Source organism: Populus nigra, chromosome 15, assembly GCF_951802175.1.
Source record: "Populus nigra chromosome 15, ddPopNigr1.1, whole genome shotgun sequence".
Lineage (NCBI taxonomy): Eukaryota > Viridiplantae > Streptophyta > Magnoliopsida > Malpighiales > Salicaceae > Populus > Populus nigra.
In genome coordinates this window covers 11386308-11447255 of record NC_084866.1, presented here as the reverse complement: position 1 = coordinate 11447255, position 60948 = coordinate 11386308, and the positions used below count along the sequence as shown (strand labels likewise).

Genomic DNA, 60948 nt, shown 5'->3' with positions numbered 1-60948 from the left:
GACAGCTCGAAGGAGTCACATATCACTTCCTCATCAAACCTATTCTTCATGCTTAGCTTGAGTTTATGGTTTTCATTTAAAGATACAAAAGGAAATGGACCTCTCGATACCTTTTTTGTATGTATAATTTATTATACAAGCATTAATGCTTCTACAGTGGTAGCATGTGTTCTCTATCATCAAATCTTGAAGGAACCCTCTCCAATCTAAATCTATTATTATCTAGAAACTCTTGCTATACCTAGTAGGTCCCTTGTTCCCAGCTCCATGTTTACATATTCATAAACATCCAGTTACCCTTTCCAACTGTAATATCTCATCTGTCTAAAACCCTTTTTTGATGAACTTTAGGATCTGCATACGAGGACAGCAACAAGCTGTGCCTGCCAGCACTAACCTTTTAAGGCCATTTTTTCCCCATAGATGCATAATTTCCCATTTGAATCTGATCTCTCATATGGGTCAATCACACCAATGGTGATGATTTAAGGAGGACATTTTGCAGCTCTATTCTATCCAATAAATTAAACATGTGTATGGGCCATATGTTTATAAACCCTCATCACAATATTGACATGATAGGGATTTAGGCATAGTCTATTTAGCATTCATGCATGTTAAGACTTGCTAATATCTGAGACTTAGCTGAGCCTTTCCTCAATCTGCTGTTAATTTTATCACCTCCAGGTAAACACAAATACAGTCTATAGCTCCTAATCGCATACATGGATTCAATTATGAAGCCATCTCCCTCTGAGGCACATCCTGAGACAATGGATTTTCTTTCGAGCACTTGGTGCAACTTTGCTGTTCAAGCTCTCCAACCAGACTTGCAAAACCAGCCGATTATTCTCCTAGATAATCCAATCAAGAAACTCGATTGCGACGTCATGAAACCTCCTTTCTCGGTGAGTCAATTTGTAGCAGTTTCTATGTTTGCAGTGTTTTATGATTTGAATGTTATTGGAGCAAAGGACATGAATGGAGGTTTATTTGTTTACCTTGCAGAAGATGGACAAGAGTGTCAAAATGGATGATGCCTTCAAGTCTCTGCCACCATGGAAATCCAATGATATGAAGGTAGGCACACTACAGCAATAGTATAGTGGTTATGATCAATGTTTATCATTTAGTTGAATTTATCCAAACCAAATTCATTGCTTTATTTCTTCGGTTTTTTGCTTACAGTCATGGATATGGATGCAACAAGCAATGCATCCTGAACTGAACTACAACAGTTGTTTCCGCAAGAAATGGGTGCATAATCTTGTTCTCATTAACTTAAGCTTTTTTTATAAGCTATAAAAACACATACAAAAGAACTTAATCTAAACAATTCTTAATGCAGTTCCCATGGAAAAATATACTGCCCTTTAAGACCATTTCAATAAAGAAATGGTTGAAAGAGATAAAGCTGAAGCGAAAAGAAGAAGAGAGGCTACAAAAAGCTGAAGTACATGCAGCTATATCAGTAGCAGGAGTGGCTGCTGCCTTAGCTGCAATTGCTGCTGAGAACTCTAAGAAAGATGAATCCAGCACTGCCAAGGAGGCTGCCATAGCCTCTGCTGCTGCTTTGGTTGCAGCTAAATGCGCACAAGTCGCAGAAGCAATGGGGGCAAAGAGAGAGCAGCTTAGCAGTGCCATAGGTTCAGCCATGAGTGGCACAAATGCAAGTGACATAGTAACACTCACAGCTGCTGCAACAACTTGTAAGTTCCTTCAATTATTTTTCTGTGGAAATATGAGGAGTGCTTTTAATTCACTTGATAATAGAAAGAATTATTCTTTTTTGGCAAATAGAGCTATAATTGGGCTGTTTAGATTACTAGATTGGCCTCACAATGGGGCCATGGCAACCATAATATGCAACCCAGAGAGTTTTGTTCACTTACTTCCCTAGTTGTGTGCTTTTGGTTACAATTGTTTATAGCATTGAAAGGAGCTGCTACCCTTAAAGCAAGAACAGGATGCAAGAACAGACTAAATGCACCAGTTCTCCCTTTAGAGGATAACAATGACATTGATTTTGACTTTGAGAAGTGTAGATCAGTACTTGCCAATGGAACGGAGCTCCATGTTGAAACACCTGATGGTATGTTGATGGAGAAGTCACTACTGGAATGTCAGCTAGTTTAAATAGTAAAATCATTTGGCATTTTGCTTGATTATAATTTTTTGTGTAAACAGGAAATTTCAGGGTGAGATCTGTGTCTATCATTCTTAGCAACAAAGCCAAGGTTTGACTAATATTCTAGTCTTATTTCAGATTCTGCAATGCATTAATCATCAGAGGTCATCAAAGTTCACAAGACATCATCATGCATGGACAGTTGAGATTAAATAGTCAATCATCCATAACATTTCTTTAAACTAGAAGTTTATGTAAATTTTTCTCTGGTGTAATCTTAACCATTGATCCTTGAATTAATTATACAGGTTATTCTTAAGTTGAGGAAGCTCAATATCCTGAAAGGCAAGAAGGAAAGTAGGTTATACTATTCCTGCTCTCCATTTTTCCTTTTAATTACTTTATCTTAAATAGTACATGTAGCACTAAGTTTTCTTCTAAATACAGAACAGAGAATTAACCATTATGAGTACCATAAATATGCTTCAGGTATTGTACTGGACTTGCATGCTGAGTTGTACAAAGATTCAGAAGCTGATCGAGAGACTGGTCATACATGTTATCTTATCGTGTTAACAACCAATATGGGGATAATCAAGCTAGATATGGGGGATGATTATCATCGTTACAAGACATGGGCCACAACCATTAATCACATGCTCATGCTCTCTACTTCTTATGCAAACTATGGGCTTCAATTCTATGAACACTGAAGCTGCTAATCTACTCTGTTGTGCCAGGTCGATTTGCATATTTTGTACTTTTATTATGTAATTATTATCAATTACATTATATTTTTTGTTTAATACATATAAATAAAAACTGTTTCAGGGATACCATAATCTAAGGTATTGTATGTCCAAAACATTGTTATTCAAATGGTGTAAGCGATTAATCAGAGAAGAACATAGCTGTCTTATGGTCTATCTTAGGTAATAATTTTGCCACCAGAACTTAATACCAAAATAATAATCAAGTCATGGTGGATCAAAACAAGAAACATGAGAAACATCATAAACGCTGTAGATAAATCATGCGTAAAAAGCACACCAGATATGATTGAAAATTATGAAGTGATTGCAGGTCATGATTTAGAGGGGTAATGGTAGAGATAATGTCTTTGTATGTCTTAAAGCTTCTCATATTGATTAAAGCAATATGTCCCTCATAGAACTGAAAGGCATGGGCATGATGGACCTAAGATCATTTAGCTACTGAAAAGCAAGGGCAAAGAGTAGCTTTCGAAAACAGTGAGAAAAGTTTTGGAGTGAAGGAGATGGGGGCAATGGGGCTTTGAAGAGGGAAGAACAGATTTATACTTGGGTCGGAGATAGAAACTAACAAGCCTAAAAGAAAAATAAGAATGGCTAGCTGGAATGGGAAGATGGGTTTCTAATTGATCTCTTGACATGCCTCCTGATTAAAGCAATATGTCTCTCATAGGGCTGAAAGGCATGGGCATGATGGACCTAAGATCATTTAGCTACTGAAAAGCAAGGGCAAAGAGTAGCTTTCGAAAACAGTGAGAAAAGTTTTGGAGTGGAGGAGATGGGGGCAATGGGGCTTTGAAGAGGGAAGAACAGATTTATACTTGGGTCGGAGATAGAAACTAACAAGCCTAAAAGAAAAATAAGAATGGCTAGCTGGAATGGGAAGATGGGTTTCTAATTGATCTCTTGACATGCCTCGATTCTTTGAGTGAATCAACTAAATATTACAAACGCAGCAGAGCATAACATGGGTGATCTTGCTTTCTTGAACTTACACAAGCATAACCAACAAAACATAACTTGATTCACCATAGTAACAAAGAAGTTGGAACAAGTGCTATTGCAGTTTATTATGATGTCCACAAACTTTAAGAACAAGTGTATGACAGAAATTACACTGGCAAGTGGCATCTAAAAGCTGAATTTGTGAAAGATACAACATGACTAGGCAGACTCATAACTTCATGTTACACATGGACTTGGCACTTACATTTTGTACAGTTGCTGAGATGCCAACGCCACGAAGCAACTCAGTCTAATTAATCTCATAAACCTGCAGGAGACACTTCAGAATATGGACTTGCAATTTTAGTTTCATAATATGATCAATAGACTTCTGAAACAAAGTTTCAACATCAGCCTCTTCACAACCACGAATCATTTTCTGCAAAGTAGAAATATTTCTTTTCAAAGAAAATTGAGCCAACTTCACCTTCTTTTTTGCTATCAAATCGCCCCTTTTCACCTTCATGTCTCTTTTATTCATGGATAACTAGCAAGCACGTCTAGTCATGAAAGAAACCCTAAAGGTCAAGATATTTGTGAGACTTTAAGACCTAAGGGATAAAGCAGGTTTATATAGATGAGCTTCACTCACTTGGGACAATAGTGTAAAGGAATATGGGGGAGATATGGAGCAAAGCTTGTCGAGGTCCGTTACATTTTGTCATGTTGTGATTTCTATTTACACATTTTAAACAAACTCTAAGCTTTTGTTCCTAAAAATCACAAATAGAAAATGCTAGTAAACATCACGGAGCGTATTTGATTTTGCTTGCCTCTAGATACTATTTTAGGCAGTTAATGCAGTAGACAAGAAAGCGTGGCAAACAATCACATGAATTAAAATTCTCACATTGAAGTTGACTTATGAACACAATTTTATTTCTGTAGAAAGGTTTTGATATTCCCCACTGATGCTGTGAGTGTTCTCATACGAGTCATACAAGTCCTGGTTCACGTTAAATTATCAAAATAAAACTTGCCTCGACCATCTATGAGGCTGCTTAAACCACTTCAATTTAAGTATCTAATATACTCAAAATCCCTTTGAAGTAATAATGCTCAGCTATGGTTACTGTTATTCCATCTGCTTACTGGTTGAGGGGAACTGTGGAAGGAATATCTGGAGAGACCAGAAGGCAAGGGCCTTCAAGGAATATCTCATGTAAAGGACCTTTCGAGGAACATGAAGTTGAGAGGACCACTTCGTACTTTATTTGGTATGGATGCTTCTGTAATTCTAGCTTACCTCTCATTCTCATTTCTCGTTCTGAAATTCTATTTCATTTCCGTTTCTCCATGTAAACAATGAAGTTGTAATACAGAGCACATTATCAGTATAAACCGACCAAACCAACCGACAAATAAATCTTTGTTCTACTGTAGTTTGTCTACATCCCACTCCAGCCAGAGAGTCTCAGTGATGCTGGCTGGTTTATTTCTTGCTACAATAATAGGTGTACAGTAAATTTAACAAATCCAACTTTTCTTAAGAAAATTGGCACCTATATAAAATAAACTGACCCATAACTATAGAGCCTATGCTTGCAATTACATTCATGAACCTCCTGTTCCAAGATGGGGTCCTTGCACAGCTTTTTTTTCCCTCTCTTTAGGAGCCTAATCTAGCTGCAAATGGGCTCATTCAACTCCACCCACCAACAAGACTTGACATAGGTTTTCAGGGCTGCCATGAGATGATCATTATGGGCAACATGCAACTCAAACTTTCATGGAAAAATAGTGAAGATTCAAAGAATGTGAGCTATACTGAGTCAAGTAGGCCAACTTGCATAGGAGATACTATTGGCATTTTATTTGGAGTTCACTGTTTCAAGATTGACAGATGAAATAACGGCATTTATCTTAAAATCTATAGAGCTGTGCTAACTCCTAATTGATTAGACACATCACAGAATCCACATTCACACTGCTTTGAATAATGCCAGATATAAAAATCAATTCCCATTCCCGTCAACGAATATTTAACGTTTTACCTAAAAGAAAGGACCGTGATATTTTTTTCCTGATTTCACTTCGGATTATGCAATGAAGTCACCACAAATGTGACTTCAAGTCATTATAGAATTAACAAACTTCCAATTGAGGTAGCAGAGATCAAGACTAGTTGAAATCAGAGGTCTTTGCTGAAAGGAAACAATTATTACAAATCCTCTTTTCTTAACCACAGGAGCTTGCAAGAAATTGGCATATGAATAACAGTTACTTAAAATGCAAAAATTATGTTTTTACCTGTGCTGTCTTCCCACATAATTCGACTGTTGATTTAGCACTTCTCAATTGTTAACTTCTAAGAGATGCCAATCAAGGATCATGATGATGCGTTTGGATAATGTTTTTTCAAACATCATGGCACTATGGTGTGACAATGACAATCACTACATAAATTTTAAAATAAGAACATATCAATAATGTACACCATACCAACGACAAAAATTCCCTTCAAGTGAGGAAGTATGTTCCATAGATCAAAAGTGACAGAAGATTTCTACAACAAATTAATCTTGGGAAAGAAAAGGGACAAAATTATCAGAAACCTGTGAATTGGATATGACTGACTGCACAAAAAATAGAGCAATTACCACTAGTTAGCCAAAGCATATACAACCACTGATGCTTGAAGATCACGGTCCACCTTGAAGTGGGCATGGAAAAACCTTCTTATCTGCCATTATATTTTAAACTTAGCTACAAAGAAGATATGGTAACACTGAAAGCAAAACCATATATTGACATAGGTTCCGCATGTACCTCTGTGAAAGAATGTGAAATCAGAAAATCTCTTAACAACTTCTCCTCAGAATCAAATAATACAACATGACTAGGCAAAGACCCGTTTGTCATCAGTGTGGATACAAAACTAACAGGATCCATCATGAAGTGGTCTGATTCATCTGGGATTCCTTTCTCTTCACTGTTGAATGAGATATCAGACCATAATTAAGAACTTTTAACAATAGCATTTCAAGAAATATACTCTTAACCAAATTGCTAAACTCCAAACCTTGGAGAACAATCCAGATTACGCATTGGCAGATCATAATGCAGTGTGGAGTAGTAAGGAGTGGCATGGCAGGGCATTAGAAACAGGATACCCTTTACTTTCTCATTTTGCGCTTCTTTGGATAGATAAATCATGACATCCTCAGTTCCTCTCTGTCTAGCATAATCACATGTAAGATCAACAGAAGAATAAAGGTGGGGGGGGAGGGGTGCTAATATGAACCTTTTTCTTTGAGAGCTCCCTACCATTCGTTCTTTTTTCTTCCTCAGGGTTGATAGATAGCATTTTCCCATTTTATTTCTCAACTAAATTTGAGAAGATAAAATAACCAAAAAGCTAAAACAGGAATAACATCAAAGCAATAAGCCACATTAAAAGCTCAGCTGTTGAAGCGGACAAGGCTTCTGATCAGCTTTGTATTTGGTAAAGTTGAGGAGGTATCTCACATACCTGATGAACCAAGCTCATGTACAAGGCCATCGGAATGTTAGTGGCAAGCAAGACAAAGATGGCAAATCCCACTTTTGAGGGCCTTTTCATGCGACTGTTAGGAGAACCTTTTCTTCTACTATCAGAATCAGATTTTGCCATAACAGCTAACGAATATCCAGAGAACATCAAAGCTATCGGGAGCATAGGCAAGACAAACCTGTAACTCAGTTTATTAGAGGATAAGCTAATTTAGAAACATGAGCCAATCAGTTTCCATACAAATCAAGGACGCAAAGAAAAAAAAGGAAAAAATGCCAAATAGAGAGTACCTGAATTCTTTATGCCCCTGAATACTGTAAACAATTAAAACCCATGCAATGAGTCCAGAGAGCTTCCAGCATTTAGACTTTATGCTGCCAGCAACTGAAAATGGTAAGAATGTGAAGAGCATGACTGTAAATCCCTGAGAGAAGTACCAGTGCCACTTGTGAGTTCCGTAATAATCTCCGCCAGATGAAAGAAAATTGAACTTGAGAAAATTAAGAGGTACAATGACCCATGAGCCATACATCAAACGATCCAATAAACATGAAAGCGCAAGCACCAAAGCCCTGATGATAGACAAAATTGTAAGTAAAACAACAATATAACCACACAGAATAGAAATTAGAGCAAAAAAATTGAGAAGATGAATCCATGCAATTTACACTGTATTCTAAAGCACTAACTGCAGTTCAATGCATTGTTTTCCCCTTCCTTGCTATTGTCGTGAAGTAGGTTTAATCCAGCTACATTTAGTATGGCACTAGAAGGGATTATTAATCCCCTCAAAAGTTCCAAACAAAGCAGCTCACCAAATGTGAGAAAACTAACAAAGAAGTAACTAACTAAACTGAACCAAACATGAAGTTCTGAAACTAAAATGCAGCATTTTCCAACAAACCATGTATTGTATTGTGAAATGTCAGGGCATTTGTTACAATTCAATTGAACAAGAAAAATATTTTAAAGTGTATTTTTATAATGTTCATTCAACTCCATTGTTAAGAATATCTCAAAGGGCATGTTTCCTCAATGCTAGAAGAGAGGGTGATATTTTTGCTAGAGATAGCTGGATATTGACCAACCATAAAAATGACAATTACAGGTAGCTTCTCAAGATCAAATATTCATTAAATCCATGAGTTTTATTTGCTAACAGCTAATGGTAGCAGAAGTAAAGGCAATTGCATCAGTAGTGGTAACACTAATGGCAATTGAACAAAATGTCTTAAACCTATGTCTTAATGGTAGCAACCAGGACTCTAAGTGTTGCACCCAAGTAAGGCATGTTGAGTGGCCTCCTTTTGACATTGAACAAATATCCACTGGCAGATGTGACTGGCTGTGTAATCTCCAAGATTCGTAAGCAAATGGAGCAAAGCTCCATACTGTCTCTTTAGGAGCCTGGACATGTGAATTAATAAATGCATGCAAAAAAGCTAGAATGTGTAATGCTCAACACCTATTGTATGCATCAGATAGCATTGTCAAGGGTCAGGCAGATTATCAGAAAAAGTCCTCAATGATTTAGATGATAAATTCAAGAAATAGAAATTGGAGGCATTGGCAATTTTCACTGCCTATGAGAAGAGACTCATAAACCAATTAGATGGATTTGCAGACATAAAGTGCACCAGTAATTACAATCTAAGTCTTTGTAGAGAAATTACTTTCATGTTCATGCATTACAAGCAAAACTGAGATGAACCAGCCATTAAAAAATAAAATCCCTCTCCCTTGTTCCAGCACAGAAATCAAGTTTCAACAACTAGGTTTCTGACATCACCCTAGTTCTATGTTAAATGTTGCAATCATCAAATCATAACTTCCTCATATTACTTGTATTTAATTTCAAAACATTTGGATCATGACTAGTCATGCCACAAAATCAAATTAATAACATTACAAAGCAGGGAAAAATTAATTGTTAAAGACATACGAAAATTATATGTAGCATGTTAATGAATTCTAGACAAGAGGAAATGAGGAAAGAAACATGACCTACCCAATGGGGACCACCTCCAGAACAAGGAATTTTAATCTATCACGTGTTACAGCCAGCTCAAGAAGGCCAACATAGACCCATGTAATAGCACTTGTTGGCCGGATTGCACAAGCTAATGCTGCTATAGCCAAACCCCACTTCCTTAAAACCAGGGGAACTTTGCTCGGAGAAGCTCTCATACAGGGCCAGTAGTATAATCCGACCAGTGTAAGAACTGTTTCCAAACTATTTGACAATGTACGGTTGAAGCAGAAAAACATGAACCAGTTTGCCAATTGAGAAAAAAGCTGTAATGGTTAAGTCCATCATCTTTCACAAGCATGATTGTTACCCACAGTAATAACAGACCAGCAGTTTCAAGTTTAAAATGAAAACAAAACATTTCATTTATTAGTCAAAGTTTAATCTGAAAGAAAAAAGAAAAAGGATACTGCCCATTTTGCCACAAAATTGCCAAAGATAGCATTTGAAAGTTTGTAGAAATATAAATCACCAACTGCAGAAAACAGGGCTTGCAGCAACCGTGGTGCGTGTGCCTACAAAGCATCAGACATGAGAGATACATTGACAACTGCTAAATATCGCTTCAAAATGCAACAGACAAGCACCCTTATTACAAGCACCTGTTGGTTGTTTAAAAATGAAAATGAAAAGATGAAAAGTTACCCATTTTTATGCTACTCTTCATATCAAGAGAGCATGCATTTATTTGGTAAAAGTTAGATTCAATTTATTAATTAACTCAATAGCATTACAGTCTCAGACTTCAAGCATGCAATTAGAGATAGTTAAAGTTAATCAGGAACAGTAAGAAATTGTTAAACATTACTGATTATTTGAAACAAATTTCTGCATGATAATTTCTCCAGCAACTCTGTCCTAACAATCATGGGCTTAATGCACAACCACGTATAAATCCTATAAAAATGTTGGTGGTCACCATGTCAACTCTTCAACCGTTGTTATGATGCACCATAAATAGCTTCAGGAAAAAAATCACACGGGTTTCACCATCTCCTTCAAATAATAATAATAATAATAATAATCTTCTATTTCATGAGAAGCTTCAAGCATTCAAATATAATTTTCCTACAGTCCTCAAGTTCACCAAGGTCAAAAAAAGGGTACAACAGCATTCCAGACCCTTCTCCACCTCACAGACTTGCCAGGAAAAAATTCTTTTAGAGCTTTATACTAATCACACCCTAATTCCTTTAGTTTTCAACATCTTTTAAAAAACAAGACATTTCTAATTTAAATCCATGATCACTTCTTGATGGTGGTGGTCATCAAAATATTGAATGGCCCTCATCTTACTTCCTATTGAGTCTAGTTCAACCCTCAAACCTGTTACAATATGCATTACAGAAAATGGTAGTTCAAATCACTCGATGCCTAAAGTCTCACAAACGAATTTGAAATAACCGTGATTAACCCTAGAAGATTGCTTCACAAAAATGTATCTTATTCAAACTTAACAAAGAAAACAGTACCGAAATAATAAAAATCATATTAATCATGAAAACAAACCGAAAGCTATATTTACCATGAACCATGGAGTATCAAGACCAAACAGTGCAAGAACTTTGTACAGCACAGCAAACACCAACGGATGGAAATAGCTACGAATCCCCTTCCTCCATTCCCATGTCAGATGACCATACCTGCCATTTTAAAAACATTTTAGTTATCACAACTTCCTTTATACCACTTTCACTACTTCCAAACCAAAATCAAAACTTTCTCTAAACTTTGTTTCCATATGAAACAAAACGAATAAAGTTTATAACTTCAAACTCAAAAACTTACTTCAGCTATAAAGAGCGAAAGGGTACTTTCAAAATTCAACTTGAACGCCGAAAAACCAAAAGAGCGCTTCCAAAATAGCATAAAGTTTAAAGCTTTACCTATTTGCACTAATATTTGGCCAAAAGAAAAGGGCAATTCCCAAATTGAATAGAGAATGAGAGTATTTACCCAAATACAATTCGATGGGCAACTTCAAGGGCTTGCCAGTGCTCATCTGGATTGAAATAAGTTTGAATCAACAGCGAATTGGCAATTCGGAATGCCAAACAGAGTGTAAAGATATTCTTTTCAGACGAAAAGAAATTGGACTTCTGGGATTTGTATCCTTTTTGTTTGGAGATATCAGGGTTTTTGGTTATTAAGGGTTTAGTGGGTTGTGATTTAGATGATGCATTTCGCCTCTGATTCATTCTTCACGAAATTAGCAGTGAGAGAACTGAAAATCAGATCATAATTCGCGTCGACTTACGATGTTACTGGCATGTCGAAAAGGCCAGTTAGGTGTCTAATCATTAAACTAACTACAAAGCAGTCCTTACGCTATTATTTATATTTCAAAACAGTCCAGAATCATACCAGCAGACTTCAACTTGCAAATGAAGTATCCATGTGCTTTCATGTAAGAGAACAGTAACATACCCCTCCAGAGTCCAGCCTCCAGTGATTATATTTAAAACTTAATAGTATTATTTTAAATTTATCTTTATTAATAATGATAAAAATGATAAAATTTAAATTCATACATGTTTAGTCATTAAAATTATAATATTATATAAAATTATCATTTCAATCAAATAATTTAAGCTTTAAATAAGATTTAAAATAATTTTATATTGCCCTCTAATAATGTTGTGATTATACTCTTATAAAATCTCGAGTTAATGACATATTTTGTAATTATACTTTTATTTTTTTAATGTAATTTTTTCATACAAAAAGTGTTTCTATAAATCGTATGAAATTTTGTGTTCTTATCTAATTTTATTAGACTAGGTGTAATGTATCGAAAATATGTGTCAATATAAATATATATATATATATATGAAAAAAGTTATATAAAAAATTATATATGGTATTTTAGAAAATCAAAAATATATAAAAAGAATGTGTAAATTTAGCAAATGGAAAAACATATATAAAAAAAGCTAAAATTTAAATACTAAAAAAAATAAATTAAATTTTTTGAAATGAAAAGCGTATACTTTTCCCAGTAATTTTAAATTTAATTTATTCAATATTATCTTAATTAATTTATATAATATCTTATCAATATCAATTTAATTTCTAATTTTAAAAGATGCAGCATTTTCCCCTTGTTTTTCTTCTTTTGCTTGCATTCAAAGATTTTCCTTTTTTATTTTTGTAAAATGAAACAAGGAAATGAGGAGTCTTACCATTTGGAATACAGTTATTTATTTATTTTATATTTTTACCTAACTTAATAATTTTTGTTAACCAAGTATCGTTGTAGACTTAAGTAAGTCTAGGGGTTAATAATGGGTGATAAAATTGTAAGAAATTGTGGCTTAGGACTTGTTTGATATTTATATTAGAATTGGATGGCTGACTTGCGCTTATTACTTGAGATGTGAAGTGCACATTAATTCTCACATAAATTATTTATATTGTACGAAAAATCTTATGATACTTGAAGCTGTAATCATCAATATAAAATTAAATGTGATTTTTTCTTTACTTTGTTATATCAATCTTCTTTCTTATCAAGTAAATACTATAATTACCCTGTGAACACCATAAAATTCTTCATGTGCACCTGGTTTTGCTTGTAGTGAAATGGTACGTGAAAGCAATGATTGAAGAGCATCAAGATCACGAAGAAAGATGGCGAAATGGTTCGGCCTTCAAGATTATCACTGTATCTGGAGTGTGCGTGTTGGGTGTGCGTGTTCTCCTGGTTTGCAGGTCTTTCCATAAGAAAATGTTGTCCTTCGTTCTGGTAATTTCTCTCTTTTCGAGTTGGATTACATTACATCACACGGTTCGGGTTATTGCCTCTTGTACAATGTGTGGTGGTGTGCATATAACGCATGCGGCTGCCGCCGCCGCTTATTTTCTTTCAATTATAACCAGTTACGAATGGTGTACTGGCGTAGCAATTGCTATGTCAGCCTATCTGTTGTCATTGCTCCACCAGCACTTCTTTTTTCTAATTTTTACTGCTGAATTGTTAATTAACCAACTCATTGTGCTAAAAAAAGAAGAAGAAATTTGGTCAAACTTGTTTCCTGTCCAGGGACTATTACGGATATTCTGCTAAAAAATCGTTGAACACCTGACCAGCAGACCTGCATTCCAGGAGCTGAAAGCAATTAGGCTTTAGTTTTCCTTCAAATATTTCATTGGAAGACCTGCCGTACAACAATTTTCCTATTCTTGATTTTCCCCTGCTGCCGGTTTTTTTGCTTTTTCATAATTACCATTAGTCACCATCTCTTTCTCTCTCTCCCGAGAAAACAAAAATATAACCAGGTGTGGAAGCAAGCGAAGCGCTTGTGGCAATATGGATCCCTTAAAACTGTCAAATGTAATCGTCAATTCAACTGGAGAATTTCATGAATCGGTCAGTTGTTTCACCCTACCTCCAAAGGTAAATTCACCTGGATTGGAAGAGTACTTGGTCAACAGCAAATTTGAACCATTGAGTTATACATTGCCAAATCTGGAGGTGCTCATGGCGGTGGTATTTGGTATCACCCAGGTCTTGAATTTTGCGTTCAGAAGAATAGGACTGCCATCGCTAATCTCACAGATTCTTGTAAGTTTGATCTATTGTTTGAGTTCATATGCGTGTACTGATTCTATTTAATAACACGCTGTAATGCTTTTTGGCTAATACAGGCAGGCCTGATTTTCAATCCAGCAGTGCTTCCTCATAGTGTTTCAAATGTTCTATTTTCAAGGGCAAGTGTAGAAAATCTTGTTACAGTAGCAACACTGGGCTACCAGTTGTTTATGTTTCAAAGTGGAGTAAAAATGGATATGGAGATGTTAAGAAATGTAGAAGGAAAGGTCTTACTTCTTGGTGTTTCTTGTGTATTATTACCACTTCTACTCGGTCTAGCAACCTTAATAGTTATGACCAAGCAAGAGTATTTAATGAATTTCTTTATTGCAACAGTGTATTCGATGTCTTCATTTCCTGTGATAGTTAGCCTTCTCCATGAGCTGAAACTTCTAAACTCACAACTCGGCCGGTTAGGACTGTCAACAGCGCTAGTTAGTGACCTTGTTGGCCTTCTGCTTCTTATTGTTTCATCTTTGCTGAGAGCAGCAGACCACGAGCTCAATGAAACCAGAGATGGTGTAATAGGGATGCTTGTTTTCATCCTTACTGTTGCATTGATTCTTAGACCAGTATTGAATCTTCTAGCAAGAAAGATGTGTGATAGCCTGAAGGAATTGTACGTTTACTTCATCATTTCACTGTTCCTGGGTTCTGTGTTGCTTTCACATATTAATGGATTGGCTGTTTTTTATGGGCCCTTTATTGTTGGTCTAGCTGTGCCATCTGGACCGCCACTGGGATCTTCTGTTTTGGAGAAGTTCGAAGCAATTACAGGTTACATCCTTGCAATTTTTGTCACATCATGTGGCATGAGGGTGGATTTTGCAAACACAAAATTTGACGAGATCAAGTTATCAATCGCTGCAGTTGCTCTTACTGTGATTACCTCGGCCAAATTCTTGGTGTGTTATGTTTCACATTCATTCTTTTGGGAATCGCCAACAAAAAATGGTGCTGCCTTTGCCCTCATAATGTGTGCGAAAGGCGTCGTTGAGTTGGCCTTGTACAGTTTCTTGGATGATGCTCAGGTAACTACTAGTAACCAATCCATGCTTTACATTCATTTATTCCTTAATCTTGCGACAAGGCTTAAACTAATGTTCCATCTTCATTTTACACTACCGACAAATGCAGGCAATAATGGATGATGCTTTCATTTTCATGGTTGGTACAGTCATCGTCTTTGGCAGCGTTGTACCAATTCTTGTGAGAAGGCTATACAATCCTGAAAAGAGATATGAAGGATGCCTGAAAAGGAATCTCATAGAGTCCAGGCAAAATTCAGAGCTGCAAATTATTTCTTGTATCCATGCACCAGGAGATGTGAATGCGGTAATAAATTTTCTTGATGCCTCCTGTGGTGGAGATAGCCCTATTGCGGTTACAGTGCTTCACCACATCAAGCTTGTCGGGCAATCTACTCCACTCTTCATTTCCCACCGAAAGGGGAGGGTAATAGTCTGTGATTATTTACATTCAATGAACGTCATTCGTTTGTTCAACGAATTCGAGCAAAACAGTCGTGGATCGTTATCGGTGAACGCAGTCACAGCAGTCTCTCTGCTGAAATTCATGTATGATGATATTTTCTCACTGGCAGTGGAGAAGCTCGCATCTCTTATAATACTTCCATTTCACATTAGATGGTGGAAACAAGATGGTTCAATTCAATCAGAGGACCACAGCCTAAGGGAATTGAATAACAGGGTCCTTGAAAAGGCACCTTGCTCTGTAGGGATACTAGTTGATAGATGTAGTAACCGGCGGCTAGTCTACAAAGAAGATGCGCCAGCAGTAATCAACGTTGCTATGATCTTCTTGGGAGGTGATGATGATAGAGAAGCCTTAACTTTTGCTATTCGCATGGCACAAGACACCAGGGTTAAATTGTGTGTGGCACATCTCCTTCCAGCAAACTTGAACGAACTGGAAGCAAAACAAGATAATGTGGCTTTGAAGGGAGTGAAGGAAAAGGATCATATTACGTTTGGAGAAGAAGTGGTAGATGGAGCAGCAACAACTGTTTCACTTATTAGATCCATGGTGCCTGAATACGAGCTTATAATTGTGGGTCGAAGAGACAACTTGGATGGCATTACCCCACAGACAAGTGGTCTAAGACAATGGTGTGAGTATCCGGAGCTGGGGCTAATAGGAGACCTCATCATATCGGAAGACAACGAGGCACACTGTTCCTTATTTGTTGTTCAGCAGGCACGAGAACAAGTAGAAGAACAGCAACAACAAATGCCTTAATCGCAGCCCTTTCACGTTATTATGGATTGTTTGTTATTTATGCTTCTTATATTGATAGTCTTAGCTGTTCCCGCTGAACCTCCATTGGGGTATGCATTGTAGAGAAGTTGGAAGATAAATTTATGGATGAATAATAGAAAATTTTGACTTGATATCTAAGCCTTCTGAAAACCTCCATTGAAACATAAGCCTCTCTTACTATTTTTGAGCAACAATTGCAATAAAACAACTATAATCAAAATCCTCTACTTTCAAACCATCAACCCCAGTAATCCATATCTAATCCAAAAATTTTATCTTTCATGTCGAAGTTGTCCTCACCAAAACTAATTATGATGTATGGTCCCAAATAATAGATATGTTAATTATAGGAGGAGAGAAGCTCGAATATATTATGGGTAAAACTGATCCATCAAAGAAAACTGAAGCTACCTATGTTAGGAAATGAAATATTCCCGTGTATAGAATAGCAGAGTTGTATAAAATAGAAGATATGTATTTATTCACTTTTCATTGTAATGCCTAATATGTCGCTACTGAAGCTACAATGCAGTAACTGATTTCTGACTTGTAGGAATCAGTTGCAGCCTCCCTGTATAAGTATATAATTCAGTATCAATAACAACTATGCTGGTAAATTCAATCTTTCTCTTCATTCTTTTCATGGTATCAGAGCTGGCTTAGAATCCTAATTCATTACTGCAATTAAATCTCTCACCTAGCATCTCTCTTCTTCAGCCACCATGACCAACAATGAAATGTCATCAAACCTAGAAGCTCATACAGATTTTTCAAGAGGGAATATGTCAAATCCCTATTTCACTCACCATTCAGATCATCCAGGTTTGGTTTTGATTTCCAAACCCTTGAATGGAGACAACTATTCTACTTGGAAAAGGGCTATGACCCTGGCCTTGAATTCTAAAAACAAGCTAAGTTTTGTTAATGGCTCAATCAAAGCCCCTTCAGAAAAAACTGATCCTGAAGGATATGCGGCTTGGTCTCGATGATATGGTCCATTCATGGATTATTAACACTCTCAATCCAGAGATTTTAGATAGTGTGATATACTACTCTACTGCCTATGAAGTTTGGGAAGACCTTCATGACCGATTTTCTCAAAGCAATGCACCCCGTATGTTTGAAATTCAGCGAGATATTGTTTGATTAGGCAGGAACAACTTTCTGTTTCGGTGTATTACACAAAATTGAAGGGACTGTGGGATGAACTTGCTTCCTACAATGATTCACTACATGGGGCGCAGCAAGATCAACAAAGATTAATGCAATTTCTGATGGGTTTGAATGAGTCTTACAGTGTTGTTCGTGGACAAGTTCTCTTAATAAATCCTCTTCCTTCGGTTCGGCAAGCTTATTCCTTTGTCTCTCAAGAACAAAAACAACGCCTTCTGAGCTCAGCACACACCATTAATGATTCAGTTAACAGTGTAGCCATGGTGGTTCAAAGCAACAACAGTAAGTTTAATGACAAAGGTGAGCGTTCCTACCATTCTTTTAGATCACAAGATAGATTGACAGATAATTTCAGTGGAGGATGCAGATTTGAACAGGACAGACGCTGGTTTGGACCTAGACGAGGACGGCCTCATTGTTCCCACTGTGGAGAACCGAGACATTGGGTCCAAACCTGTTATGAGCTCCATGGGTATCCAGCAAGTCACCCCAAGGCAAAGCACAATTCAGCTAGATGCTTCAACCACAACAACAAATCTGCAGCAAACCATGTGTGAGAAAGTTTTGCTAAAGAAAATGGCAAGTCTGTTGTTGGAATTTCAGAGACCCAATTGAAGCAGCTCTTATCTCATTTTAATGACAAAGGCGCCGAATCCAGTTCTCAAGCACATGCTGCAACTACTGTAACCAAACCAGGTTTGCCTAAAATTGCTTCCCGCAGTTGGATTATTGATAGCGGGGCAACGAATCATATTTCTTCATCATCTCAATCATTTTTTAAACGAGATAACAATTGCTCATTGCCTCTTGTATTACTGCTTAGCAGGGAAACAACTAATATTGTTGCAAAGGGATCATTGCCTTTGAATTCCACTTATTATTTGCATGACGTGCTTTGTGTACCCACATTCAAAGTTGATTTGGTGTCAGTCAGTCGTCTGACAAGAGGTTTGAATTATTCGGTAACCTTTTTCCCTTATTGGTGTATTTTGCAGGATCTGGCTATGAGGAGGATGATTGGTTTGGGTAAACAACATGACGGACTATACTACTTGGTGGCAATAGCGACAAAGAAATCTATGGTACAACCTTCTCAACCATTACATCGACCAGCTTGCAACCTCACCATCTCATCCACCGATCTCTGGCATAAACGCTTAGGCCATATCTCACCTCATCGTTTAAGTTTCATTGCCCAGCAATTTTTAAATTTTTCTGTTCAATCCAGTCATGTTTGTTCTATTTGTCCTTTGGCTAAGCAAACTCGCTTGCCTTTCAATTCTAGTGTCATTTCCTCTATAAAACCTTTTGAAATAATTCATTGTGACATTTGGGGTCGTTATCGACACCCTTCCATTTCTGGTGCTTGTTATTTTCTTATTATCATTGATGATTATACACGTTTCACATGGATATTTTTGATGCGACACAAAACTGAAGCTCAATCTCTTATAAAACGTTTTTTCAGTTATGTTCTCACACAATTTGAATCTCCTATTAAAATTTTTCGAAGTGATAATGGTGGCGAATTTATCACTTCGTTCCTTTTTTCAAGATAATGGTGTAATTTTTTAGCATTCATGTGTTTACACACCTCAACAAAATAGGGTTGTGGAACACAAACATCGTCACATCTTACAAGTAGGTCGAGCTTTGAAATTTCAAGCTCAACTCCCAACCCAATTTTAGGGAGAGTGTGCTCTTACTGCTGTCCACATCATCAATCGACTCCTTCCTCAGTGCTCTCCTTCAAAACTCCTTTTGAACTTCTCTATTCAAAACCGCCTTCTTTTTCTCATATCCGGGTTTTTGGTTGCTTAGCTTATGCTACCAATGTACATCATTCTCACAAATTTAACTTTCGCTCAATGCCCTCAATTTTTATTGGTTATCCTACCAGTCAAAAGGCATATAAATTATTTGATTTATCTTCCAAAAAAAATTTCACTAGTCGTGATGTGCGCTTTCATAAACATATTTTTCCTTATGTATCTGTCAAACCCGGTTTTGTTCAACATCCTTCACCCATTGAATTTGGTCATATTCCTCTTCTAACTCATGCCACGACTTCTCTTTATTCCAGTCCACCTTCTTGTTCAACTCAACACCTTCCTGTTCACCGCCACCTGCCTCCTCAAATCCACACCCCTCATCACCCCAGCCTCCACCCATCCTTCGCACCTATACACATCGCCCTCGGCCTTCTGACTTAATTCCCCCAGCTAAAAATCCACAACCACCCGAACCCAGTTGGCCTTCTAAAAATCCACCACCACCCTAACCCACCCCACTTCGTCGTTCTAGTCGTCATACTGCTCCGCCAACCAAGCTCAACGACTTTGTCTGCTCCAATGTTTCCTCCCACCAATCAGCCACCTTACTATCAGGTCCAACCAAAGGTACGCAATATCCCATGGCCACCTTTGTTTCATATCATCGTTATACTCCTGCATATCACGCATTTGTTGCTCAGCTCAGCACCATCCCAGAGCCTAAGTCTTATGCAGAGGCTGTTATTCATCCTGAATGGTAGCAGGTCATGCGCTCCGAATTGCATGCTCTCCAAGCCAATGGCACTTGGTCTCTCACCTCCCTGCCATCAGGCAAGACACTGATTGGCTGCAGATGGGTCTACAAAATTAAACACCATTCGGATGGTTCTATCGAGCGGTACAAAGCTCGTTTAGTCACCCAAGGTTTCACTCAAATGGCAGGAGTCGACTATCATGATACATTTTCTCCTACTGCCAAAATAATCTTTGTCCGTTGTTTACTTGCCTTAACAGCAACTTATGGCTAGCCCCTGCACCAGATGGACGTCCACAATGCTTTCCTTCACGGAGACTTAGCTAAGGAGATATATATGTCTCTGCCATCAGGTCTTCGGCGCTAGGGGGAGGATCATCTAGTTTGTCGCCTCCACAAGTCCATTTATGGTTTAAAACAGGCATCCTGCCAGTGGTTTGCCAAATTTTCCGAAGCTATGCATTCTGCTGGTTTTATACAATTAAGAGCAGATTATTCTCTATTCACCAAGAAGCAAGGTATGTCCTTTACTGTTCTTTTGATATACGTTGATGATATCTTGATCACTGGAAATGATCCAGTTAACATTGCTGCAACTAAACAATTCCTGCATAAACATTTTCATATCAAAGATCTTGGTGATTTAAAATACTTTCTTGGAATTGAGGTGTCTACTTCAAAGAATGGAATTTTCATTTCACAACGTAAATATGCACTGGAAGTCATTGAGGATGCAGGTTTGTCAGGTGATGCTCCTATTAATACTCCTATAGAACGGGGCTTGAAATTATTAGACAAGGGCACCCTGCTCAAGGATACAAACTGGTATAAAAGATTGGTGGGTCGGTTAATTTATTTGACTGTATCAAGGCCAGACATAACGTATGTTGTACATGTCTTGAGTAGATTTATGCAGCAGCCCCGAAAACTTTATATGGAGGCAGCTCTTCGAGTTGTTCGATATCTAAAAGGTGCACCTGGCCGAGGCTTATTTTGCTCTTCCAATAATGATTTAAAGTTGAGAGCTTATTGTGACTCAGATTGGGCAGGCTGTCTACTCACTAGGAGATCTACAACAGGCTATTGTGTTTTTCTTGGACCTTCACTGATATCCTGGAGGTCGAAGCGACAGAAAACAGTTTCGCTTTCTTCTGTTGAAACAGAATACCGAGCAATGACAGGAGCCTGCTGTGAGTTAACATGGTTGCGATGTCTACTGAAAGACTTAGGAATTTCACACCGTGAATCTGCCTTACTATATTGTGACAATAAAGTTGCATTACATATTGCAGCTAATCCAGTGTTTCATGAGAGAACTAGTCACATTGAAATGGATTGTCACTACATCCAAGACAAGATTCAAGATGGTTCCATTACTACAAAACATGTCGACTCTGCACATCAACTAGCAGATGTCTTGACTAAGCCCCTGAGAAAAAAGATCTTTCTTCCTATGATTAGCAAGTTAGGAGTGCAGGATATCCACTCTCCAACTTGAGGGGGAGTGTTAGGAAATGAAATATTCCCGTGTATAGAATAACAGAGCTGTATAAAATAGAAGATATGTATTTATTCACTTTACATCGTAATGCCTAATATGTCGCTACTAAAGCTACAATGCAGCAACTGATTCCTGACTTGTAGGAATCAGTTGCAGCCTCCCTGTATAAGTATATGATTCAGTCTCAATAACAACTATGCTGGTAAATTCAATCTTTCTCTTCATTCTTTTCAACCTATACAAAGTGGTATGCAGATAATCAAAAGATTAAGGGCTGATTGTTGACCTTCATGTCGCTAGGGATAACGAAACGTTATCTACGATTATGTACCGTAAAGGAAATCTGGAGTGCTCTTATCGAAGAACTCTATGATGGATCGGATGAGACAGTACTTTATGCACTAATTAGCATGCCTTCACCATTAATTTTCCAAGAATTAGATTATTACGATGAGCTTGTCAAGATTTTCTAAGAATTAGATTTTCATGATTAAGTTATCATAAAGGATCATGATGATGTTGTCACCTATAAGAAATATGTTACATAGTTAAGAGTCCACATCTTTCTTAGTGGTCTGGATGCAGAATTCGAATAGATTAGAGGTGAGGTTCTTCGAAAGGACCCCTCTATAGACCTTGATAACACCTATGCCTATATGCGTCAAGAAGTTATACACCAAGATACCTTAAATGTTAAATCCGACAATCCTGACTTCCTCTCTAGTGACTCAAAATGTTAAGCCCCATTCTTGACAATCTACTCAAAATACTGATTCTAACCAAACACAATCGTATAAGGGTGTTATGAGACAGGAGCTACCAATCTGAATGTTTGTGCACTCACTATGGTGAGACAAACCATACAAAGACAAAGTGTTATGACTTGATTGGTTATCCAGATTGGTGGGATCCAGAAAAGGAATCGCACAAGCACAATTTGAAGCCAAAACATCAAGCCTCTATTGTCGTGACCAAACCTTCCAATGATGTTGCAAAAGCTTTTTCTTTGATTGCCACTTCAAGTAACACTGGTAAGGTTTTCTATACTTCAGTATCAAGTAGTGGTGGTGGCGGCAATAGTGGTAGTGATGATACATGGATTGTTGATTGCAGAGTTCAAGAATCACTAAAAGCCTTTTTGTTTGGAAGCTCACTAGTTATTGGAGTGAAGCACTCAATTTTCATCATACCTCATTAATCATATACCTTTCAGCTCGTTGAATTTCCAAATTCCTTTAAGTCCTTCTTATGCAGGCAAAAGCTAAAAACAACAATTAAATAAAAAACACAAAATATTTTAATGAGCATTAAGAATTCCATACGTGAGCTTCAAATTCGCAAGTTAATTTTCTAAAATAATAATAATAAAGGCTGCTTTCTAGGAGGTTTATAAAGTCTTAAAGAGACCATAAAATCATATCTCAACTATGAAATAAAAATAAAAATCCAAAATTATAAATGAAAGAAGCAAGAAAATTGAAAGAAAAAAGAAATCTAAAAAGAAAAAAGAAAATCATAAAAATTATCAAAACTAGAAGGGCTCAACAAGATTTTTTATATCTAAAAATCCAACAATCAGAGTAGCAATTCCATAGCCTTCTCTAAGGAAACAGTCTTTTAAAACTCCTGAAAAAATTTAAACGCGATGCAACAGTCAAATAAAAAATTATAACCCTTTTAAGTTATTATTTTAATTTAACATGACCAGACCTCCATTCAGATTTTGATGTATCCCATATCCCATCAATTTATAAATGCATTTGTTATACTATGCATGTAATATTGAAGTTAAATGTATGGATGAATATTCAAGATAAATGTATGAATGAATGATACAAAATTTTGAGTAATTAAACACGGACTAAACACCATCTTCTTTTTTCATTAATCCTTTAACAAGCCTGCTATTGATTCTCATTTCCATTTCATCCTAACAAAAAGTTCAGGTTATAAAGGACGGATCATCTGCATTCATGCTTTTCACGTTTATTCTCTCCAGTGGCTTTATATGGTCAACTCACGATTATATGGTTTTGAGGGATTTCAAGGAAAGAATACTAGCATACAGAGAGGAGATAGCAAATGATGTATCTGCAACTGCTAAATGAAAATGAGCTAATAATAGTTTGGGAGATGACATCCCTCAAACAGTGTGAGTACTCAGAGCTGGGGGTATTGGGTGACCTTATTTCATCGAACGACACCGAGGGTACATGTTCCTTGCTTGTTGAGCAACAAGATCAAGAAGAACTGCTCTGAACTAATACTACCAGCATATACATGTCTGCAAACAGGGTTTAAGGTTCACCGAAAACCTTGCACTTATATTTTGAATATATGACTCCGTACCAAATTTGTTGTAACAATTCTGTTCTTTATTGATACAGCTTAATCAAATGCTTAACAGTTATTATTAGTGTTTCTTAACAAGTGTCTTTGGTAACTGGTTAGCTAGATGTTTTTATGGCATTCCTCATGCTTTGCAATGAATCAGAAGCGTGCGGGGGTAGCAATGAAGCGGCTTGGCCACTTCTATGACTCCAAAAACTATGGCCAGGCCACCTCCATTATAATCACACATCGATCATTATCTGCTAAGGTATTGTTTCTAAGTATAGTTTTTTTTCCCCTTCCAGGTTGTTTTTCTACAAATCTAAGATCAATATGTATGATCGACAATCCAGGCTGTTGCAGCAAGACAAATTGCTAGTTTTAGCCTAAACATGAGGCTGCAGACCTGGATTTAAAAATAATCAGAAAAAAACAAGGGTGGCCATCAAAGGTAATTAAGGAGTCAATGGACTCAGAACATAAATATGTAGGGACAATCACATGAGGTATCACAAATAACACTAGAAAATGGTCCCCAACCGCTCTCATGACACTGTTAACATCAGCCATTAATGTTGATCGCCCCAATACTCCAATTATTTAAACAATACGATTTCTTTCTCATTGATTGCAGAAACAGCCTGTCTAATGGAGGAAGCAGTTGTGCATTCTAAATCAAATTTGGATTTTTTTACATTACATTAATTGTGCCATACTAGATGACAACTCAATAATCTGTCTAGTATTATTTCAAAATGAAAATAACCCTTGTTATGTATATTTTTTTTGTGAGTATTACAGTACAGGATGTCTTTCTCTTTTCTTATCCCATCCTTAGCATGAGTAGAATTTTTTTGATCAGCCTTCAACAGTCTAACACAGTGTCTTTTTGACGGAAGAACAACCTGCTGCATCCAGGTGATGATTTGAGACTCAAGGAAATGGATTCTATAGCAGAAAGATAGGTATCCAAGTTATTGATGAAAAATTGTGGTTAAGAAAATAATTTTTCTAGCAGAACTTAAATTGATATTATCACTTGAAGCTTCTCTATGCAAAAAACAAATTATCTACCCTCTTGGCACCCTAATTATCCTACACCATTTGATTAATTCAATGGCGCACAACAATCGATACACTCTTTCAGTGCGTAGATTTTGGCACGTTAAGCGCTGTACAATCTTTCCAAGATTTCCAATCAAGAATTGTCAATAAATGCTGTAACCAGATGATGCATAAGATAAAACTATTCCCGTAAGCTCAATGACTATGCCCTCCTTTTCTTGTTCTTCTTTTCTTTTCTCTTTTTTTTTTGAAGAATACCTGTGCCCCATTAATGCATACTAATGGCATCTGACTATTTTTTAGCTAACACTACCATTGGAAGGAAAGCTACCATGATACAGAGAAACTGTATGCTTCTGGGTGGTTTTTCCATCAATTTCTGATGCAAATTATTATCCTGGATGTTGAACTAATCAAACAATGACTTTCAAATTAGTCTACATTTTAAGCATGTGAAACCTTGAAAAGGCAAAGATTGTTCACCTTGAAAGGACACAAGGAAGACCATCATAAAAGAATGGTCTTCGCTTCACGACACCTACAATGCTGTAATATGGGGGAAAAAAGAAATGAAAAGCATAATCCAATGTAAAAGCCTCGATTTTGTGTTTCTGGATCAGTTTCATAATTGCTTCTTTCTTTTTCCAGCTACAGATTCCAATTCTAACTTACACAATGAAGAAAACGAAGAAAATTTTCCCAGAAAAAGTATCCAAGAAAAGTTGACAAAAGAATGCTAGACATTAGGTGTGAAGGATGAGTGAACAACCTTGTTTTGTCTTCCCACAAGCCAAAGCAGAGTCCTCCTTGCAAAGGAAGGTGTTTTTGCTTGTAATTCCAAGCTATTACAACTCTGATTCTGGTCATCAAAACCCCATTGACCATCTCCATTTTCCCACCTGCCAAAGCTTATTTCAGAATCAGTCCTCACATCACCATCCCCCTTCTTCATCTTCAAATCATTACCGGCAACAACATTTTTATTCACTGGAAATCGAAAGGAAAAGGCCCTTCTTGAAGAATCCTCTGGTGAATTCTGCTTCACCTTTTTCCCTCTAAGCCATATCTTTGATATAGAAAAGCTCTCTCTCTTGCTTCTACCAATGCCATTACCGCTGCTCGAAACAATACTAGCAGTCCCGTTAACTTCAACACTTTTAAGGCTTTCAAAACCATCAAATTCTCTTCTTGATTCACAATCACATTCAGACATTGCTGGCCTGTGGCCAGGTGTTAAAGGCAAAGTAGGCTTCTTGCTTGACTGCTTCTTCATTGGAGTCCTTATAGGTACTTGCAATGAAGAATTCTCATCCAATACATACTCAAATGACCCCATAGAATAGCACCTTCTTGAATCAACAATATTAGTGCTACTCCCTTCACCATTATCCACATTCCTAAACTTTCCTAGCTTAACAGGAACAACCTTATCCCTTGAATCCACTACTATTGTAGGGGCAGAATCTGGGACAGAATCATCTTTTGTCAAGATTTCACTCGACTTGTGTGAAATATCCAAACGCGATGATCCCAATTCATTGTCTCCATGACAACTCAGATGGGAATTTGTAGTCAAAACTGAAGTGGTTCTGCCAATATTAGCCTCTCTATCATTAACAATCTCTCTTGAGCTCTCACCTCCAGATTCAAGAACAAGAACAATGGGAGAGCAGCTATTGTTTGGAGAGAAATCAGAGAGCAAGCAAGCTCTACAAAGAGGGCAAGTGGAGTGAGACAAGAGCCATGTGTCTATACACTCCATGTGAAAGGCATGACTGCATTTTGGCAACAACCTAAGCTTATCTTCAGGCTCAAATTCACACAAACAAACAGCACAGTCAAAAGGGTTCTTCAATCCTATAATGGCTTTGTAGTGGAACACAGGGAGAGCATCTATAAATGTCTGGTCAACACCAGCATCATGAAGGTGAAAGAGTTGCTGCAACTGACCTTGGAGAGCAGTCACACTCTCTAAGTCATCAGTTTCCCTATTAGGTGGTCTTGAAAGAAATCTAACTAGCAGGTGAAGCAAACCAGAAACAAAGAAAATAATAGCTAGAATTATAATGATAAGCAATATACTAGGACTAACCCTGGTGCTCAAGTTGAAACCATCAGTATCAAGTTTTGGTTGTGGAGGTGGCTGAGAAAGAAAATATGGTTGCTGGGTTGGAGAAATAAAGGTGCTTCCTTTGATTTGAAGGAGAACCCAATTCATAATTTCTTAACAAAAAGACACAGAGAAACTCAACAAGATTGAAGCTTTAGAGTTGAACCAAGTGATGATACCAATAAGCATCTCATTTGCTACTACAAAATAAATCCCAAGCCCCAATGACGTACCCCCCCACAGGCCCAGAAGTTATTATGTCACATGAGCGTGTGGGATACAAGGTCTTTCGGTTGAGTTTTGAGAACTAGACTAGTATAGTCTTCACCTCAATTTTGTTTTTTCTACAAGTAGGGAAACTGCAGGGCAAATGCAGAGAGTGAAAGAGAGAGACAGGAGAGAAAAATCAAAGTGGCACTTAAAGGCCTGATATAAATCGTGTGGTCAGTGCCAGAAGGTAAGATTTCAAAACAATGGCAATAAATCTTCCACCAGTGCACAACATAAATGAGATTAAGATCTAGTTGGCTTTAAATTTTTACTGTCAGTCTAAACGTGAGAAAGATGGAAAGCATTATATTAGAAAAAAAAAACTTCGTTTTTTAGTAGGTGGTAAGCTTTATTTATCTTTTTCTAATGATCTCAACGGGGATCCTTCTCCTAGTTTGACTTCAGAGGAATTCTTTTAAGAATATGTTTGGTTTAGCTCCTGCGAATGAGATTATAGATTATAGTAGGATATAATTTATTTATATACAAAACTCAATCATAAAAATTAATTTTTCTTGTTTTTTATAATTTTTTTAATGAATCCCACATCCAACCTCATACTCCGTCTCAAACAGAAACACACTAAATCATCAACCCCAACGCCCTTTTTAAGTCCCCAGAAGAAAACAAGTGCTCCTTCTCTGCCATACATTTTGTGTTGATCTGGAAATGTGTGAACCCAAATGGGTCCTTTTTCGTGTCCTTTTTTAAAAAAAAGTTTGGTTTTTACTCTGATTTCATTCCCCTTCAGGTCTTCTATTCCACTCCTAGCCTATCTGATGTTCAGTACTTCGAGATTTGAGAACCCTCTCTCCTCCTTGGTGCTTAGGACGACAGAGGATATTGAGACTTCGAGAATCACAAAGTTTAGGGTGATAGAGGAGGAAAAGGATTAGAAGAGGAAGCATAGGATACTGTTGTCTTTCAGCAAGTGAAAGAAGAGAGGCAGTTTTGCGAGGTGTTTACTGGACCCAATATTTGCCTAGGCAGTGATGCTCATTTTCCCTTTTCATTTTTTTCCTCCACTTTGTCAAGGATTTTGGTACTAACTTTTTGAGTTGTCTCACTCTCACCTTTGAGAAAGGAAAAAAGAAAGAGAGAAAGAAACCTTTTTGTATTGTCTAATGCAAGTCAGCGGCAAAAGCAAACATCCAAATAGAAGAGTCTAAATTGTATTTGGTGGGAGATTAATCCTGTTTCTTTTTCTTTTCTTTTCTTTTTTTGTTAAAATTTAAAAAATATTTTTTTATCATTTTAATGTGGTGGTATTAAAAATAATTTTTAAAAAATAAAAAAAATATTATTTTAATTTATTAAAAAAAAAATTTCAAAAAATAATTGTTATGGTACTCTTAAAAACCTCAAAAATTTAAACTCTAAAACACTCAAGTAAATGTTGGATTTTTAAGTTTTATTGCTCTAATAAAAACTAAAAATATATGAAATTGATAAGGAAAAACAAGGTCATGGAACACTGTCATGAGAAGGAAAAAAAATATCCATAAGTATTCTAAAAAATAAAAAAAAGGGAAATTATTGTATCCTCCTTGGAACATCATGCTTATTAAAACGTTAATATCCATGAAATTTTTAAAATCTCCTTTATTATTAAAGAAGATTTTAAATTTGTTAAAAATATTTTGGGTATAAAAGAAATTTTTAAAATATTTATCTCAAATTTCTTAACTATGTTTATGTTTATGATGTCAAAAAATCTAATAAGAATTATTGTAATCTACCAAAAAAATAACAATACACACACACACACTATAGTATAAGTCTTCTGGGAAGCGAAAGAAAATTTAGGACCAAATTATCTCATATTTATTTATATTATTAAATAGAAAAAATAATCTTCTCGAAAAGAAGGCTAAGAATGATCATAAGGAAAGAAAATCTTGACAGGTAAGGTATTACATTACATCTGTCAAATTTTTCCTTAGAAGAATTTTGCTTGTCAGGTGGCAGACCAACAAAATTTTACATGTAAAAACATAATGTTTAGGTTAAGGAAAAAAATATCATTTTAAAAATATTTTTAAAGCCAATCATGTTTTTACTAGTAATTAAAATTTTTTTAACTCATCAAATTAACTGAATCATACTATAATAATTCTTATATAATTTAATTTGAAGTTAAAGCTATACAAAGAATATATTTGAAAAGTTTTAGAATTCAATACAAGAAAGTTAAAGTAAATCACAAAATCTAATTTTTAGTAATTATATATTTTTTTGAGATTATTTTTTATTTAATAATATGATAACAAAAAATAGTCATTTACAATGTTTTTTTTTCTTCCTTTAAATTATTTTTAGTGAGATTACTTCTTTTTCTTTTTTTTCTTTTTAGTGAGAATTAAATTGAGAAACTAAGAGAAAGATGTTATTTTTTAAAGACATAGTATTTGTTTTAGTTTGAAATTGAATCTCAAGAGTTTTAATTATTTTGAATCAATAAAATTAAATTTTATTTTGTAAAATTAAGCATTAATTCAATGTCAAAACCTATTATTAATATCGTGAGAACTTCATATAAAATTAATCAAAATAAAATATTAAACTCAATCTCAAGTGAACATAATGTGAATGGATTAAATTCAAAATAAATCCAGTCAAGTGACAAAAAAAATAAAAAATAAAAAGAGAACATTATAGGTGACTATTACTACCCGTGGTAAATCATGTATTTCTCTTATGTTATGTTTTTATTATTTTTTAATATTTTTTATATTGTTTATTTAACGTACTGTTTTATGGTTTATTGATGATTAATTTTATAAAATTAAACTATAATTATAAAATAAGAAGTGAAAGAAACAGAAAAAATTAAAGATATGAATAAAAAAAAAATTGAAGGATCCAATAAAAAAATGCAAATGAAAAAAAAATTAAGGTGGTAAAATTAGAATTTCAATTACCCAAGAAAAAAGATGCAAATAATAAAAAAAAATTCCGTCAATAATTTTTTTAATGAAAAAGGTGATGTAATAAAAAAAAATATTAGCATTTCTAACATGTTAAATTACCGATTAAAATTATATCGGTGATTTTAAAAGATTTAAAACATGACAGTCCTCTCATATCTGCCGTATCTTCTTCTTTGATTTCAATTAACTCCAACCTCTTTTCTTCAAATTCCCAACAGCCCCCCTTCAAAACCTGGTCACCTAACCCACTGGCGCCGGCGCCGGCGCAACCTCCTTCCCTTTGTAACTATATATATATATATATATATAATCGTAACCCTATTTGTTTTCTTGAGCTAAGTGAATATGAAAGATAACATTAACTTGGTTTTTCAAAAAATTCTACCTAGATCGGATTAATCAAACAAAATTCTGAAATTTACAATATTGATGATCACAGCCGATTATATTTGATACATGTTCTTTTTTTAATCTATGCACATTAAGTTTTCATGTTCTTCCCCCTCATGTGTGCTTTTCATGGTTGTCCAAAAAGCCCACGAAAGTCAATTTAACTCTCTCTCTTTTTATTTTTTTATTTTATTTTGTTGTCTCTCCCCTACCAAAATACCTGCAGGCTGCATGCTTTGACAATTTTTGGAAGTCAAGCCCCTTTATCGAGAAATTGTGTACACACGGTCCACCACCCTCCATGCACCGGCAAATTTTGGAACCACCTCGTAGTATTTTATGAATTCATGTGACCCATGTACTATTTCAAGCTCCAATATTCTAAGACACCACTTGCCATTTTTATTTTAAAAAAATGTTGAGATCGGAAAGAAGAAACATTTTCACTGGTTTTGTTTCTCAAAAAGCTTGACTGTTTGAACTTGGACACAAATTCAAAACGGCAGCCACCTAGTAATGAAAAAGGTAGACAAAACATGAAACCCTTTTTGGCAGTTAACCTAACTACGATTGAGAGCTTACGAACATGAGAGTGTGTTTTTCTTTTTTTAACATGGCTAGCTTGTGCTGCCTCAATGTGAACTAGTTTGTGATATGTGGTAAATTTGAGTTGGTAAACTCTAAAAAATTAACTCAAGCAGCTTGTTTTTTTTTGTTTTTTATTTACTTCAAATTATTATGATTATTTTGTTGTTTTTAATTTTTTTAAATAATTTTTAAAAAATAAAAAATATTATTTTAATATATTTCTGAACAAAAAATATTTTATAAATCAACTGTAATTTTCTTAAGAGATGAGATAAACTCGTGGAGACAACAAGCAATTAAAAATAAAGATTAATTGTGAAGTTAAATTCTTCTATAAATATGTTTCTTTTTTTAAGGTGGATTTTGTTAGAAAATAACATAGAATTATTTTGGAATCTTATTCAACAATTTATTTTTTAAATTAAAATAATTTTCTTAACAAATTAAGTTCTCATTGAAATATGTTTCTTTTGAGTTCCAGATACTTGAGGATTTGATAGTTTTGGTGTTTCCAAAGATTGAAAGGAAAAAATCGCAGGCATGGAAATCTTTGAAGCATGCATGGTGCATCGATTTATATGATATTTTTATATGGACCGTATGAAAAAATATTTGGCAGGGCAACCACTTCATGACAATTAGGCAAAGACAACAATAATAATATACATTTCTCTTTAAATCTAAGCTGGCTTTGATTATTAGATGTAGAATTTGTGAGTCAAATCAAATTGGCATCACATACTCTTAACTTACCTTTATTGTAATTTCTCGAATTTTTTTCATTAAGAAAACGACCTTTAGTGTATGTGTATACATGGGCAGTGCTATCTACGGTCGCATAAATTAATATGACAATAAGAACATCCAAACTAGTTACAAATAAATCAATTTGATCATTAAATTCTAAAGCAAACGTTAGATATCTGTCGCTCTAGAGTTAATCCATTCAAAAGCAGGCTTGATTAATTTTTCTATGGTCTAAGAAAAATTGAACAGCTTCAAGAGAAAAAAAAACAAAAAAGTATTAAAGTGGTTGGTATAAGAAAATTATATAATTCACGTTTTAGAATCTTATCCAACAGTTTAAGTTTTTTTGTAAAATGATTATTTAACATGGTATCAAAGCCTTAATGATCAAGCAATCACGAGTTCAAATCTTATTATTTCTATTTATTTGATAAAAATTAAAGATAAGATAGTGTGAACTTCTACAAGTTTTTATATTAAAGAATTTTCACTTAAAAGAATATATTAAAAAATAATATAAGTTATATCTTGAAATTTCATATAATATATAACATGCAGCTTAAGTTTTTGGGTAAAATACCCAAGAAAATGTTATATATATATATATATATATATATATATATATATATATATATATATATATATATAAAATCTTTAGCACTTACTTGAGAAGAAGTAGTGGTACTAAAGTTTGAAATCTAATAAATGAACTTGAGAGTAGTGTACGTAACTTAACTAATCTAAAGCAAATTTCTCACAATCAACAACTTCTTTGGTCCACAAGTGGGTTTAATTTCAAAGTTAGCTCTAATTACATCTCACCAAAAATATTCTGTCAAAGGTTTGAAAAAAAACAGAAGCCACCCCGTTAAAACTGTAAGTGGTCTAACCATGGGCATCCAAATATCTTCAACAGCTAGGTAAACGAAACCCTAATAGTTAATTAATCGGCATGATACATGCAGAAGACGAAGACTTATTGCAGGAGCTAGAGAATGAGAAGGCATGTGCCTGCGGAAGCTATTCCTTTTGTTTAATATATCCCCAGCTGCCAAGAGTATACATTTTGGTTTGAAATTATAGATTGGGATCAGTCATCGCCTGAAGTTGCATTCAATAGCTAGATTAATTTCTCGATATTAATTTAGTTCCACATCGCACGGATCTCGGCAGTATTCTGCGTGTTTTCATGATATTTCTTCATGGAAGAACACCCACACACAGCATGGGAATCACCTCACCCTAGCTACTATCTAACCCTGCTTAGCTACACTATTTGCCTAGACGCTAGGGTGTTTTCATAGGATGTGTGGAACGGGGTCAAAACCTATTTTTCTTAAATTTTGAATTTTTTTATTTAAAATAAATTTTTTATGTTTTCATATTCTTTTAATATTTTGATATAAAAAAATTATTTTAATATATTTTTAAGCAAACAATACTTTAAACTACCGCCGTTACCACAATCTCAAACACACTTAGTGTTGTAACGGTTGTTTTAGTTCTTTTTATTCAGAAATATATTAAAATAATATTTTTTTTATTTTAAAAAAATTAATTTTGATATTAACACATTAAAATGATTTGAAAACACCAAAAAAAATTAATTTGAAATAAAAAATAAAAAAAACAATTATTTTTTTAAATATTTTCGAAATTTAAAAAAAAAGAGTACAATAAGATGCAAGGAAAAGTAAGGCCACCACAATAATCATGGGGCTCTCTTTACTATTGTTTCGGGCCTAACAGCCCAGCATGTACTTAGATTGGTCATAGGATTAATTTCTAGGCCATTCTTAGGAGCCCTTAATGTTCTAAATTAGATGGGCCCATACTTTAACCTTGAGATTAGACCCAAAACACACTTCTCCCAGCTCCCAATAACTTGCTCACACAGAGCTTTCTTTGTTTAAAATCCTTTGCCATTCAAATCTCAAACTGTGACTGTTATCCTATTAAGAATTCTTCGTTTTTCTCTAAATCCCAACTGTATTGGTTTTCCCTAATTATTGAAATTGCAAAAGGGTGCATTTGAGATTTTGAAAGAAAAAAAAACCCAACAAGTGATTTAGTAAGCCAATGATCAACATGTTATAATCAGACATAAAGAACTAAGTTATAATCAGGTTATAACTAAGTTATAGATTTGCAGACATAAAGAACTAAGTTATAGTCAGGTTCACGATACAAGGAGTAAGGAATAATTTACTCAATTCGATATTTCCATCTTCTGTATATATTGTACTTGAAACTTGAGCTTTTTAAAATTCGATCGGTGGCTGGATTATAGGTTTTAATTGGTTATCAGAGTATATTAGATTGATTTTTTTATATAAAACAAAACAATGTTTTTGTTAAGAAATTAAATAGTTAATAAATTACAACTAAGTTTTTAACTGGATTAACTAGATCATCAAGTAAACTTAGAGTTTTGATTGAGTTGTTTAGATTTTTATTTTTTTTTTATTTTTTTTAAATCCAACCCGATTCTGAGAGCAAGTTTGCCGAGTCTGATTTGAAGTCTATGAGCAAAAAGAAGTGATAAGAAAGTGGGAAAACTGGTAATCATCTTCCTTGCAAACCGATTGCTTGCTAGTTTTAGTTAAAAAACAGGGGGTTTGATTTTTGGACTTGGGATTTCTTTTAGTGGGCAGAATCATTATAATTTTTAACTTTTTCTTAAAATGTTTTTTAAATTATTTTTTATTTTTTAAAAAATATTAAATTAATGTTTTCAAATGTTTTTAAATGATTTTGATGTGACATTTTTTTAATTAAAAATTAGCTTAAACTAGAATATCAAATACACTCCTCTTCATCCTTTGTTGATGATTACATTTTAAACTGACAGGGAGCAGCGGAAGTTTGATGCAGAAGAATAATGTGTCCATTCAAGGGGCTGGAAAGGCCACTGGAAATCATGCTTCATTCTCTCTCAGATGAGAAGCCGGCAAGCAACTGCATACGACTTTTGCAAGTTGAGGTTCTATCCTCCTTGTTTAACAGAAGACTATTAGGGATGTGAGTCAAGTGACAGTGACTATATATTAATTGTCAAGTTAAAAAAACTCGCCTGCCTTCCATCCTTCCTTCCTTTGCTTCTCTTTTCTTTTCTTTTCTCAACAAGTGTGCTTGTATAAAAAAAAAACGTTCATCCTCCTGGTGCCTTGAGACTAGTTGAAGTTAGCTTACCTTCTGCTCCTGAGGGTAGATCTAATCCAGCAAATCAACAGCTTCCTGCGAGCCCATGACGATTTTGTTGAGCTGATGAGAAAATTAAGACCTGTTCACATTGCTGTCCAAACTCCTAATTAATGAGACCGGTTTCGGATGAACCATCCTAGCAAATATGACAAGGAATAAATCTCTAATCCTAGCATGGATATATATCCTGTCTTTGACGAAATCAAATAAATATTCCCAATTCTGATACGTAAAACTTGATTTCAAGATTCCACTGGAACCTAAAATTAAAAGAAAAACGAAAAGCAGAGAAAAATGACGTGAAATTCGTCATAATTCATATAGGGAGATGCATGCCCTAATAATTTATGATGAAGGCACCTGTATTGTATTAACCCTAATGATACAAGTGCTTGAATTGGCATGCAAGCTTTGTCCGACTGAACTGTAATTGCAACCCAAGTGCCCAGCACATTACCCTAAATAATATAATGAGAGCGAGCACAAAGATTCCAAATGTGCCCCATTTAATGCCCAAACATCAAATTTATAGCCAATCATGCTGCCTTAACATGCCGCTTTGGTATACTGTTTAGCTTTTTCCCTACCTTTTTTCTTCTCCGACGGCCAGAATTGCTGTCATCATTTTGCTTCATGTTCTTGTCAGCATGGCTTGATCATTCGAATCCATTTGCCAGGTCTCAAATTGCTCTTTAATATACATAATGCTCGTCGACGACTTAAATGTCCACCGTTCTTTAATGAGATTAAAAACAACCTAACATTCCTAATTAAATTCGTTGAAGATATACAACACTAAGAAATCCCCTTGCTCGCTCTCACCACCATGCACAACTTGTAGTTATTACTTGTTCAATTGCCCGGGTTACGTACGTAATGGGTTTCTATTTATTTAATCTTAAAAACATTTATTAGGGGAAAGTTTTGATGCATGCATATAAACCATTTTTACTTGATTTATATATATAAAAATTTATCACGATATATTATTTTCATAACAAATTACAAAACAATCATTTTTAACATTAAAAAATATCATGGGTTTCTATATATTTAATTATATCGGAAGAAAACATTTCTTCTTGAGAATTTTTATTAAAAGTTTATCAAGTTATTAAAACTAACTTTTTTTTGTTCATGCTTCTCTTTATATATATATAGTTTTTTAATAAAAAAAAAATATAATGTGCATATTAGGTGCACATATTGTTATTCATAAAATAATCACTAAAATTACCATTAAACCTTTAATTTTATTTGAAAAACATAATATCTTTACAAAATGTCACTGTAATTGTTTTATATGAAAATAATTTTATTTTAGTATATTAAAAAATTTGAGGGGAAAAAAAAACAAGGAAAGGGCTTGCAAGATATTGCAAGGCGGAAGGCCAGCTCGTGTGCCTGGCCTTTAAAGAGAAGCATTTGCACCTAGTTGTTTGGAGAGAATCCCACGCGCCTGGTTTTTGTTTTTTTGTTTTTAAAGAGTGTACGACGCGACATTCATTTGGACAAGGGACATGTTGTCTGTTGCAAGGAATTTCAATTATTGTGATTTTGAAAAATTAGAGCTCTGAAACTTTGATTTTTATTTTTTTATTTTAAAACATTCAAAAATATTTTTAGAAACTCAATAACTCTATTTTTAAGGCCAAAATATACATTAATTAGTCTAAAAACTCAATTTGAACTGAATATAATTTTTCTTATTCAAATCACCATCATTAAACTCTCCACATTAAAATAAATTCATTAACAATAAAATATATTTTTTGTAATTAAAAAGTGGTTGGTCAAAAGTCCTTTTTCTCTTTTTTTCCTAACAATTTTCTCTCTTTTTTATTCACATATTAATGACTAAAATATATAAAAATATAATTTTATAATTAAAATATAAACTTAAAAAATAATAGAGATCAAAGTGTTGAAAGACATGCTTTTGAACAACAAAAAAAAAAGAAAAACACAACCCTTTTCTTTTCTTTTCTTTTCTTTTCTTTTTTTAATTTTGATTCATTTTCTTTCGATTATTTTTTTAACTAATTGAACCATATAATTGTATGCTTTTTTTTAAATACTAATCTTTAATGAAGAGTTGAAATAATTTTTCCCATAGCCTATATGCACAAGCATGCAAAGAAAAATAAATATTCAAAAAATAAAACCAAACCAACATAACTTGGAAGGACTAAAAAGATTGAAAAAAATAAAATTTAACGATCAAGCAAAAAAAAATAATATTCAGGTACCAAAGAAGAAAAATGCTATGAACAATGGGGGTGAACATGCTAATGAGTCTACAAAAGCAGTGGCAACACAATAATTCCCTAAAAACAAACAAATTAAGTCTGCTTGAACAATGACAGCACAATAAATTCCCCACCATTTTTTTTTATTTCTTTAATATTTATATTTGTTAATAATCATTTTAAATTCATAATTAATCTATCTTTAAAAAAAATAAAAATTTTAACCATAATAATTATGGATGCTTAAAAATACCATAAAAATAGGAGTCTTTTTAATTTTTTTATTAATGCGATTGACTTTGGTGCTTATATAGGTTTAAAACTCTTTGTTATGAACCAAATGCCAAGAGTTCCAATTTCTGTAAAAGTTGAGTAGTTTGATTAAAATAGATTTTTTTTTCCTTTTGTGAGGTAACAGTGTTTGTAATTATTAATTCAATTCCAAAAATTGAGAAATTTATGAAAATAATTAGTCATAACACTCATTAACTAATAAGGTAAATAAGTTGTCTCATATATACTTCAAGTACACAAGATTGTGTCTTTTGTATTTATATATAGCCGTAGGTATTTTTATAATGTTTATATTTTTTCGCTGTTTTAAAAGTGTTTTTAAAAAATTTAAATCTTTTTTATTTTTTTTTGTTTTAAATTAATATTTTTTTGTGTTTTCAAATTATTTTAATGTGCTGATTTTAAAAATAATTTTTAAAAAATAAAAAAAATTATTTTGATGCATTTCCGTGTAAAAAACATATTGAAAAGTAACCTCAACCACACTAACAAACACACCCAAAAATTAAAACTCAATATATATATATAAAGGATGAAAAACATAACAATAACTGAAAAAAAAAGATATTTCATGCTGAATGCAAGACTTACTAAGAAATTCTGGGCAATATCAAACAACACTATGTGATAAAATAAAATAAAAAAGTATGGCCTTGAATTGAGATCTTAAAACTGGATTTAATTGCGAGTCTCATTACTCTATCCATCCATATGTTTTTTTTTTGTTAATCTTTCTTATTAATGTTCACCATTTCTATTATTTTCCATACCTTACTCGCCATGAAAAAGAAATGATAAATTGAGTCAAAACATGATTGCAAGAATTGAAAACACTACCCATGTTTATATTTAATTTGTGAGATTTGTAATCGTAGCAAGAAAATAACAAATAAAACTAAGAGCTTCCTTTTTTTTTAATTTATTTCTATAATTTCCCTCCAGCGCTAAGCAAGCAACGAAAGAAAGAAAGAAAGAAAAAAAAAAAAACGAAGTTGACTGGCCAAGAATCCATCCAATGATGGGAGACACGCCTTTCATTCATGTTTTCTCTTTCTTTCTTTTATTTTTATTTTTTTTGGCTAAAAGTTGTAGTTAAAGGTCGCTGTCTTTCCCCATTTCAATTTCTTATCTCTTGCGATTCTCAATTTTGCCTATTTTAAGCTCCTTTTTGCCTAAATATTTGGCCATTTCTTCTCTACTTTTGATCAAGCTTTCTTTCCTCCTGTATTTCTTTATCTCCTCATTAGGAGAGATGCCTGATCCGGGTTTCTTACGTTGAGATTCTTTGAGTGAAATTTGGAAGAAGAAGTTAATATTGGGGAGTTCTGTTTTATTTTTTTTCCCTTGTTTTGGACGTTCTGTTGTGAAGTTTGATTCTTTGAGGCATAATAGGAGATGTGTTTTTGAAATTCTCAATCTTTAAGAAGTTTATGGAATCGGGGCATTGGAAATTTGTGTATTTGAGGGAGAATATATGAGATTTTGAAATTTGAAGGAGAATTGGATAGCTTGAAAGTTGTTGTGTTCTTTTTGGTGAAGAAGTAAATACGATGGTGTTGACAATTGATTAGTGAATTCGTCATTGAATTATTGGATTGGTTTCTCGAAATTCACGAGATCTTTAACTAAGCTATAAAGAGTCACATTCAGCTTCTCTTATTGTTTTTTTTTCTCAAGTCAGTAGTCGAAGAGACCCTGCTTTAATTCTTTCATTTGGAATTTGGATGCCAACTGCAGTCTTTTTCTAACCTTTTCCTTGTCTCTCTCAAAATTCACCATAGGTATTATGAAAAGGTCAATGAGATTATGACTGTTGCAACCAATTATTTGGTTTATTTTTCGAATTTTGGATTGTTATTAGTTGGATAGGTACGAGGAACGCTTTCCATTTTCCTTATGTTCTGTCATGTATAAACAAGCTTGTGAATAGTTTGGGGGCTGAGGATACAAAAGCCCTCATTTACTTTTTTTGTTTTTTGTGGAAGATCAAGGGAGTTGCTTTGGAGCTAGAAAAAACAATCTTGCTTCTTCCCAGAAATCATGAAATTTCTGAGCATCATAGGCAATTCACTTGGTTGTTCTGCCTCTGGAGAACGTTTGGTTTCGGCTGCAAGAGATGGGGATATTCAAGAAGCTAAGGCTTTATTGGAATACAATCCAAGGCTTGCAAGGTACTCAACATTTGGTGTTCGAAATTCTCCACTCCATTACTCTGCAGCTCAGGGTCACCATGAGGTATTTTGTGGTTAATCTTTTACGTTGAGCAATTATTGAGTCATCTCTGTTGTGGTGATGGTGATTTTACATGTTTTTAGATAGTTTCTCTCTTGCTTGAGTCTGGAATTGATATCAATCTGAGGAATTATCGTGGTCAGGTAATTTCATCATACCTCAAATGGAATTTTTAGGCTTTATTTGTATGGTATTTTAGCTTTTATTTACTTGAAGCAACCGTTCATATAGCTTTTAGGTATTTTGAGAAACTTCAAGACAGGTTAGCATCTCTATGAAATAATACAATTTCTAGTTCTTTTTAATTTGTGTGAACAGACTGCTTTGATGCAAGCTTGTCAACATGGTCACTGGGAGGTTGTGCTGACTTTGATGCTTTTTAAAGCCAATGTATGTAGTTTACTTTCAAGTCAATTAGACCATACTTCATTAACCATGAATAGCTTAGAAGATTTAGGAACTATGAATGTGACATTTGTGGAGTATTGGATTTTAGATTCACAGAGCAGATTATCTTAATGGGGGTACTGCACTTCACTTGGCTGCTTTGAATGGTCATTCTCGATGCATACGCCTCCTCCTTGCAGACTATATACCTAGCATAGCTGATTGTTGGGAGATTTTAAGTAAGGGATCTAAGGACAATGAATCCATCTCTGAGTTTGATGGAAGGTACTTTCAACTCTTAGTTTTCTTTGCACTTCTATCATCCTTTATTATGATTTTGTTTGCTGAGGTGTGCCATTGTGCTTGCACCAGTGCTCTTCGCGAGGTAATCAATAGACCTGCTGATGGAGGCATAACTGCTTTGCATATGGCAGCCCTAAATGGGCATGTTGAAAGCGTGCAGTTACTCTTGGACTTGGGAGCTTCCGTTTATGAGGTCACCGTGGAAGATGGAACTACTATCGATCTAATAGGTGATCCCAGTTTACTTTAAGTGATGATAGCTGATCTTGCACTGTTAGGCTGACTTCCAGGAGGAACAGTAATGCCATTTTTTGCAGTTCTTATTTTTGTATATTACTTAAACTGTGACACAATTCTCTACCATGGGTACAAGAGCAATTGTTTTATGCCATCAATGCTCATTAATTTCTCATGCTCAGTTTCTCACGTAGTAAGAGACTAAGACACTTTTAAAATGGAGGCCATTTGATTAATTTGTTTTCAAACCACTGTTGCAACTCAGTAAATACAGTATACAGAGGAATTGGATTCTGTGTCATCCAAATCAAAATAGCAAAGGACACGGTTATCAAAATGTCAAATCAATCTGTGGAATTCCAAGATTTCAGTTGCATAAGCAAAATCCTATCTTTAATGACATTATTCAGCTATCAATACCTTATCTATAGGCACGAGGTTAGTACCTATGGGTTACGGGGCACAATTAATCTGGGCTAAATTGTTTAGCTTGCAATGCCAAATATTTAAATGTCTGCCCCTGGTTGCTGCTTTGCAGGTGCTGGAAGCACGGCTCTTCACTATGCTGCATGTGGTGGAAATTCACAATGTTGTCAAGTATGTTTCCTAACAAAGAAGAAAACTATGAAACTGAAAATGAGTTATATATATGCTGAATCTTTGTCATGATCATGTGTTGTGCTTCAGATTTTGATTGCCAGGGGTGCTAATTTGACGGCTGAGAATGCAAATGGGTATGAATCTCCTGTAGCATATTTTTGGATTTAGTACTCTCATATGTTCAATGTATATAATAATGTAGTGATTTGCAAGTGGCATCTACTTGAATCTTTCTGCAATGATATTATATCTGCTTTTAAACCAGGTATGGCACATACACACAATTAAAATGTTTTCCTTTACCAGTTGTTATTTTGGTCTGCATGCTTACACTGTTTGTGCCTGGATAGGAGGGTGGGCAGTAGAAATCTTAATTTGTTGAGGATGTCACAATGATTTTGGGTTGGCAAACATTGTGCATTCTGACAAATAAAACATTCTTAACAAGTTGGCATTGAAATCATTTAGGATAAGAGTTGCCCATGAAACTGAAAAATCACATGGATGACTAAAGTGACCATGGAAGAGTTAAAACTGATGTCACTGTGGCATTGGGTGCTGACAAAATGAATTTCGGACTTCATAATATACCTGCTTTACCCTCTCTTTGTTCATTGTATTTATGACTGCTTTATATTGAGAGAGATCAGCTGTGAAGGTCGTTACCTTTAAATCACTAACATCTTTGACTGATAAAGAAGGGAAATATCATAGAAGTTTCACTATGATTTTAGATACCTGTCAGTGAAGCTATTTTCCCCTTGAATTTTCTCTAGAATGTAGCTGTGGTTTTGCCAATGTCTATCAAGTGAGGATGGCCACTCTTCAGAAGAAAACTTGCTTGCTTCATTTCACCTTATACACCTATGTGCCTTTTTTGCATTATATTTGATCTTAGGCAATGATTATGATTTTTACTAGCAATAATATGAGAATCTCAAACTCTTTTCTACTTAACATCAAGTCTACGTGTTAACATTATAATACATATCAAACACAACATAATTAGTTTTCAAGATCAGTAAAATCTGGGCATTCTAATCATTCCATTTGGAATTATATCATTGCAATGATGGATCTGTACTTTAAAATGTTGTGACCGACAAATGTCCAAAGCTGTTGGATGTCCAATTGCCCCTTTATTGTATGATTTACTGTATAAATTCTATTGAGATAAACCACATCGTTGTGTTAAAACACCTCTTGTTCTCTTTTGTTTGATTCAAGGTGGACTCCATCGATGGTTGCTTGTTCGTGGCACAGAAATGAACTTGAGGAGATTCTTTGCTCACAGCCAGGGAACCGGTCTCAAATCTGTCCTTCTTCATATCTATCTATTCCCTTTATGAGCATTGTCAAAATTGCCAGGTAAATACAGCTTGTCATATTTTATTGGCTACTCTACTGTAATGCATTGGCATATGCCATATCATGTGACTTGCTACATAAAATCACAATGACCCCTGAATTTTACACTTTTGTGTAAACTACAAGGTCTTTGCTTCCTGAGAAGCTTTTTCTTGCCTTTAGTATCTTTTTGTGTGTTAACATCTTGCCTGGCTGATAATGTGACTTTCAATTAAGTTCCAAATTAGTAGCTGCCATCAGGGTGGCATTTGCAAAAAATGCAGACCCCTAGAAGCACTGAGGAATAAAACTATTGCACATGATGTTAACCGCTTACATGCTCATGGAAAAGGCTTTTTATTAAGTATGCGGTGAAACGTTTCTAGTTCAGATTGAGTTCCATGTGAATGAAATCACATTGCTTGAAGTTTTTTTAGAGTGTCATTTGCAGAACTTTTGAGATTGAGTTCCATGTAATAGAAATCACATACATTGCATGAAGTTTTCTTCATGGTCATTTTAGGTCTTAGAGTCTCATTTACAATCACAGAAATTAATGTTTTGTTTCCAAGTACAATAGTTAACTATATAATCAAGGAATGTTATCTTTTGTTGGGACCATTTGCAGAGAATGTGGATGGAGGAACAATGATTCCCTCCCTACATGTGAGGATGCATGTGTGGTTTGTTTGGAAAGGAAGTGCACAGTTGCTGCAGAAGGTATGTTACTATCAATTGTTAGTAGTTTCCAATTTTCTATCATGTTTTCCCTCCTTAAATGTTTTTGTCTGGAAAGGAACTAATATTGTCAAGCGGAAATGGTGAAAGTAAAACTATTGGAAAAAATGAGGAAAGTTATTTTATCATGTACTACCTTTCTGGAAGCTATTGTATAGTGCAAATGATAGATTTTTTTTGGCTTGTGGAGTAAAATGTTGTGGGCTTGAGACCTAAGAGCTATCATTTTAAAGCAAATGTTGAAGGGTAGCAGTATCGCCAGAGTCCATTTCCAGAACCTTGTTTTTCGATTAAATTTTATTTGCTCTCTAATTTTTGCAGTTTTGTTGCCAAAAGATGGAAAGTGGAATCTTAAAACGTTCTCTCTTAACATCAGTGTGTGTTTCATGTGTTTCATACACATAAATGTAGCCTTTTGGCCCATGCATATATAGATGAATCCGGAACTCTGAATGATCATTTTTTGCACCAAAACTTTGAATTCCCATGTTTTTGGAAAATAAAAATTTTTCATTTCAACATTTGGGAACGACACCTCTTCTACAGGGTTATGTTTCTGGATCCATCCAAGTGGTGGTATGAGCTGGATACTCATTTCTTAGGCTTTGTAAAGAGTGATGGATGAGGGTGATATTATATAGCAGTAGTGGCAGATAGAGATTGTGGTGGTCTGTCACCTTCATATGCATTGTTGGTGGTAGTTAGGATTATATTTCTTCAGGTACAAGGTATATAATTAGAGAACAACTGTGACAGTCCCTTTAAATCTATTGGAAAATGAGAATTATATTCGAGGCTATTAAAACTCAGCATGAACAATTCATCCAGTAAAGCATCTATAGCAATGTAATTTTCCAGGTAACAGAAAAGTCTAGGTATGACGCTCTTAGAGCATACTCGTTTTCTTTCAAACCTTGAATGATTTTACTGCATATTATTTCATGTATAACATGGTTGATCAAGTGGCTTTTACCTGAGTACATCTATACATATTTCATGTGTACCATTGCTTATATCCATTGATTTGTAATTTTCTTTTAATTCTACAAAAACCTTGATGTTTGGGATATTTCCAATTAGTTACGAGGGTATTTGACGAGTTCATGGTGTTTTTGTGTTTCGTGTCACCAAATAATAGCTGAAATTTGTGTAACTGATGCCAAACTATATATATATATATTCTCACCATCTTCTCCTTGTGTGCTTCTACTGAATTTTCTCGTCATTTATAAATAATGCCTTCACCACATAAAACAATATGATGTGCAGGCTGTAGACATGAATTTTGCACACGATGTGCATTGTATCTTTGTTCTGCAATCTGTACCTCAACTGTTGCTCAAGGCCCAACAGGGTCAGTTGCCTGTCCTCTCTGCCGGCATGGCATAGTTTCATTTGTCAAGCTTCCTGGAACAAAGCCATTGGTTAAAGCTATTGCCAGAACAAGTTTATCTCTATCATTTTGCACATGTTCGGGTGAAGAACAAGATTTCACTTCAATGAAAACCCTACTCTGCAAGCCTGATTTCCAATGCACCAGAATTTCCCCGCTTTCATCTTCGTTCCGCTCTTTAAGTTGCCGGAAGTTTCCGTCAATGAATTTCAATGCCAGCCGATGCATGGGAACTTCAGATACAAGTCCATCTTTGGTTCCTTGTACTATTGATCGGAACCTGCGTGAATGCCTAGTCAGGTGTTCGAGATCAAGAATTAGACAATCGACTTCTAACACAGAGCGCAGGAGGTCTTGGTTATCAGCACTCAACCAGTATGTAACTACAGGAACTGGGTGCTAACGTTTTGAGAGCTCTGTTCGCCTCTTTCAACCGTGATGAATTTTTTGTGCCTTCTTGTCCACAATTAAAGATCACAAGTTCTGGTTGGCAGTGATTATTGGGTTTGTATATATGAAATAGCATCGGCAATACGTACAAATGAATCAAATTAATATCATTGCTCTTGTCCGTCTTTCATCAACGGACGGTTATATTTTTGTTTTGCTTGTTACCTGGAAGATGGGAGGGTGGACAAAAACCTTGGAACACCATGCGAGTAACTTTCAAAGCGTTGCGGGTTATTCTTCAATCTGAATTTCAATGAACATTGACTTCCTGCTCATCTAGATTTTTGTTATTAATTGTTTTATCTTGATCATTGTTTTCTGCCAAAAGATGGGGTAAAATCGATGGGCCTTTTCTATCTGTATATTTTTTGAAGTTTTTTTTACTTCTAACATATTGTTATATTATTAAAAAAATATTTTAAAAATTTTAAAAATATTAATGTATAAACAAATTTAAAAACAAAAAAAAATTATTAAAACATTATCTAACAGAAAAAACAATCGAGCCCTAAATTTAGAACTGGTAAAAAAACAAAAGAACATTTGGCATCTGAGGCATCATCACATGAAGGACCACACGCAGCAGGCACATCTCATTAAACGCTTTTAAAACATCTAGCTACTTACTAGCTAGATCTAGAAGAATATCAAGGCGAATCCTAGGCATTTAAAACATCTAACTACTAGCTAACTAGAAGAATTTCTAAAGGTGAATCCTAGGCAATGTTTTTTATTTAGTTTTCGTTTGTTTTTTATTTTAAAAATATTTTTTTAAAAAATTAATTATTGTTTGTTTTTCAAACAGTTTTAATGTATAATTATTTTAATTTATTTTTAAATAATAAAAAAACTACTCTCACAATCTCAAACAAATTCCATCAACAAAATTTGCAAGCCACACCTCATGATCAAAGGCGGTAAAAAGAGATATATATACATACAGCTCCGTGCAAATAACAGCTACCAAAAAACAGCTCGATCCACCGAGGCACAAAGATTCGCACATGGAAAAAAGACCATAGGTCTTTCCTAGCTCCTTCAAAAAAAGGGAAAGACAAACAATTCTTTTAATTTATTATAGTATGTTCTCTACTAAAATGTCATTACATGGTTTACAAGAAAATTAGATCTTTAAACAATCCATGAATCCATCAATAAACTCTCCTGGTTTCCTTGGTCGGATTAGTTTCCTAAATATTTCCTGGATCTTCCTTGAGAGCTCATAGATCACACACGAATTTATAACAGACATATAATTGCTGATGTAACTATATATAACCAGATGTATTGGTGTGATGATGCTCCTGCTATGTGCACGTAAGATCATTGCCCTAGTTTAACATAGCTGCTGCTGAAGAAACCAAGCCATTGGCCTCTTCTTTGGAAAATTAAAGCACTGCCCATGTAATACTTTTCGCTTAGACGCTACTATCCCAGCATTCCTAGCTTGTAAACATGGAATCAGAATCTTATTTGATCAGGCTATTAGCTGGTTGCTTAGGCAGTTAAGGTTTGAGCAAATACCTATAATTAACTCCAACTCAGAAACCCTGAATTTTGTATCAGAAAAAATAAACCAAGAAACGATTCTGACTAACCTAAATGAATGACATCATCTCTTTCCTTAAAGATTATGCGGATACAGTCTTGTCATTACAATAGGTGACGGTCAAATAAATACAAGAAAAATAGGAAGCATCTGTTTAAGTTATGCAGACGCATCTCTCCTGATACGGAGTGCGAAATCTACAAAAACAGATTAATTAGCGCACAATTTCTGCAGTTCCTTATGATTAATTGAAAACCATCTGCTAACAAGTCAATATGGAATAAATCAAATTTCCACGCACACCCGCTTCCTAAATTTAAGAGATCACTAAATTGTGGAGATGATCCTGATCTGCAAACCCTTTTACTTCATTTCTTTTTTCGATACTGGTGCATGATCCATCAGAAGTTGGATTCTGAGAAAAAAATACCATCAGAAATAATGATGTGTGCAAGCAATATCTCTACAAAATCAAAAAAAATACAGAAACAAAAGGAAAAAGATAACTTTATTGAAAGAATTTATACATATTACATGTTACATAAATAATAAAATACTGAATAAAAAAAATTAACATAATTCTATAAAGCTCAGGAGGAATAGAAAATATATAAAAATACAAACTAATTAATTAAAATAAAATTAAAAATCTAAATATAAAGCAAAGAAAAATAGCTAAGAATAATTACACAAGATATACAAAGTCTTGCAAGGTCAAGAAAAAAAAATTTATTAAAAAATAAAATAAAAAAAGCTCAGGTAAGATAGCACCATCAAAAGCTAAACTTCTGCTTCGTTTTCCACTTATTATAAAAACCATAGTTTGGGTATGATACTTTACAAATCTCTGCAGCTAAGGCTGGATATTTGTTTGAGTCCATCACGAAGAGCTCGATCCTTCACCAAGAAAGGCACAAGGCGTGAGAAATTAGAAATGACAAGCAAAGGGCACAGGGGAACTTCGTGATATACATAAATATTGATATCAATTGGTTTTCTATGGAGGTTATATTCGATGAAGAAGTGGATATGGTTTATATAGTGAAAAAAAGGAGATGCAAATAAATGTGATACAAAAAGTGCTGACATTCCCATAACACGTCAAGTCCCTGCAAGGGTTAAAGAAAATATCAACTGAGAGGACCTGAAAAAGCGTAAAAGGATCTCTCTCTCTCTGTCTGAGAAGTCTAGGATCATCAACAACAGAGGGGAGGGCTTGACTGATTTGAGAGAAGATAGTGGTCTGTCTGGGAAGTAGGCTACTGAGATAAGTCAGTAATGTGACTCAACAACCATTATATCACAAAATGCATGATCAGTCTTTGTTTCTCTATCTCTCATCTGTCTCACATCTTTTACCCTCTAAGTCACGTAAATTCGAAAGGAATGAGAAGCATGGGGGCTCGGATTTTCAACTTGTTGAGAAATAGAAAAGAGAAGCATCACCAACAGTATGGGTGCGCAATCAATACAGGAGAAAGGGGTAACATGCAGTCTTTGCGATGTCTTTTTTAGTTCAGATAATCGATCCCTCTCTTGCACAACACTTCTTTGACTTGATCATTATTTTGCGTCCATCCTCGTGCCCTGTCAATACTTAGTACAGTAGCAATGCGGTCCTTGAACGTTTACTTGAAATGTACATAATGCTATTTTTGCCAATTAACAATAAGCAATGGCAAGGCACTCACCTTATATATAGTAAATGATCATAACCTTTTGACATACTTGTGTTAATTTTGAAACCTTAAAAAAGTTGTTGGCATTTCAAATCTACCGTCGAACATTAATTACAAATATACAGGAGAGATTTCGAATCTCAATTAAATTATAGTAGCATAGGCCACTGATTAATTTGATGATTTTTAAAAACCTCAAACGCACTAAATTTCCAAACACAGTATACACACACACTGAGTACTTAGATTTTCAGTTCACCTCATCATATGCATGTTCAAATCAACCTGGAAGCAGTTTGGTGGAAATTTAAAGTACATCTTGTTCAAAATAAGTTCAAGGGGTGCGTTAACAAGAAAAAAATGGTGATGATGAAGTATGAGCATCAATCAATTCAATAATGGTGTGATTACTATCTATTTGGATTTTTCTTGCTTTTTTTTTAGGGTTTGTTTTTTCTCATGATGCATGTATTTAAAGATGACAAGCTGCTTAAAGCTCCGTTTTTCAAAGCTTCTACTTTTACGTTTTGGGTTAAAAAGCATGTGCATTTCAACTAAAAAACAGCAGCAGCAGCTTAGGAAAAAAAAAAGACAGACTCTAAATATGCACCATGAGCCTCCATAAATTCACACAACGAGTCTTCACATATTTGTTCCATTTTATAGATTTATGGTGCATGAAAAACGTTGAGAGCCCCTGTGTCAAGAAAGCATGGGATGACTGGTTCTCTATATATATATATATATATGGACTGTCACAGTAATGTAAGCTTTCTTAGACACGAGCCCAGAAATGACCAATGATAACATACACAACGTCCAATGTTAGATAGACTGCAAAACGATATCTTTTGATGGTTTACGGGCTGAATAAAAAACATAAAACAGCTTTGCAAGCAAAAGCTGGTTGCTATAAAACAAAACTTGGGTTTGTCCTTTCTTTTCCCAGCATCTCTTTGTCTTTCATATACGTATATTTATCCATTGCGTGTGTGTGTCAAGTTTTGAAGCTAGTTTCATTGATAAGAGAATAGAGCTAGCTAGGGTTTCTCACGGTTCATCTCGTTCCTTCACATTTGAAGCGAGCAATTCCAGTGTGATAGACAATTCAGTGGCAGGAAACTTTATATTTCGTACTCCTACAAGTCAATCAAACTGTATAGAATCTCATGGGTATCAAAGGAGATTTTTTAAAAAGAAAAATTACCTTAATAAATTAAAAATATTAGCAATGCATTACAATTATAAAAAAAATGCCGAAATAACACATTTTGTATACATGTTGTGTTGGAAAATACAACATTTATAATTTTTTATTATTCCCAATAGTAACATCAAAAAAATAATTAAAATGCTTAGAAGATAAAATAAAAATAAAAAAAATAATCATAAAGATATATCGAAGCTTCGATTATGATATCATCATCAGTATTATGAAAAAAATCTACATAAAAAGAATCTAATAATGCAAAAAAAGTCAATAACTACGATCTAAGCATATCATACTTGCAGCAAAAAATGAGTAAGTCATTTATATTTTTGGATAATAAGTATAGTCTATTCAGGTCATTTTTAATGATTTTTTTGTTTTTATTGGGTTTAGTTAATTAAAATCTTTTAAATTATGAATATGACGTTCTATTGATCATGTCACGCTATTTTGCTAAAAAAAACAAACAAAAATCAATTGTGTTAGTTTTTTCAATATATTTTTTAAATATGTCAATAAAACAAAAGGCCACCAAAGGATCCAATTGTTAGTGACCTACTGCCTAGTCCAAATTAAAGAAAAGAAAATGCTCTCCCACTGAATAGAGAGGGTAAAATATTGTGATAACAACACCTAAAAAAATCAGAAAAGTGAAATTGTATATTATGAGAGGCGTTCCAAGGTCAATGCCGATGGAATTTTTCAAAAAACAAAGTAGAAAAATCATAATTAATACAATAGAAAGTAGAAGTAGGTTAGGAATTAGGATATCTCACTGGTCAGCTTTTAATCCATATAATCATCACAACCTTTGTGATGTGACCACACATGGCCAAGAATTGTCAGTGTCTTTTCTATCTCCTTAAAGTCCACTTCTTTTTCCAACACAGGAAAAAGAAGCACCTTATAAGACAAGAGACATGAATACATAGACTACCTCATCACCCTGTTACTCTCTCTCTCTCTCTCTCTATATATATATATATATATATATATATATATATATATATATGCATAGCTTCTCTCTTTGATATGCCCTGTAGCAGGTATGCATGTGGGAGTTTTTGCTTGTTTCTTACATGTTATCTTTCAGGACCTGATTCCTGTATTTATGATCCGCATATAGATAAGATATTCTTACTCTGTATTTTATATCTATACGTATCCCTCCGAACTTAACAGAGACAGAATTGAAGGAACAACACAAAAATAAAGGTAGCAGCCCATAGTGTATTGTGTTAAAGCAGTATTACAAGAAAATTATGTATATTTGCATCACTTTCCCCAAAATCATTATGTAAGCCAGTACTTTAAGCTCCAAACGAAAGTAAGAAATTGAAAAGTCCGATCGGTGCCGAGTTTGAATAAGGGATAATGATATTTACTGCTCCAGCATTTTGTACATGAGATTATGCTCGTTCTGGGACTTGAACAAAGTTAGCCACCTCCTGACTTTGGAGTGTTGCTCAACCTGCAAAAGTTGATTTCCGCTTATGCATTTATGTCAAGTAATTACAAGGCACCAAACTCCAGTACCATAGAGAAAGCAATCGCACTATAGAGCGCGGTAACCAAGTTATGGATATTGTGTGCAGGAAAGCATGTAAAAGTGTGCTTGCGACCCCATGAGGCCTGAAGAGATCAGATTTTGAATCCAGACTAACATTTTTTATGAAACAAAAATCTGAAGGTTTCGAGATGAGAAGGGTGAAGGACAATATGCGATGTTGGTCCCACGCATGCAAGTCCCGGGAAGGATAAATTGGTTAAGGTACCGCATATAGATATGCCCTCTAGCAGGCATGCATGTTATCGCTTTTCATGACATCAAATAAATAAATAAATAAGAAGCTATTAATTCAAAAATACATAATAATTCATAACAAAGAACTAGTTTTCAATAAGTAATCATAAACAATGAATAAATAACAATATAAAAATTATTAAGAAGTATAATCAATTTTATATTAATAATTCAAGTATTTATACTAATTCTCTAATAAATAAAAAATTATTCACTCACCTGAGTTAAAAACAAAAAATCTCAAAAAGTAGATGTTTAGAGGAATCATATTGATTTCCCGCAAGTAAAATATCATAATTATCTTAATACAAAAAAAAACATATTAAAAATTATATTATTCTAAGCTCAAATTGATAATCTCAATTTTTAACTTGATCATGACTTGAACACAATATGATTGAATATTTAATGAATATTTAACACGTTAATTTCTTAAAATTATATTATTCTAAGCTCAAATTGATAACCAATTTTTAAAATTTTATTAAGGACTAGAAAAATTCAATGATAGAAACCACAGGGAAAAGTGAAAAACACAGACATATAATGGCCAGTATTCTGACGCAATTTTTTTTATTCAAAAGTTTATTTTAATTGTGTTTTTTAGTTATTTTTTTATGTAATTTACATCATTTTCTAGCCTAATTGCATGGAATATGGCTTGAAATTATGGTACAAAATATTAAATTAAAAGTATAAGGATCAAAGAGTAAAAGGCAAATAAAATTAATGGCTACCCATACATGCTCACCAAAAATTATTTTGGTCCTAAAGTATTATGTATGTAATATTACAATAATAAATTATTCGATTAAAATCACTCCTTGTTCAATTCTTTGCGGTTGAAAAACTTTGTCCCTTGTTGAACTAGTTAGAAAACAACTGTACGCGGTTGAAAGGTTTGGATTATCGGGTCATCAAGTTGACCACAAAGTCAACCCGCTTTCCTTTTTCTAAAGAAAATTTCAATTAAAAATTAAAATTACACTGTTTTTTTTAATATCTAACTCATAGTTAACTCAGTTAAATTTTAACTCGATAGACTCAATTAAATGAAATTCTTTGATGGGTTAATGTCAAACTCAACCTGGACTAAGTGTCAAGTTGTTAGATTTTCAATTATCTAGGTGGTGGTCCAGTGATAAAAATTTGGAACCAAAAGATTTGCTTTCTCTGTAGTTTCAGGTTCGAGCCCTGTGGTTCCTCATATGATAACCACTGGAAACTTACATGGTCGTTAACTTCAGAATTTATGAAATTAATTGAGATATATATAAGTTAGCCCGAAGATCCACGTTAAACTAAAAAAATAATTTGTTAGATTTCCAATCAACTTATCGGACCATAATTCGGATGAAATTAAAAACATGTACGAGTTGTGTTCTTCCGAAAGGCTTCTGTTGCCGTCGAGGGATGGTTTGTCTCCTCGGACTCTGGGCCCTTTGGTTCCTCGATGAAGTTGGATTTTGAGATTCTCATGAACCCTATTCAAGGGGCTTGAGGCCATGGGCCCTTTTTTGGCGAGTGAGTGGGCCTTTATTTCTTTCTTGAAGTGAATAAACTTTTTCCAAAGACGAATCTTGTGTACTTTTTTTTTTATTTGTCTTGCAAGGCTTATTATTGGGGGAAAAAGGATATTTTTTTTTAGAAACAGAGATTAAATATCATCGCGCTCTAAACTTGGAAGATTTAGAGTGATTTTTTGAATAATTAATTAGTCCCTATATTTTTTAAATTTATCTGTAACTTGATTCATTTTGACCATTTTATGTTTCTTTTCAATTAGTTCTATTTAAGAATATAAAAAGTAAATAAATAAATAATATAAAATTATTAATGAGAAAATAAGATATTTCTAAAACATAGAAATATTATCTATTATTCTACAAATCTGGAGGCTTTTTATTATGGAACTGTTTGAGAATATAATAGCGATTGTAATTTAAAATACATCTTGATTGAAAAAATATTAAAATAATATTTTTTTTATTTTAAAAAAGTTATTTTTTGTATCAATATATCAAAACAATATAAAAATATAAAAAAATAATTTTAAATTAAAAAAATTTAAAAAACATGATTTGAACCGTATTTGTAAACACCAAAATACACCAAGCTCTTTCATGCCGGCTTGCTGTTAATGGTGTTTGCATATATTAACTTCTCCCAACAATGATAAAGAGGGCATATTTATTTAGCATTGACTGGGATTTTCTTTTAAGTTTTCCAGTCCGTCTCTTATCCTCTCGATGTATTTTACTTGTTGAGACTAAGGATGTGTTTGGAAACGCGGCTGTGGCTGTGTTTTTAAAAAATTTTAATTTTTTTTTATTAAAATTTAATATGATTTATATGTTTTGGATCGTTTTGATGTGCTGATGTCAAAAATAATTTTTAAAAAATAAAAAAACATTATTGACATGCATTTTAACATGAAAAATTATTTAAAAAGCACCCGCAACTATACTGTCAAACACGCTCTAAATGGTTAGGCTTCTCAACCACCAAATCAAGCATTAATTTTCTCTCCGAAAATCTCAATCAAGTCAGTCGAGAAGAATGAAGCGAATTATTGCTCGGCTAACGTCTCCGTGCTGAGACATGCATTTTGCCACCACCAGAGCCTCTTGATCATTGTTGCCACCGAACAACAGCGTCGCAACAAGACGGAACGCCCCTGTTTAATATTCCTGGAAATGGAGGATCTCAAGTTCCCAGAAGAGCACGAAGCTCTCTCAAGGACGCAACAATTTAGGGTCCTAAAGCCAGTCTTGTGATTCAGTAGATCCATCATGGAGCCCTTCTAGAGTGTAACTAGCCAACCTACTTTTGCCAGGTTTTCGTCGAGTTGGATTCCAAGTTAATTTTGAATTAAAAAAGAGGAGGCGCTGATATTATAAATGTGTATTTTTATATCACGAAGTTTGTTAAATGAAGAAGGAAGAGATGATTTATGTGTATAATAGGATGAATGAAAAAATATATTAATTGAAAAACTGAAAAAAATTATCAACACAAATTAAAAACTCAGGTGAAAAGTTAGTCTTTTTAGTAAGAAATAAAAGATAAATATAAATGCAAATATTTTACATTGGGCTTTTTATTATATACATTTTTATTTATCCTATAGATTCACTATGTTTGTTAAGTATATATGATTTTCGTTTGTATAAATGCACAAAGCATATACAATTGATCTATTTTAAATCTAAGAGAAAAACAATCAAAGTTCAATTACAATAATTTTTTTGAGGTATTATAAAATCATATATAGAAACCATCCAAAATATTTATTACCATTTACAAAATAGTTTAACTAAACAATTAAAAAAAATTAAAAAATGAATAGTAATTAAAAAATAAATAAATAAAATTAGGAACTGCTTCGCGCCTACCCTTGAAAGCCAAGCCCGCTCGCTAGCCTAGAAAACAAAAGCCTAGACATGTCTAGTTACCCTCTCTCTTTTTTTTAAATAGAGAGACAACATATTGTTCACTGTTACTTTCTTCAATCACCTTTGCAGCAGGAAAATCATTAATGGGGTGTTTGGACTTTAAAATTTTAATTTTTAATTTATTTTCACTTGAAAATACCAATAAAGTTATAGAAATCTTAATACATTTATTTTAAACTTAAAAACATCCTATAAACACTTAAAAATTAAAAAATTTAATTTAATTTTTTTAAAAAAACCACAATCTACTTTTTTTTAATATATTCAAGGAGAACTCCTATCTCCATTAAACTTTTATTTTCAAGATAAATCTATTAACATAATAATTGATATTTTTTGTAGAAAAAATATGATCAATAAAATCTTTTCTCTTTTCTTTTTCTTTTTCTAATAACTTTCTCCCTCTTTTTTCAAGATTTATAGACTAAAATGTAAAAAAATAAAATTTAGGATCGAATCATAAAATTCAAAAACAATAAGAACAAAATCAATAAGAAATTAAAATTCAAGGAACATAAGTCTAGTTTCACACGCTTTTAGAACAATATAGATTTGGAAAAGGCTGTTAGTTTTTGTTAATTTTAATATTGGTGTTTGTTCTTTTATTTCTTTTTATGATAACTAAAAATTCTATTATATAAAATTGATTAATACTGGAACATTCTTTGACAGTACCCCAAAGGCGTGATAGCATGCAATCCAAAGAAAATAAATAAAAAACATATGGAGCCATGACAACAAAACTTTTAAGGACCAAATTGAAAGAAAATAAAGTTCAATGACCAAAGCTTGAAGAAGTTAAAATTTGAGTAAGTGTAGTTTCATGCATAGTTATCAAACCCGGCTCGGGTATTGACCCGGTCAAGTAGCTGAGTCAACCTGGAAAATTTTTAAAAAATAAATTTTAAATTTTAATATTTCATAAACAAATATTCATATGAATATCGGGTTATATATATTGTAAATAAAATATTTTTTTAATATTTATATAATAAACTTCAAAAAATATAAAACAATACTCCCATTTAAAAAAATAAAAAAAAAATAGCTCTGGAATCCGCTCTCGTTTCATTAAAAAGACTTATTCCCAATCCTAATCCCACCACCTCCACCCCCTCCACCACCCTACATCAGCAATTGGTCATCCTCATCCAAAGGCAGCTTGCTTTCTCGGATGCTTGCGCTATTGTCCTTCATGTTTATTTATGCTCCTATTATTCTTGATTTATTTTTAATCTTTATCCTCCATACTTCACTACTCGTAAGCGCTGCTTCTTTTTCTTGCCAACACGTAATCCATTTTTTATGGTCGTATTTGTTGTTCCAGGTTGGCCATGATATTGCTTGTCTTTTTTTTTTTTCAATCACTTTCTTACTCAGTTCTGAGCTTGGATACAGGAACTGTGAGCTCCAGGCTATGTCTCTGCTGTCTCATCTATATGCCTTCACAAAGGGTTATGAGTGTTCTTTTGTGGTCCTTTGAGAGGCCTTTCTCAAGTCTTTTGAAGTTAGATCTCAAATCGTCTGGCCTTGTTCCCCAATAAAAAAGATTGTGAGCCTCGTCGTGCCTGGAGGGGTTGGAGGTGGCAAGAAAGATCCAGACAGAGATAAGATCTCAAATCTACCATGGAGAGTCAATCGGGTCTCGCCCGGGTTTGCCCAGGTCGTTGCATAAGCTGGTCTTTTAACAAACCTGAACCGGTCCAGCCACTAGGTTGATCGAGTCCCGGGTCGACCCGACGGGTCAATCCAGGTTTAATAATTATGGTTTCATGCACCTTTAGTGTAAAGATGGAGGAAGGGCTGTTAATTTTTGTTAATTCTAATCTTAGTCCTTGTTCTTTGAACTCTTTCTTTTTCTGACAATAACTAAAAATTCTATTATGTAAAATCAACCTCTCATTTAATGCTGGAACATTCTTTGATATCCTGGATGCGTGATAGCATAGAATCCAAAGAAAATAAAAAAAGTACAGGACTATGAAAACAACTTTTAAAGACTAAATTGAAGAAAATAAAGTTCAATTACCAAAGCGAAAAAGAAGTTAAAATTCTAATGACCCGGGAGAAAAATCTGCCTATAAACAGTGAAACGTGAGAGCGGATGAACAATATCAACACAGTGAAAAGGTGTTTTTTCTTTTGGGTTAATGTTAATGTTACTGTTAAATGGAGCACCATACGCAAGTTCATCGAATGCAAGTGTGCTTGTATCCTCGTGAACGGCTTTGGGTGAAGAGGTTGCTTTACGTATACTAACTCAGAATTGTTTTGCTGAATGTGATAAAAAGAAAGAATGACATTCTCGGAAAGAGAGCACTGAAGACATTTTGTTTCTGCATTTGGTCGGAAGTGATGAAGAGAAGGGAGCCTCACCCGCCGATCTTGATGAGGTGAAAGTACACAAACAGAAACACGACGCTCTGTATTCAAGGGAATTGACGATGCTGGTTATATTATCTACTAGCCTGTAAATCCATGTTAATAGAAAGATTTTTTGCTACACTGTTTCCATCTCTGGTAGCCTGCATATATATTCCCCTTTCCTGATATAGCTCAGCATGCCCTTTGGAGCTTTGGGCAACTTGCAGCACCAGAAAAGAGTGGTGATAAGCAAGCACTCAATTTGGTCAATATGACTACAGTGATGATGGTTGCAGTGTTTGTCATTAAATTATCTTCAAAATTTCTGGTTTCATACTTGAAAAATGACATCGCTATGGTCTTAAATAGCAAGCAAGCTTTCATCTGATTATGAACAAAGAAAGGTTAATATTTTGGAAGCACAAGAATCAGAAATAGCTAAAAGTTAGCCATCTTTTTTTTAGAGAGAACATTAGCTATTTTTATCTACATAAAAATTAAAATATGAAATATTTCATCATCGATATACTTACTATAGGAGCTAGGAACACAGTTGATGTTTTAATATTTGAACTAACATGGATCATCTAAACGCTACAAAGCTACCTGTTGCTTTACAACCAGGACCGAATATTTTTCAGTGGTATCCATAGATGCGAGCAGGCTTCCAATGACACCAAGCTCCGGGTATTCACTCATATCGTCAAGACCTGCTGTTTGTGGTGTTTGTATATCTTTCCGTCTCCCAACAATAAAAAGGTCGTATTTATCTAGCATAGATCGAATTGTCTTTGAAGTTTCCAGGCCATCGCTTACCCTCTCTTCAATGTAATCCACTGTTTCATGCTCTGTGTAGTCATGCATAATATAGTTCAACGCCTGAGAATCTAGCATGCTATCCGGATTAATTTCGAGCTCATCAGTTGAGGGAATGAAGCGAGCGATTTTTATGCTGATGTTCCTATTCTGGGACATGCGTTTAGCTAACACAAGAGCTTCTTGATCATCGTTGCCTCCGAAGAATATCACAACAACAAGAAGGGATGGCCCTCTTGATGATTCCAAGAAAATGGACTTTACTTGATTCCCACGGTCAATGAGGATCCCTACAGAGCACGGTGCTCTCTCAAGGACACAGCAATTTAGAGTCCTCAGAGTAGAGTCCTCTGATTCAATAGACCCATCAACAAGCCATTTTTTATGAAATGGAAGCACTAAAAAACATGCAAGTTCATCCAATGCAAGTGTGCATATGTCCTCGTGCATGAATTTGGGTGGAGAGATTGCTGTGAAGACATTTACAGAAACTGCGTCGCGATAATTTTGTTGGAAGTGTTTAAAAGAGAGAATGACATTCCCAGAGATGGAGTGCAGAGAGACCGTTTTTTTCTGCATTTGGTGAGAAATGAACATAGGGGAGGCTCGGCCACTGATCTTGATGAGGTGAAGTACACTAACAGAAAATGGGCTCTGTATAGTTGGACACAAGGATTTGATAAAATTGATGATGATGGTTGTGTTATCTGGTCTGTAAATGCATGTTAGTATGCGGAGCTCTTTGCTATGCATAATGTTTCTCTTCTGATAACCTGCATACTTCCTTGACGGATCATAAACCCAGTTCACAACGAATGATGAGATCGTTGCTGACAATAGAACTGTAATTACCAAGAAAGCGAACATCCCCTCTGTCAGAATCTGCCCTTGATCAAGTTGAAAACAAAATGAGAAAACAATAATGCAAAGTTAGACGTTAGAGAGCTATATATATATATAATAACAATGAGCAATTAATAATGCTGCAAAAATTAATACAGGTAACATGGAAGGTTGATCAACATACCCCTAGTTCTCTCATGAAAGTAAATGAGCCAAGCTCAACGATTCCTTTGGTACTTATCAGGAAAGCAAGTGCCAAGGCATCCTGTTTTGGCAACTTGAAATACAAGAGAGGTACCAGGTAAGCACCGAATTTGGCCAAGATGACTACAAAGACGACGATAGCAGTGCTCTTCAGTATATAGTCATCAAAATCAATCTTTAGGAGATCTGCTCCCATCGTGCACATGGCCATAAAAAGAGGTACGAGCACTCCAGTGACAATGCATTCGATCTTCTCGACTACAGCTGATGCAAGTGGAGGTCCTGCTGGTACAGCTAATCCGAAAACAAGTGATCCAAGGAACACATTTAGACCAATATAATTAAATAATGCACCAGAAGCCAAGGCACCGAAAATGATGATGTCTGTGTATAAATCTTTCACAGGCCTTCCTTTGGGTGTTTGTTTGATCACCCAGAACATTGCCGGCCTCACCACATATAAAACGACAACAAGAAAGGCTACAGATATTACAACGCTTTCGATAGCTGCTTGTGCTCGCTGCTTGTAGGCAATGCCTATAAAGAAAGCAACTAGTGCAAGAACCTGGGTCAGCATTTCACTGGTTAGCACTGAAGACAGTCCAAGTCTCCCAAGTTCAGAATTCGTCAGTTTAAGGTCACCGATGAAGCTACAGATGACAGGAAATGGAGTCATAGATTGCACTAACATCACCAAGATGAGTGAGAGCCTGTCTAGTTTGTCGAGATTCCAGTACTTGCTGGCCATCCTCGCAGTTACCCCACCAAGTACTACAGGAATCACCATAGATAATATACCACTGTAGATTGCCATTTTCCCTGTTTTTCTTACCAAGGCTATATCCATCTTAATTCCATTTATAAATCCAAAGAGTTGGTAACCCAATCCAGCCAATGTGCCAAGTATTTGTTTACTGTCGACAGTTAAAAAGATCCTTGTGTAATCTGATTGGTGTCCAAGGCCTGTTGTTCCAACGATCACTCCAGCCTAAAACACAAATCAATCACAAAATTGCAGTAAATAATTGCAATGAGCTGCTCTATCATATAGTCTTTCATATTGAGAGTTAGAAACATTTAACATTCAGAAATTAAGCTACCAGTAAAATTCTTTGATGCCAGATTGTGTTAAAAATTCACAAGCCAGCAAAACATGTATATGAAGAAGAAATCTGCTTGATATAAAAGAATGGCAATCTCATATAGTTTAATCCCTATATACACGGCATGATCACTTTTTGGCCATCCCATATGGTTCTAAGAAAGAAATGCATAATTTGAATTACATTACAGAAATAAAAATGGACAAGAGAGGCACAGGACTTAAAGAAATAAGGATAATGAAGACGTACAAGAATCTGCGAAACCAAGATATGGATGCCGTATCGCTTAAGAATGAAATGACAACCATGGCTGATGAGAAATATTGCAAACATATGCAGCTCCAATATTGGCAACGAAGCGGTCAGCGAATGCTCATTTTGAAGCCAACCATTTGAATTTACATTTGGTGGTATGCTTGTGCATTTTGTCGTCTGTGTTTTATTTAAATGTACTCCTCCTGTCGTATGATTCGAATGAAGATCCATCTGGCCACGGCCACCGGACCAGGGTGATGAAGAAGAGGAAGAGGAAGAGGAAGAGGAAGAGGAAGCGGGAATAT

General features: G+C 34.5%; 6 protein-coding genes across 13 annotated transcripts; 3 read left to right on the top strand and 3 right to left on the bottom strand.

Annotated features, from left to right (window-relative positions):
• The first annotated feature begins 284 nt into the window (after positions 1-284).
• Positions 285-2970, top strand: LOC133674513 (VAN3-binding protein). 2 transcript variants are annotated; one of them, XM_062095662.1, is made up of 8 exons: positions 285-908; positions 1012-1080; positions 1189-1257; positions 1349-1709; positions 1931-2092; positions 2188-2237; positions 2437-2485; positions 2618-2970. In XM_062095662.1, the coding sequence occupies exons 1-8, from the start codon at positions 726-728 to the stop codon at positions 2839-2841; spliced, it is 1167 nt and encodes a 388-aa protein (XP_061951646.1). In that variant the 5' UTR covers positions 285-725; the 3' UTR covers positions 2842-2970. The 2 variants fall into 2 exon arrangements, with proteins under 2 accessions (XP_061951646.1, XP_061951645.1); XM_062095661.1 differs by having other exon boundaries at positions 289-908; positions 1009-1080.
• A 973-nt stretch (positions 2971-3943) lies between these two features.
• On the bottom strand, positions 3944-11705 carry LOC133674512 (mannosyltransferase APTG1). 5 transcript variants are annotated; one of them, XR_009835242.1, is made up of 11 exons: positions 11382-11705; positions 10951-11068; positions 9836-9940; positions 9405-9691; positions 7687-7968; positions 7376-7574; positions 6926-7077; positions 6673-6835; positions 6504-6586; positions 6154-6299; positions 3944-4183 (listed from the first exon to the last, which is right to left on the bottom strand). XR_009835242.1 is itself a non-coding variant. In XM_062095660.1 (10 exons), exons 1-9 carry the CDS (start codon positions 11621-11623, stop codon positions 6506-6508), a joined length of 1629 nt encoding a protein of 542 aa, XP_061951644.1. In that variant the 5' UTR covers positions 11624-11705; the 3' UTR covers positions 5851-6299; positions 6504-6505. The 5 variants fall into 5 exon arrangements, 1 of the variants encoding a protein (XP_061951644.1); XR_009835243.1 differs by having other exon boundaries at positions 3944-4171; XR_009835241.1 differs by lacking the exon at positions 3944-4183 and adding an exon at positions 5162-5587.
• Positions 11706-12875: 1170 nt separating this feature from the next.
• On the top strand, positions 12876-16434 carry LOC133674332 (cation/H(+) antiporter 4-like). 2 transcript variants are annotated; one of them, XM_062095376.1, is made up of 4 exons: positions 12876-13821; positions 13933-13989; positions 14073-15047; positions 15154-16434. In XM_062095376.1, the coding sequence occupies exons 1-4, from the start codon at positions 13735-13737 to the stop codon at positions 16273-16275; spliced, it is 2241 nt and encodes a 746-aa protein (XP_061951360.1). In that variant the 5' UTR covers positions 12876-13734; the 3' UTR covers positions 16276-16434. The 2 variants fall into 2 exon arrangements, with proteins under 2 accessions (XP_061951360.1, XP_061951359.1); XM_062095375.1 differs by having other exon boundaries at positions 12876-13989.
• A 9028-nt stretch (positions 16435-25462) lies between these two features.
• Positions 25463-27426, bottom strand: LOC133673924 (RING-H2 finger protein ATL13-like). Its single transcript, XM_062094861.1, has one exon. It carries the CDS (start codon positions 27108-27110, stop codon positions 25629-25631), a length of 1482 nt encoding a protein of 493 aa, XP_061950845.1. The 5' UTR covers positions 27111-27426; the 3' UTR covers positions 25463-25628.
• An 11210-nt stretch (positions 27427-38636) lies between these two features.
• Positions 38637-45511, top strand: LOC133674424 (probable E3 ubiquitin-protein ligase XBOS32). 2 transcript variants are annotated; one of them, XM_062095516.1, is made up of 11 exons: positions 38637-39543; positions 39660-39909; positions 39990-40049; positions 40225-40296; positions 40403-40578; positions 40666-40826; positions 41372-41430; positions 41521-41567; positions 42661-42801; positions 43409-43500; positions 44788-45511. In XM_062095516.1, exons 2-11 carry the CDS (start codon positions 39715-39717, stop codon positions 45312-45314), a joined length of 1530 nt encoding a protein of 509 aa, XP_061951500.1. In that variant the 5' UTR covers positions 38637-39543; positions 39660-39714; the 3' UTR covers positions 45315-45511. The 2 variants fall into 2 exon arrangements, with proteins under 2 accessions (XP_061951500.1, XP_061951501.1); XM_062095517.1 differs by lacking the exon at positions 38637-39543 and having other exon boundaries at positions 39771-39909; positions 39994-40049.
• A 12505-nt stretch (positions 45512-58016) lies between these two features.
• LOC133674436 (cation/H(+) antiporter 3-like) lies at positions 58017-60721 on the bottom strand. The gene is made up of 3 exons (XM_062095535.1): positions 60638-60721; positions 59266-60273; positions 58017-59120 (listed from the first exon to the last, which is right to left on the bottom strand). The coding sequence occupies exons 1-3, from the start codon at positions 60719-60721 to the stop codon at positions 58017-58019; spliced, it is 2196 nt and encodes a 731-aa protein (XP_061951519.1).
• Between the last annotated feature and the right edge of the window lie 227 nt (positions 60722-60948).

What these genes read in the sequence shown, in the direction of transcription:
- LOC133673924 (XM_062094861.1), bottom strand. Translation starts at nt 27,110, where the DNA reads ATGAATTGGGTTCTCCTTCAAATCAAAGGAAGCACCTTTATTTCTCCA.
- LOC133674512 (XM_062095660.1), bottom strand. Translation starts at nt 11,623, where the DNA reads ATGAATCAGAGGCGAAATGCATCATCTAAATCACAACCCACTAAACCC. An exon ending in CTGGAGGTGGTCCCCATTGG is followed by an intron (nt 7,969 to 9,404) that starts GTAGGTCATGTT and finishes GTCTATCATCAG; the next exon opens with GGCTTTGGTGCTTGCGCTTT. An exon ending in AATCTGGATTGTTCTCCAAG is followed by an intron (nt 6,836 to 6,925) that starts GTTTGGAGTTTA and finishes CTCATTCAACAG; the next exon opens with TGAAGAGAAAGGAATCCCAG.
- LOC133674424 (XM_062095516.1), top strand. Translation starts at nt 39,715, where the DNA reads ATGAAATTTCTGAGCATCATAGGCAATTCACTTGGTTGTTCTGCCTCT. An exon ending in TGATGCTTTTTAAAGCCAAT is followed by an intron (nt 40,297 to 40,402) that starts GTATGTAGTTTA and finishes ATTGGATTTTAG; the next exon opens with ATTCACAGAGCAGATTATCT. An exon ending in ATCTCTGAGTTTGATGGAAG is followed by an intron (nt 40,579 to 40,665) that starts GTACTTTCAACT and finishes TGCTTGCACCAG; the next exon opens with TGCTCTTCGCGAGGTAATCA.
- LOC133674436 (XM_062095535.1), bottom strand. Translation starts at nt 60,721, where the DNA reads ATGTTTGCAATATTTCTCATCAGCCATGGTTGTCATTTCATTCTTAAG. An exon ending in TCTTGGTTTCGCAGATTCTT is followed by an intron (nt 60,274 to 60,637) that starts GTACGTCTTCAT and finishes TTTGTGTTTTAG; the next exon opens with GCTGGAGTGATCGTTGGAAC. An exon ending in CTTTCATGAGAGAACTAGGG is followed by an intron (nt 59,121 to 59,265) that starts GTATGTTGATCA and finishes GATCAAGGGCAG; the next exon opens with ATTCTGACAGAGGGGATGTT.
- LOC133674513 (XM_062095661.1), top strand. Translation starts at nt 726, where the DNA reads ATGGATTCAATTATGAAGCCATCTCCCTCTGAGGCACATCCTGAGACA. An exon ending in CACAGCTGCTGCAACAACTT is followed by an intron (nt 1,710 to 1,930) that starts GTAAGTTCCTTC and finishes AATTGTTTATAG; the next exon opens with CATTGAAAGGAGCTGCTACC. An exon ending in CCTGAAAGGCAAGAAGGAAA is followed by an intron (nt 2,486 to 2,617) that starts GTAGGTTATACT and finishes AATATGCTTCAG; the next exon opens with GTATTGTACTGGACTTGCAT.
- LOC133674332 (XM_062095375.1), top strand. Translation starts at nt 13,735, where the DNA reads ATGGATCCCTTAAAACTGTCAAATGTAATCGTCAATTCAACTGGAGAA. An exon ending in CGCTAATCTCACAGATTCTT is followed by an intron (nt 13,990 to 14,072) that starts GTAAGTTTGATC and finishes TGGCTAATACAG; the next exon opens with GCAGGCCTGATTTTCAATCC. An exon ending in GTTTCTTGGATGATGCTCAG is followed by an intron (nt 15,048 to 15,153) that starts GTAACTACTAGT and finishes CGACAAATGCAG; the next exon opens with GCAATAATGGATGATGCTTT.